Genomic DNA, 72,089 nt, shown 5'->3' on the forward strand with positions numbered 1-72,089 from the left:
CATGCTAATTTCAATATGGTGATAAGAAGGGATTTACCTTTCCATTCTAGAGCAGCCCAATTAATCCTTGTTTCCCAAGTATTGTGCGTGTTACTCAATAAAGAAATACTCAAGATAGATTTCCACAGTGAAGCAGCATATGAGCAGTTAACAAAAAAATAATTTCTTGTTTCAAGAGACTCATTACATAAAATACATAACTCATCAGAAACAATCCCCATTCTAGCAAGCCTATCCCATGTTGGAAGTCTGTCAAGTATGACCCTCCATGAAATAATACTGAGCTTAGGAATATGGAGTGGAAACAAGATAATTCTGTGCCATGGAACCTTAGTTTTGTGAACTCTCAGTTCCTCCCATAAATCTCTTGTCATCGCAATACCAGAATTAAGAAGGGGAAGGGCTTCACTCCTTAATCTAATAAGTTTCCTGAAACACCACCTATAAGATGAACATTCACTAATGTCAGTGAAGTTACTATTTTTAATAACATAACAGTGGATCCATGCTACCCAAAGAAATCCCTGAACAACAAGTAATTTTCGAATAAGATGAACCATGCAAGTTTTGTTCCAAGAGCTAATATCTTTTAAACCTAGTCCACCTTCAGATTTGGGACAACATATTTTATCCCAACTGATCTTTGCACCAGATGCTGCCTTATCAGAACCTTTCCAAAGAAACCTAGAGCAGAGTTGATCAAGTCATTTAACAACTTTCCGGGGAAGGATAAATTGCCTACACCAGAAGTTAACAACACTGTATAAAACTGTTTTAATAAGCTCTAGTCTTCCTGCATAGCTCAAGAATTTCCTAGCCCAGTGATGAAGCCTATGCTTAATATTGTCAACAAGTGGCAAACAATCTTTTTCAGTTAACTTCCTAGTGACAAGAGGAATACCAAGATATCTAACTGGTAAGAAACCTTGCTTGAACCAGTAGCAAATTTAATAAGTTCCAGATTTCTAGAAGAGATACCAGCATAATACAATTCTGTCTTGCTAACATTTATCTTAAGGCCGGACAAATCATAAAAATGATTAAGCACAGTCATGACTCCAACAATAGATTCAAGATTACCTTTGAAAAAAATTAAAAGGTCATATACGAAAGATAAATGGGTAATGCCAATTTTTTTTGCATTTAGGATGGTACCCAAATATTCCTCTAGTAGCAGCAATGTTGAGTAATTTTGAAAGAATGTTCATTGCTATCACAAATAAAATTGGTGATAATGGATCTCCTTGTCTAATACTTCTCTGACCTTTAAAATATCCTATTAAACTTCCATTAAAGGATATAGAGTATCTAGCTTCTCTAAAACAAGCTTTAGTCCACTTTAAGAAGGTGATTGACAGTCCTATAGCTTGAAGAACAGTAGATAAGAAATCCCAATGGAGAGAGTCAAAGGCTTTTTAAAGGTCAATCTTAAGAGCACATCTTGGAGAAATAATTTTCCTACCATAGCCTTTCACTAATTCTTGTGCAAGGTGTTATCAATAATGGACCTTCCCTTCACAAAAGTTGTTTGGCTAAGGGATATAAGATTTGGCAGCAGAACAATGAATCTTTTGACAAGAATTTTTGTGATAGTTTTGTACACCACAGAAAAACAAGAGATAGGTCTATAATCCTTGACTTTGCTGGGGGTTTTAGTTTTTGGAATTAAGGCTATTATAGTGGAGTTGAAACCTAGAGTAATGTGAGACTCTTGGAAGAAAAATTTGACAGCATTAGTAACATCTTCACCAACCACAGACCATGATTTCTTGAAAAACAGTGGGTATAACCATCAGGGCCAGGGGATTTGTCATTCCATTGATTAAATAAAGCCTTTTGATCTCTTCATTTGTAACAGTTTTGATAAGGTCAAAAGTAGCTTCATTAGGTAAGTTGAAGTTCAATAGTCTCTTTAGGTAAGCAGGTTTAGAGAATAACCTTAGGATCAGAAAAACCTAGTTGAATCTTGAAATAATCAATGATTTAGAAGTCAAATTGTAACATCCCAAACTACGGGTTAGTGACTAAATTGTAAAATTTCAGAATTTATTGATTAAAGTGGAAAAGTTGAATAGTTCAATGATTTATTTGGAAATATTTCCTGAAAGTTTTTAGTAATTATTAAAAATTAAAGGGAAAAATGGTTATTTGACAGGAAAAATATTTTCTCCCCTTGATAAGCATGAATTATGTGGGGGTGGGGGAGAGTATATGGAAAACTCTCTTCTCTTCTTCATCTTCTTCTCCACCGTGAAACACCCCAAGCAAGGTAAGATTTCTTCGTTGTTGATTATTAGCTGAAATTTAAGTTGGGTTTTGATCATTATATGATAATTAAGCTTAATTTGTTCTAAAACAATAAGATGAAAGGTATAGAAGAGATTAAAGAAAATGTGTTTTTAGATGAATTTCTGGAAAAGAGTTAATAAGTTGAATTTGAAGTTAAATTTGACTTGTCATCAGCTTAATTAAGTGATATTAAGTGATAGAATGGAAATTAGAACATATTGAAAATTGGGTATGATTCTTGAAGTTCATAAAAGAAGAGAATTTGAGGTTTAAGATGAGATAAATGGATATAAATGACTTTAAGCATGTATATGTAAGTTAAGAATATGAAAGGGGATGAAATATGAAGTATTTGAGTTGAATTGAGTGAATTTTCCTACTTAAAATGTGATTTCTGGGCAAAGGGAACCGATACCCCCTTGAACGAAAAAATCCAGATTATGCAGGGGGAACAGATACCCTATGGGGGGGTATCGATTCCCCTAAAGGAAAAATGGAATTATGTTTATTAATTAGTTTAAGTTATTGGAACTGAGTTATAATGTTTAGGATTCTGATAATTGTCTCGGAAATTATGTTTATGCCGATATTGAGCCTAAACAAGTTCCAAAACAATCAAAGAATTAGGATCGAATCAAAGCAAGGCTAAGGTGAGTGCAATTTAATTTGTACTTAGGTTATTGAACAAACATTGGCTTGCGATAAGCCAGTGATGGAGTTATTGTGGTAAGAAGTGACTCCTAAAATGTTATTCGATTTGTGATTGATATGATGCTTATGTGGCATGAGTGTATGTGATATATATTATTGTATATGTTACATGAATTGTGTGAATACATGTTAGTGTGATAAGCTATGTGAACTGGTATAAATAGTGTATGTGAATACATAAGTTATATGATATAAACATGTGATATAACATAAGCTAACAAATTATATGATATGAGATAAGACAGACATATGTGGTTATATGTTACATGATATGACATGCGAGTTTACATGAAAAATGAGAAATGATATAAGTCATATGAAACTATATACGTGAATACATGAACTTGTGATACATGTGATATGATATGAGATATACGATTACACATACATGTGGTATGTGACAGAAGAGAAAGAACAAGTGATATGAAATGTATAAATGATAATGCCCATGTTATATGATATGAGAGCTAGTGGTATAGTTGGCATGCCAAGAGTCGATGGTTTACCTATGTCTTTCGGGACATATGGGCAGTTATAGTTTACCTATGTTCTTCGGAACATATGGACAGTTACATAGGTCCTTCGGGACAAATTTCATATGCCACTCAGTGGGACTTATACGAGTTGTTGTGATAGCATTAGTGCACAACCTCAATGTACTCACATGCCTTAAGTGCTCACAGATGTACATGGGCTAATAAAGAGATTAAATGAATATACTGAATGTGATATGTATATGTGATTTGTTATATGAAATAAATTATATGATTCATGTATTGGTTTTATGAAAAGATATATGTTTTTAGTTATATGAACTGTATTACATGAATTATATGATGTTAAGTGTATTTCTTTATGAAATGGTATATGATGTGTATATATGATAAGTATATGATTATATGATAAAATGTATTAATGATAATAATTGGATAATGATAAGAAAGAAGATAATCATATATATACATGTGTGGATTTGATATATGAAATGTTTTATGGTTTTTATTATATGTTTTATATGCATCACTAAGTCAACGACTTAGCGTGTGATTGTTTCACACGTAGGTTCCGAGAATAAGAAGATTGATAAAAGTTATGCAAGACATGTCATTTTCTCCTTTCCAAAGATTAGATCAGAAAAGAAGTTAATAGTATATATTTTGTAATACTTATAGTGGTTGGAATATAAATAAATATTTGGATCCGATATGTTTTAATCGGTTTTGTAAAATCATATGTTTGAATTTTGTAATGTTTTAAATGTGTATATATAAATAGTAATTTTATACGGATGAAACCTTAGATTTTTATGAATTTATATGTATTTTACGAAAATATTATAGCAATACTGTAGTAGTACTGTAGTAGGGTATCAGTTCCCTATAGCAGGGGAAACGGTTCCCTGACAGCAATTTGGAAAATTTTAACATTTGGTACTGTAGCAGGGCATTTGTTCTCGGTATTGTTCATTACTGTTCACATTATTGTTCATTCTATATTTTACTGTTCATAAATACGTTTTTGCCTCAAAATTTTATAACGAACACAATTCAACAATATATGATCGTATTTTCTTAATATAAGTTCAAATGTTATGTTATTTTGCAAGAATAAAGATTTTGAAATGTCAATGTGACATCTCGGATTCGTATCCGGGTCGGATACAGGTTAGGGTGTTACACAAATCATCATAAGACTCTAGCCTTTTACCTTCATTGTTAACAAGAATTCTGATAGTATCTCTTTTATTTTTGGAAGCAATGGCAGAATGGAAAAGTTTAGAACATTTATCACCTTCTTTAATCCACTGAATTTGTGCTTTCTGTTTTAGAAACAGATGCTCAGAGTTTTCTAAATCATTCAACTCCTTCTGAGTTATGTATTCTTTTTCCATAGAGGTTGTGTCATTTAGAGTGTCAATTTGAATTGCTCTAACTCGGTCTTCGTTTGTCTAACCCTAGCAGAAATATCACTAAAGTGGCCTTTGTTTAAGTTCTTTAGACTAGTTTTTAGACGTTAAAGCTTAATGAATAATTTATGCATAGGATTACCATAACAGGACTGCTGCCAAGAGAATTTGAAACTTGAAGAAACTTGAGTGAGTGGCCCAGAAGTTGAAAATTTTAAAAGGTTTTGGTCTGTTGGTATGAGTCTCTTTATTGATCCATACAAGTGGTCAAAAGGTCCAAGGGCAGTGAATTCAACAAAAGATTTTTGAAAAGTGGTAGCCCAAGAAGAATTTATTAGAATTCTATCAAGTTCTCTAGCAAGGAAAGAATCATCGTGTTTGTTGCTCCAAGTGAAAGTTGGGCCAAAATAAGGATGATCTTGCAGGAAAAGATCTTGAATAACATTTTGGAAATCCATCATATCAGAAGAGAGATAAGAGCCTAGGAGATCAAAATCAGAGCTTTCTTTAGAGTCAAGGAAAATGTTAAAATCCCCTCCTAGGATCCAAACAAAGAACGAAAAAGAGGATCAAGATCTTTGAGAGTATGCCAAAGAAGTCTTCTAGTAGAACCATAATTACTGTCATAGATAGCAGTGATGAAAAAAAGGGAATCATTAAAAGAACACTTAGCAGAGATATATTGAGCTGAAGAATGACAGAAAGAAAGATCAATTCATTTCTTACAAAGAAACCATATTCTGCCATTGAGGGTATATCATAGTTTGTGATAATATTCTAATCCCCAAATTTAGAGTTCATAATTTTTTTAGAGTTTTAGTTTTGACCCGAGTTTCCAACAAGCACAAGTCATCAATATTATACAGTGTAGCTCTGTTTAAGACTTTATTATGTTTATGACGATTATTAACTCCTATGATATTCCAGAAGCAATAATCATTGAGAAAGTGAGGAGGATGAATCCTCTGAAGCTCTGTCTGAGGTACTAGTGAACTTAGATAATTGATCTTTCTTTTTTGACTTAAGTTCCTTGATCAATTTAGAAACTCCTGAAGCAGCAGACCTAGGTTTTTTTTATTAAACCTCAAATGATGGGGAATCCTCATCAACTTTGGTTAACATTTCAAAACGATTAGTTGAGCCTCTCATCACTATTTTAGTTTTAGCCTTGAGTGGTTTGTCCCTGCCTGTTTCGGAAAAGGAGGGGTCCCATTATCATTAGTAGCTTGGGATAGAACAAATATGTTTCCTTTATCAGAATTTTCACAATGAGCTAAGTTCTGATTCTTAGAGATTTCCTCAGTATTAAGGATGTGAAGGTGATTTAAAGGTTCACCTTTATAAGAATGGCCTAAAGTGTAAAAATTTTACTGAAAGCTAAGATCTGGTCCTTATTGTTAGCATCATTATTAATGGTGGAGAGGTTATTTGAAGGATCACCTTCAAAAGAGTGGCCTAATGTGGATTCAGGAATTAAAGCAACTCATATTTCAGTCTCTAAGTCTTTGGGATTAATGCTATCTTTAGAGGAAGAAGCTTCAGGCAATGGAGCTTCTAAAACTTCAATAGCTTTAGCCTCAGAGTTATCATTAGAGGAAGTCTTCTTTCTCCAAATTTTTGAAGTTTGTGGAGCAGTTGAAGAATTAATAAAACAAGCTTTATCAATATGGCCAAAAGATTGGCATTTGTTACATCTAGGAGGATACCATAGAACTTCAACATAAATAGTAGTGGAGATGCCATTTGCCAGAATAACTTCAATGGATTCAGGGATTTTCTCTTTAGCTCCTATCTCTATGCAGACTTTAGCAAATTGGAGTCTAGTTTTAGCAGCATTATAAGATTCTATAGTTAGTGGTATTCCTATGGCACTAGCTATGTAGCTAAGTCCCTCTTTAAAAATAATTCTAAAGGTACATTAAACAAGTGAACCCAGATAGGCAGGCAAGATAAATCAAACTCAAGTCTTTGCATGTTTGGTTCCTACTTTTTGAGTATTAGAGTTTGTTAACAATATGCCATGGTTCGTTTTCAAGGATCCAGTCACGAGTAGAATCAATATTGAAAGAGAAAATGTACAAGTTGTTGCCTGTGAGACTTACATGAACCCTAGCCCCTTTCGAAGGTTAATTCCAAAGGTTCTCGATGATTCTTTGCATAGTGCTAAAATTTGGAGCAGCCCCTAAGAACTGACCAACGAGGGAAGATTTATATTCTGCAAATCCAGCCTCGAAGACTTCAGAAGGAGATTGTGCAACTGGGATTTTCTCGCTCGATTTTGGGGGAAAGTATGTGAGTTCTTGCCCATATTGACACCCAAGCAGCTCTTTTTCTTCATCTAAAACGTAATATAAAGTTCCTTTTGAGCTTATTTTCTCAGACTTATGGGGACCCCCACACGTTACATCTAATGGATTTCGATATTACATCTTGTTTATAGATGCATGTACTCAGTTTACTGGGTTTACTTCCTAAAAGAAAAGGCTCAAGCCCTGCCAACCTTTCAGTTATTTCATAAGCTTGTCTTGAACCAGTTTGGCATATCGATAAAGGTGGTTCAAACCGATTAGGAATGAGAGTATCACTCATTTTCTATGATGCTAGCCAAAGCAGCATAGTGCATCGACTATCCTGTCCTATACATCGAGCAAAACGAAGTTATCGAGCGTAAACATCGCCACATAGTTGAGCTCGGACTGGTTTTGCTAGCTCAAGCATCTCTACCTATTCAATATTGGTCATATGCTATGGTAGTAGCTGTTATCTCATTAATCGCTTACCAACTAAGGTGCTTGAAGGGTTATCACCCTTTGAAAAATTGTTCAGCAAGAAACCCGAGTATTCTACACTAAAGTATTCGGGTGTCAATGCTTCCCTCACCTACGACCGTTCCAAAACCATAAATTGTCCTTTCAGTCACAACCTTGCACATACTTGGGTTTCAGTCCTCAGCATAAGGGTTACCAGTGTCTTGAGAGTAATAGAAGGGTTTATATATAACGTCATGTGGTATTTAATGAAATGGTCTTTCTTTTGTAGGAAAACATGCAGACAGTTCACAACACAAACATGCTAATTTTCAGCCACAAGATATTTCAATTGTTGTTGATGTTAATAAGTGGCACATAGTGGTTGCTCCAGCTAATGTTGAGGATGGTGTGCCTGAAGAATTGGTTAATACTTTTGCAGGAGAAGTTCAACAACAAATGATACCTGAGGTTGCTGCTGAGGTTACACTTCCCCTAGAACAGTCGATGAGGCCATACCTGTCTTAGATACAACCACGACTTCCAACTCAGATATAGGTTTTAATGCAGCTGGCACAGACTAACATGCTAGCACGGGAGTAGATGTGTCTGATAATGTTTCAAATGATTTCGAAAATGCTACTATAAACTTGGAGTAGCAAAACCGTCATCCCATGCTGACACGTAGCAAGTGTGGGATATTCAAACTCAAGTCGTATGCCAGTTACTTTGAGAATAAAATACTTGCCTCAGTTCATGAGGCACTACAGTCTTTTAACTGGAGAGAAGCAGTTCAAGTCGATATTGATACATTATAAAGAAATAACACGTGGTTAATAGTGAAACTTCCAGCAGGACACATACTTGTAGGTTGCAAGTGGTTGTTCAAACTCAAACGAAACCCGGATGACACCATTCATCGATATAAAGAGAGATTGGCTGCAAAGGGATTCTCTCAGGTGCCAGGATATGACTTCACTGACACTTTCAGTCCAGTTGTAAAGTTTTTCACCTTCAACATTGTGTTAGTTTTAGCTGTGACAAAGGGATTAGAATTGAGACATGTGGATATTAATAATGCATTCCTCAATGGGGACTTAGGTGAAGATGTTTTTATGCAGCAACCACCAAGGTTTGAGCAAGTGGTCGAGAATGGAATTCCCCTTGTTTGTAAATTACAAAAGGCTCTCTATGGTCTTCGACAAACACCTAGAAACTGGCATACAAAGCTCAAAGATAGTCTTGTGGAGATGGGATTTACTACATCTCGAGTAGATTTTTCGTTGTTTATCAGTATGGGACATGACAGTGACACTTATGTATTAGTGTATGTTGATGATATTATCATTACCGGGCACTCATCGAGCAGAATTCAAGAGGACTTGGGTCTGCTTAGTTACTTCTTGGGAATAGAAGTACATTGATCACAGGGAAACATTGTGTTAAGCAAAAAAAGGTTCATATTGGAGTTGTTAGATAAGTCTGGAATGAAAGATGCAACTAGTGTTGGAACGCCAATGGTCTTGTCTCCTAAATTGTCAGCAAATGAAGGGGAATTATTGTCTGATGCTACAGAATACCGTAGTATAGTTGGTTCTTTACTGTATGTGTATCATACGTCTTGATTTAGCTTATAATGTTGGGAAAGTGGCGCAGTTTATGCATGCACCATGTGTAACGCATATGATTATGGTCAAAAGGATATTAAGATACTTGGCGTGGTCAGTTGATTATGGTCTGTTGTTTCAACCGGCAGATGACTGGCTGGCGGTTGCAGCGTTTGCTGATGCAGACTGGGGAGGAAATATTAATGATCGACATTCCATGTCTGGTTATGGAGTCTTTGCTGGTAAGTGCCTTTTTGCTTAGAGTTTCAAGAAGCAGAAAACAATATCAAGGTGACGATGGAAGCTGAGTACAAGTGTGTAGCAGATAGTGCAGCTGAGGTAACCTGGGTAGGTGCTCTATTTGCTGATCTCAGATTGCAGCAACGTCAGGAACTAGTGATCTGGTATGACAATACAGGGGCTATTGTATGAGTGTAAACCTATTTATCACTCTCAATCTGAGCATATCGATATGGACGTACATTTTGTTCGATAGAAAGTTGATGCTAGACAGATGTTAGTAAACTACATATCGGCTACGCACTAGATTGCTGATGGATTCACCAAGGTGTTGTCTAAAATGGCGTTTGAGGAGTTTCACAAAAATGTGTGTGTGGTGTCTACGATCTAAGTAAAAAAATAACAAGATAAGGAAGAGTTGGGGGAATGTTATGATGCATTGAAGAGGAAGTAAGAAGAGTAGGGGTAATGTTAGAGTGTCGTTAAAGGAGTAATACACGTGTAACAAGTAGACAATTAGTCTGTTAGTATGGTTAGCTAGGTTGCTAGTCAGTTGATGAGCTTAGATTTTCATTATAAATGTAATGTAGATGCTGAGATGAATAACACACATTCTTTCCTGTGTATAATTATTGTTTGCAGTAGATTCTCAATAGTCACAAGGGAAAAAGTGGCATTTTCAAGCCAAAAATTTCATTTATCGATGTTTTCAAAGTTGTTGAATTTCCTTAAAACCTAGATGGAGCCTCAATTTGTTCCAGCGGCTTTTAAAAATTATAACTGAAAAAAGGCAATGTAAGTTGAGTATCAAGCCCTAGTTCAGAATAAGTTATGTCACTTAGTTCCTCCATCTTCAAAGCATTCTTTGGTTAAAAGTAAGTGGGTTTTGAAGATCAAATATAGTCTAAGTGGAAACATTGATCGTTACAAAGCGAGATTGGTTGCCAAGGGATTTCACCAAACTCCTATAGTTAATTTTTTTGAGACGTTCAGTCCGTCATCAAGCCCACTATGATAAGGATTGTGTTGACTATTGTTGTCTCAAAAGGATGGGCGATTCGAAAACTAGATACTAACAATGCATTTTTGAATGGATTATTGGTTGAAGATGTGTACATGGTGCAACAATAGGGGTTCATTGATCCTAAAAAACAGATTTTGTGTGCAAGCTTGACAAGGCCATCTATGGCCTCAAAAAATCTCCTCGTGTTTGGTTTGACAGGTTGAAATACACATTTAAAGTCTGATACATCTCTTCTTCTTCAAGTCTAACAACAAAATCTTATTTATACTTGTTTATGTTAACGACATTTTGATCACAGTCAATGACAATGAACTCGTATAAACTTTCATTAAGAGGTTAAATAATATTTTTGCTTTAAAAGACATGGGGTCTCTACATAATTTTCTCGACATTGAAGTTCATAGATATGAGTCTAGTATGTTTCTCATGTAATCTAAATATATTAAAGATTTGCTACAAAAACTGATATGGAAAGTGTTAAAGCTTGTTCAACACCTCTTACTGCTAGGAAAAATATGTCTAAAGAAGAATGAGAAGTCATGAGGAATCCAATTTCTTATAGACATATTATAGGAGCTCTTCAATATCTCACACACACTCGGCCATATATAGCGTATGATGTCAATAAATTGAGTCAGTTTCTTCAACAACCAACTATGGTTTATTGGCAAGCAGTCAAAAGGGTTCTTCGTTACTGAGTGGTACAATTTCAGTTGGGTTACATATCAAATACAATGACAGACTTTGTTTAAGTGGTTTTCAGATGTTGATTTGGCGAGTTGCCCAAATGATCATCGTTCAGTTACGGGGTATTGGGTTTACTTTGGTGACACTTTGATTTCTTGGTCTTCTAAGAAACATGTTGGTGCCAGATCAAGCACAGAGTCTGAGTACAGGTCCTTAGCAAATCTTGTTGTAGAAATGTCGTGGATTACTTCACTTCTCAAAGTGTTTTCATTCCCTCTACCTTCCAAACCCATATTATGGGTTGATAACTTAAGTGCAGCTGCTCTCACTGCTAATCTTGTGCACCATGCTCAAACAAAGCATATCGAAATAGATGTTCACTTTGTTATTAATATGGTTTTAAGGAAAGATATAGAAATTCGATATGTTCCATCACATGATCAGATACTGACTATCTTACGAAGGCGCTAACAAATTCTCAGTTTCAATTCTAGCGTGACAAACTTGGTGTGATTGAATCACCCTTTCGTTTGAGGGGGAGAGTTAAAGCAACGCAATTGTTGCTGTTATTTTGATGCCAAGTCTTCAGCCTAAATTTCAGCTAGTTTACTTAGTAATATTGGTTAGTTGTTTCTATTTTATTGCCAAATTTTTTCCATGTATTTCCTTTATTTTCTGTCAAGTAGTTTGTATTTTACTATACAAATACAAGAGTACAGTAGCAATATGTGTGTGATGCATTATTCTATCACCGTTGCTTTCATATTTATTTTCTATCTTGACACGTCAATATTACCATTACTTTTTAGCAGCAAACGACCAAAATAAAACCATAACTAATCATTAAGTATAATTTTGAAGAAAAAAAAACAATTAGATAACCAAAACATAGTAAAAATGATATTAAGATACTAAATGTGTAGTTTACCCTTCATATAGTTACACAGTTTTTGTTTTAGCCCAAAAGATGTTAGCCTAGTCATAAAAAGACTTGTAAGACACCAAAGTCCAAGATGAAGCCCTTTTTGGAATGAAAAAAAAAACTTTTTTTAACCTCAAAAGGCGAGGAAAAATAAAATAAATAAAAGTGAGGAATAATATCCAATTGTTTTTTTTCATCTTTATAATTCTCACAATCTGAATATTTACAAAGTAAATATTTCCCTTTATATCAATATATCACAGCCACAAAGATTAAATTCCATTAAATCGTAATTAGCATAATAAAAAATTAATTAAAATTGTAGCATTTGCTTTAGATGCGAGAAAATTTCAATGATTCATTGACCACTTCAAGGAAGAATACTCTCCACCAAAGTCCCGCCAAATTTTCTATTTTTTATTTTCAATGTTTTACAACTCAAAATTATTTATTCAAAATTCACGTATATTTTAATAATATCATCTCTACAATTTAAATATAAATATAAATAATACAATAATAGTTTTAAAATATTAATTATTTAAAAATTAAGAATAACTTTAACCTTTTCTGAAGATAAATTCATCATCTTATACTTTGGATCGAATTTTCTGAATGAGTTCTCTTCTCAGAATCTTTCCAGAAATGGACCTGGGGACACTTTCCACAAAAGTAACAGATCGCAGTCTTTTAAAATGTGCAACCTATAAACAGATTAAGATGATATGCATTACAACGATTAGTCTTATTACAAGCCTACCAAAACATTATTAAAGTAGCAAAGGAAAATACAACAACCTCTCACCTTGTTTCCACAAACTGTTTAACATCTTCTTCCGTTAGTGAGCTGTAGGAAGCTCGAACAACGTATGCAATCGGAACCTCTCCAGCTTTAACATCAGGGAATCTAAAAACAAATGTAAAGAAAATTGAAAATACGAAAAAAAAAATTGAAAAAGAAATAAGAGATCAAACTATACTTACGGAATAACAACGGCGTCAACGATGTTGGGATGAGAAAGAAGTAACCCTTCTAGCTCTGCCGGTGCGACCTAACAGATTAGCTTACAAATACATTAAGTGAAACAAATAGGGATGCACACTTTTAACACAATCACAGTTGAAGAAGGAAAAAGTTTAGGGACGAATATAAAATTTTATGTTTAAAGATCAAATTATAAAATTTTAGAAAAAAATAAATTTATAAAATTTTAAGAAACGAGATGTCTGAAAGTTTTACCTGAAAACCATAACATTTGATGAGCTCCTTTATACGATCTACAACAAATAATTGTCCTTGTTCATCGAAATATCCTAGATCGCCTGTATGCAGCCACCCTTCTTCATCTATACCGACCTTCGTAGCCTCTGGATTGTTATAATAACCTGACAATAATAATACATATGAATATTTAATGTATAAATAAATATATAATTTTATATACTATCAATAAATTGAATATTTATCCAAAAAATAATTCATAAATCATTTTAACAATTAGTTTAGCTTATATATAGTCATAACCTATGTTTTATCAAACACTAAATAATAATAAAAAGTATGGATATATATATAAAAAAAGTTATATTAAACATATAAAATTTTATAAGTTATATTAAAAAAAAATTAAAAAAAACAAAATTAAATTATTGATAAAGATATAACTTAAATTTTAGGGTAAATTACACGTTTAATATTTAAACTATTACTTTTATTCCATTTTGATATCTTTTTTTTTAAAAAACGATATCTAATTTTTAGTTTATATTTCAATTTGATAACCCACCACTAAAAAGTTAACAAAACTGTTGACGTGACCTTTTTTCAATGATAATGTGACATTACTTTATTATGACATATTAACATCACGTTAAATTTTTACAGTGGAGTATTAAATTGAAACATAAACTAAATATTAAGTATGATTTAAAAAAAGATTTAAGTACTAAAATGCAATAAAAATAATAGTTTAAGTATTAAATGTGTAACTTACCTTAACTTTTATGAAAAAATTATTTTTTTATTAAAGATGTGACGTGTACCAACATCCATCTCTCTCCATTTTATACCATAAAAAACCAGCAATTAATGCTTTTAATACGTTAGGCACGTTTTTTTACAGGCCACGTTAATAGAAACAATCAGGTAATCCTTAAATACTAAAGTTACACTACGTTCACCTGAAAACCTTAACAACTTCCACCAGGTTCACTTAAGAATTCTAACAACCTCAAATTATTCATCATCTTTCATCATACTTCTGAAAAGATAGGTAACTATCATGCATGTTTGATCTTGGAACGGAGTCAAAATAAAATATTTAGAGTCGAATATAAATAATAATAAATTATATAATATAATTAAATTATTAAGTAATCAATTAAAATTAATAAAGGTTTAAAATTAAAACACTTGATTTAATCTACCTAATTTTAAAATCAATATAAACCTCAAAAGTTGGGGGAGTGGCAGCCCCACAAAATACATGGCTTCGTCTCCGGTCTTGTCACTAAAGCAGCCAGCAAACTTATTTAATTTCCGACAACTATAATATTGTTGGATAAAAAGGACAGTAGTTCATGCATGTTTTGTAACTGAAGTATTAAGCAAAGTAGCAAACAAATATCATGCGGGATGTATACGTTATTGATGATTAAAAAAGAATTATAATAAGACACTATCTTTTTAATCAGCTTGTACAATTAAAAAAGCAGTATTACCTGATGTAACAGTAGGTCCTCGAATCCATATTTCTCCTATCTGATTTGGTGGAAGGGAATTCATTGTGTTTACACCCACAATTTTGGACTGTATAAGAGGCATCAGAGTTCCGGTTGAACCCGAAAAACGACGGCCTTCCTTCGGATCCTCTAGTGAAATTTTCCCACAAGCTTCTGTCATACCATACCCCTGCACCACGAGTGTGTTTGTTTCAAATTAACACGATAATTTGTTAACATAGTTCACTGATAATATATAAAATTATACACCGTCGATACATCAAGTATTCGAAACCGTCGATAATTATATAAGATGAATGGGAAAAAGAACCAAGTATTCTACAATCTCAAGACAGTATTCCAACATGTTGTGTAATAGATCTGAAACACTTGTCACCCATTTCATTATATGCGATTGTAAAAAGTACCTGGAAAATTTGAACGTGGGGCAAAATATCGGCACATGTCTCGATTAAATCTCTGCTCAGTGGGGCTGCACTGGAGATAATCTGCTTCAACGACGATAGATCATACTTATCTTTTACCATCGTCCATTGCTTTGCTAAAGAAACCATGACCGGCGGGACGACAAACATGTGCGTGACCTTTTGTTTTTCGATGGCACCCAACACCTTTTCTAGCCCAAACTTGGCCATCGAAACCAACACATTTCCTCTTCTCAGTTGTGCCAACGACAAGACAGTACCGAACCCATGAGACATCGGCAAGAAACATAAACAAACGTTCCTTCCTTCCCTATACCTGTCTTGATCGGCCGTGAAATTCAACGTCGAAGCGATGAAATTTCTATGTGTCAGCATTACCCCTTTACTTGTTCCGGTCGTTCCGGACGAGTACATCAATGCCGCCACATCGTCTTGCTTCACATCATCATCTGGATTCGAAGATTGTTCGGCGTAGCTCTTTATAATATCCGTGTAGTAAGAGAATTTCGGAGTAGCCGAGAATTCGGGGGAACTTGGTGATTGGAACAAGAACACCAAGGGAACATTGAACCGGTTAACTTTGTTGTAAAGCTCAGGGATTGTGATGATCACCTTAGGATTGCAGTCTTTGACTTGTTTGGATAACTCATCGAAAGTGAATGAAGGGTTGGCAGTGGTGGCAATGGCACCGATAGAGACAATAGCAAGGAAAGAGACGGGAAAACGTATCGAGTTGGAAGCGACGATAAGGACGACGTCGTTTTTATCGACGTGAAACCGGTGGCGCAAACCATAAGCAAGAGCTGAAACATGATCTTTGAGTTGATGAAAAGTTATGGTATGGTCGGAATCGGCGTCAACGAGAGCGGTACGATGAGGGAAGGAGGAAGTGGACCGGAATATGAAGGAAGTGAGCGAGAGATCAGAGCTTGTTGGGAGCTGGATAGGGGGCCTTGGCGAATTGTACGTTTGAGTTTCTGGATTGAAAGAAGAATTTGCCATCGGTGTGGGATTGTTGTTGAAAGCTTATGTTTTTCGCAAAGTTTAAATAGATTATAATTACAGTTGGTGGATGAAAATATAAAAAAATTAATGATGAATTATTAAGTTTGAATTCGTTATAATACACAATGTTGTACATCAATTGGCCATCTTGTTGAATTGGAGGTCGTGGTCTTTGGTCTGCTCATTCGGCTGATTTCAGTATTTGTTGAATTGGTGTTTGTAATGTAAATATTGGATCGGGTTGTAAAATTCAATGAGTTGAATTGAGAGTTGCTAGAACTAGAGAATCAGTCTTAACTGGAACCAAAATAAATCGATTAAATATCAGTAATAACCGAATTTTGTGTTAAAAGACTAAACTTAATACTTACTTATATCATTATTAAATTAAAATATTCTATTAACTATTTACTTTAAAATAAATATTATAATATTATGAATAATAAATTAGTCTTTTAATTTAATAATGATATAAGTAAGTATTAAGTTGAATATAATAAATAAATAAATAAATATTTTTAAAATTATGTAATATTATTTCATTTAAATAAATAATATAACTTTAAAAATTAAATAAATATTTTAAAATATTTTAAAAATTAAATAATATTATTTTAAAAACTATTGGTTGCCGACCGTCGATATTCATTATTTTTCCTTTGCTTTATTAGATCGTATTCTTTATTTTTTTATTCTTTATAGTTATGCCAGTTTGACACATATTCTTCTGTCTTTATGATATATTTTTCTCTGTCTCTATGACACGTTTTCGATTGCTTGATCATTGTTTTCGTTAATTTTTTCATGGTTGGGTTTGACATCACCACGACTAATCAATATGTCGCTTATTTGTTATCATGATGATCTTCCTTGCTTTGGACCCTCGGATTGAATTTAGATATGCGATTTGCGTTAGTGGATAGTATTTTCACATCGCACAATTCTGATTTGCCGTATGTGGTGGTCTTTCAATAACTTTATTCCCTTTTGTAGTTCATTTGCCAATGCAGTTAAATCTATTCGTATTTATCTCTTGTTCGAGTTTATTTGGTTGAGTTTTTTAACATTTTCCTTGTATAGTCCTTGTATAATCTTAGGTGGCTAATTTTATTGTGGTTAGGAAAATATTCTTACTATATGTTTAATTTACAGCTGTGTTGTAAACCTTCATTGTAATTTGAATATTTTCTACTTTTAATAAAATTAGTGGCTTCTATAAAAAATAAAATTAAATAAATAATTTTAAAATATTATAAATATAATTTTTTAAAAGGATTCGATTCAAATCTTATAAAAATACATAAATTATTTAATTAATTTTTATTTCTAAATAAAGTGCAAATTTAGTGTTTTAATTTAATAATGATATAAGTATCAAGTTTAGTATAATAGATAAAGATTCACACTACAGTATGGCTAAGTTTTCGATCATTAATTTAAAGTGTCTTATATTTAAATCTTATAATCATCAGAAAATATTTATTTTATGGTGATACTGTTATATAAGTTAAATACAAAATGTGATGAAATTAACTTAATTGACTAGCTTAACTCAATGATTGAGTGTCTTGCGTCTAATGCAAGTATCACCATATAATTGGTGGTACCATTATATAAATAATGTTTTCTTTCATTTTATCCTCATAGGTGATGACATGTGTCACTACCTAATTGGTTGAATAAAATTAATGAAAAATTATTGACGTAGAAAAAAAAAGATGATGTGAAAATTAAAAATACTAAAAATCGACATGTCATGCCACATCAACATTGCCGTTAAGTTTTTAACGACATAATATCAATTGAAACTTAAACTATAAGTTAGGTATATTTTTTTAAAATAAAATAAAATTTAGGTACTAAAACAAAATAAAAGTGATAATTTAGGCGGTAAACATGTTATTTACCCTTTTAATATTTACTTAATAAAGACAAATTAGTTAATGGTGTGTTTCGGTGTGCAATGATGTGGTATTTCACGTTCAATGTAGACTCATCCTTAATGAAAGATATGTATATATTTATTATTTATAATTATAATAATAAAATATCATTTTGTTTTTAAGTTTTCACGACAATAAATGTGTCTAGGCTTTTAGAGTAGATCAAAGCTTGTTGGGAGCTGATTGGGGATGAATTGAATGAATTTAAATTTGGTTTGGTAAAGTTTAAATAGATTATATGTAAAGTACTTGGGGTACTTAAAAATATAATTAATTAACGATGAATTATCAAGTTTGAATTTGTTATCGTTCAAAAATAAACAATCTTGTACGTCAATTGCCCATCTTGTTGAAGTGGCGGTCCTGGTCTTTGGTCTGCTCATTCGGCTGCTTTCAGAATTCGTTAAAGATTTATTGATTTATTTATTTTTAGATTAATGAGCGCCATAAGCTTCATAGGTGATCGTTTTAGTAATGTATTTCAGTATGCGATATTTACTGTAGAATTTTTCAGACAAAATACGATAAATTTTATATTTATTACCGATTACACTTTTATTATTTATATATGTAGTTTTGTTAGATAGTGATTAATGTAGTGTCTCTTTCTTCAAATACTTTTAATAGAACAAAAAAACTACATATAATTGTAGAATTATTGTCAATTAATCAAAATAAACTGTTCTAAGATTATAGAATAATGTTATAAAATAATTGTTGAAAAATATATTGATGATGGTTCGAATATGCTGAGTATTCGAAAAGCTCATCATGTAATTGAAGTCGTCATCAATCCTTTTTTGCTAGATACAACTGAATACTTAAATATAATAGTTTATATCTGTCGAAACCGTTTTTTGCACGGGTTAGGAAAAATTTTGTACGACTTGGGGTTTTTCTTTAAAAAGATTTTGAAATGTTTTGGAGTCGCCATCAACCTTTTTAGGTTAGATAGGTCGAATATCTAAAAATTTTCTTTTAAAATAGTTTTTTTAAGAAAACATCATTTTAAAAGATAAATTAGTCTATGTGTAACCATATATTCATTCTTTTTTGAAATAAAAAAGAGTTTTGTGGATCGATTACGTGTGGGGAAGGATAAACTCTCTCACAACGCCCAAAATTAGTACCCCAATCGATTATAAATTGTCTATAATAGTGAAAATCTAATAATTCAAATATAAATTTAAGTTACTATCCCATTATTCTAAATTCAACCATGCAATTTTTATTTAATGAAAAATTCTTAGGAGAAATAGAAAATATTCCGATATTTCCAATCGAAGAGAAAATAATCCCTAAAATACTTTGGAATGAATATTTCTCTTTCCAACTGAAATAAAATGAATATAATAATTTTTCCTAAGAATTCAAGGTTAAAATAATTTTATTCGACAAAAAAAGAGAAATTAAGCCAATTTATCCAAATTATATACGATTAGAAAAGATAAGGGACATTCAATTATTTAAAAATATCGAGACTTAATCCCTAATAAAATTAAGCGAATTGTCTCGATAAGTTTAAATAAGCGAATATTTCCTTTTCCCTTCAAACTTTATTAATTTTAATGTAATCATTTTTTTGTTTTTCTAATGGATTATTTATTTATTTTAAAACATCGAAAAATGACATCTAATTACTTTAAGACAATAACTTTTTAATATTTTAAAATAAATAAATACCACCCATAATCCAATTATGTAATCGGTTAAGTTATGCACATGAGGGTATTATACCGTGTAATTAGAGGATGACCTAGAGACTATATAAATATACCATAGATACATATACATTAAATGTAATAACATATAAATCTCCTATGAAGGTAAATATAATATAACATAACCCGTAAAAACAAAGTATATATAATTATATACATTACCTATATGGGTAATTATGGTGACGACAAAATAAAAATATACATCAATTACCTTAATAGGTAAATATAATAATATAATATAAAACATAACAACAGAATATATGTATTCTTATAAATTATCATATAGGTAAATAATATAAAGACACAATAGACTATATGAAAGAAAAACACATATATAAATATGAACATATAAGTATATATATAAATTACCTACATAAGTAAATATAACACAATAAAAACATAATATTGCAAAATATATATATCCGTAGATTACCTATATAAGTAAAGATAACATAAAAAAAGAACTAAAATGTAAATAAATAAATCAACATATCCAAAATAAAAATAAAATAAAGTGAAAGAGTGACCAAAATATAAACGAAATGAAATTAATATGCAAACTCGAACTAATAAAACTGGGAGAACTAAATGAAAATTCATGGCAAAAGTGTGGGGAACTAAGTGGTGGTTAAACTAAATGTATTGACCATAACACAAAAGGTACTAAAATAGGGGGCCTAGGCGTGATTTACCCATGCGGTATTTGGAGGGAACATTAACCTCCAAAACTACGTAGTTTTGGTTCTATAATATATATATATATATGCTATTATAAGGTTTTGGCTAAACTTAGCCCTCATTTTCTTTCCAGTGGCCGACCCTCCCCTTGTTTTTCTCTCAACTTTCATTTCCTTTACCTTTAAACCTTTAAAAATAAACGAAAAATACCTTAAATGTTAGATCTACCTCCCCTCGTCGTCGGTGAGAAGTCTTAAAACCGAGGTAAGGTCTTTAATTTTTTTCTTTATTTTCTAGAACTGATCCTTTTCTTTTCCTTTTTTTTTTGGGTTTTTGAAACTAAAAAAGAAAGTTTTTGTTTTTGTTTTTTTAACATGCAAGGCTTTTTTTCAAACTAGAAAAATAAATAAAAATATACCTCCAACAAAAACGTCCTAATCTCGGCTTTTTATTGCTTTCTTGTAGATCTGAAAAAACCTCCTCTATTACAGTTTTTGTTCGGGTTTATATAGCCCGATTTGTACATTTTTTATTAGTTTTTCCTTTTCTTTTTGCTAGTTTTTTCAAAAATAAAATGGTGTTCTGTGTGGATCCAGCTGGAGAAAGCGGTGGTAGTGGCAAAGAGTTGGCTGGTTCGATCTGGACCGTTGGATGGGTCCAGATCGAACGGTCTTCGTGGGGCGTCGGCAGCATCCAAGGGAGAAACGTTGAGGCAGAAGGTTGCCTAGGGTTAGATGAGTCGGGTCGGACTGGCTGGGTCTCGGGTCGAATCCGGGTTGAACCTTGGGCTTGGTACTGCTGTTGGGCTCCGGGTTTGGGTAGATGACCCCTTGTAATTGGGCTCAATTTGGGCTGAAGGGGCTTGGATTTTTAAGGTTTGCGGTTATGAAAAAATGGTGATTGCAATATCTAGCATTAAGATGAGTGTCAGTTCGTGAGTCGGTTAAAAAATTGAAGACCCCACAATACGTAAAATTGATACCTAAAAGAATATTTTTTATCATCTTTTGAAATGAGAATTTAAATAACACTTTGAAAAACATATATTAATGAAATAATAAACATTAGCATAAAAAAATAAAACTAAGAATAAAAATACTTACATCCTAAATATGACACTACAAAAGGGAAAAATGTTAATGAAAAAACAACAATAATAATAAATAACTAAAAAGCAAGTTCTTAAACAGATGAAGATAACAGACATGTTGAGGGACAAATCCAAAAAAAAGTTAAGTGGGTCAAAATATCAAAAAGAAGAAAAAGAAAAAAGAACTTAATTAAAATAAAAACAAAATCGAAAGGACTAGAACATAAATAGCCCCAAAGAGTGCAAAAGGCGCAAGTCATGGGTTACTGGTTGGATCAGGTGTATGTCATGGGCACTCAGCCATCCGAGTCAAGTGTGAGCGCGCAGGTTACATTCCTATTCTAGTCCCTTGGGCTGAGCCTAGTTGGCTGGGATAGATGATGTTGGTTGTGAAGTCACTTTTGGAGTGTTTGTGCTTAGGGATGACCGATGGATAAGGTGGGAGCAATTGGCTCCTATCATATATTTTCTATTAAAAAAAATTCACCCTAAATTTTTATAAATTCATTCTCCTAACAAAAATATTGTGGCTGTCATTATTTGTGCTTGTGGACAAAAGCTTTGGGTTGTATCAAATGGTTTAGGTATAGGGTTGGTTGTGGCTTCGATTAGGCATATGTATGTAATGGCATCAAGGGGTTTAGGGTAACAAAGTCCATAGCCATAGGTGTTTTGTTGAGACTGTTATGGGGATATGGTCAAGAGGCCATAATCCACTCTCTCCCCATTAGTTCTTTTTCTTTTCTCTTTACTTTTTGTGTTGCTTATTGTTTTCTTTTTTTTTCATTTGTTGTAGCTAACCTTCGTTATTTTCTTATTTTTCTTTACAGATTAAATCAAGTTTGAATAACCCAAAATTGGAGCGATTTACATGAGGGAATTAAATCTGTTGAAAGTTTAGGGGATAAAAGTAAGTGTCGTGCAAGCTCTTGAAGAAGGGTTCAAATGGGTTTGATTGGCTTATTTTGTGGGTTGGGTTATTGGATACGTGTCAATGAATAGTACGAATTAGGTGTGCCAATGAATTAATTTGTCACGTGCCACAATAAACTATCAGTGATGATGATAATGACGATGATAGTTCTATTGAAGACCGCCTATTATGAAGAAATTCGAAGCGTAACCGCTGACGACCACATTGCGGAATCAGTTCACATAGAGGTGGTCTGTGAGTGGGAGGATATATATATATATATATATTGCTTTCTTTATAAATATCAATCTCAACATTTCTCATGTAAAAAATTATATTTCTATTGTATATAACACAATCCTTTCAAGTATTTATCAAACAAAAACGTAGATATTAATTACTAGAATAAATATTATTTATTTAAAAATGAATTTCACAAATACATATTATTTAAATAAACTAAAATTATAAAATAAATGAGTCTATTCGATTACGAGAAAAATAAAAATAATACTTAAATATCAATCTATTCAATTAAACTAATAAAAAGTAAATAAATTATTGCAATATAATTTAAATAATATAAATTAATTAAAAAATAAAACTGATTAAAATAATATATATTGATTTTTTTATAGAAGCTGTTAATTTAGAAAATATCCAAATTATAATAAAGGTTTATGACTAAAATCGTAAACTAAACACATAATAAAGATATTTTATTAGAAAAAATTATTCACTTAAGATCATAAGGACTATACAAAAATATTAAAAATCTAATCAAATATACTCGAACAAAAGGTAGATACGAAAATATCTGACTACATCGGTAAACGAACCACAAAAGGGGATAAAACAATTGAAAAATAAGACAAACTACAAATCAGAATCGAGCGACGTGAAAATAATATCCACGAATGCAAATCACATATCCAAATTCAATATGAGGGTCAAAGCAGGGAAGATCATCATGATAACAAATAACATCATCTTGATCAGTCGCATCGAAGTTAAATCCAACCCTAAAAAATAAAAAACAAAAAAAACGACCAACCAACCGAAAACATGTCATAAAGATAAAATTATTAAAAATAAAAACAAGAAAAAATAATAAATAAACACTATAATAAAGTAGATGAAAAATAATAAATACCGATAGTCGACGATCAACATTAAAATTAATGTCGTCGTCGATAACAAAAAAAAAAAAACTAACAACATCTAAAGAAAAAGAAAAAAATAGGACAAACTCCGAAGAGTGTGAGTTTGGTTTAATAATATACATTGATTTAAATAATTTAGACTAATTAAAATAATATATATTTTTAATGAGAGACAATTAGTAATTTGCGCCTCTTCTAAAGAGCCAATAAAAAAACTAATGCTTTGATACGCCTTGTTACATAGAGGAAAGACGTCCAACAAAGAACGCTTTTGGTAAGGTACAACCAACTAGATGTATTTTCGTCCTAAGTGGCAAAAAAATATAATATTTCTAGAATAATATTATTTAAGTGCTAGTTTAAAAATTTTATTTGAACTGAATTTTATTCCAACAAATTTGCCTAGTATTACCCAACATAGAAAACGGATAATATTACTTTGCACAAAGTACTATTTCCTTTTCTAACAAAATACTATAAAGCTTAGTGGAAATTTTATTAAAAAATTATAGCATTTTCTTTGGATGCAAGCATATAAAATTCTAATAGAGTTTGGTTTATATTCAATTAATTTGACAAATAGAAATTATGAACTGAACATCAATCTTCCATAATCCAAAATTTCATGGAAATTTGAGAATGGAAGCAAAAGACTATTGCAAGGAAGCAAACTGGGTGCTGGTTTGAATATAGAGGTGGTGGTGTGAAGGTCTTGTCCACGTCCGTCCGTGTACGCGTATAGCCTGTAATATGTTACAGGGCCTCAAAAAATGGGGACTCATATGAATGTCATTTAGGTCAATTCATATATAACTTTGTGACCTAGTGACATTTTCGTTCGAAGAAAAAATAAATTTTTCGGTTTGAAGGAAAGTGACAGAGAAAGTTACAAATAAATATGTTGACAGTATCTTTAATTATTTTTCATGGTGAACTTTGGTAAAAAGACTTCGTATATCCCTCATAATTTTAAATTTGACAAATTAATCTTTATTATAAAATTTTTAGGGTCTCACATTAGAAAATAACACAAAATCTATATATTTTTAAGACGGGCCTGATCTTAGTGGAGGTCCACGGGGAGTTGGGCTTTTCAGTTGAAAGCCTTTAGCATGGGTCCGGTGTTTGTAGGAAAGATTGAAATCAAACATTGTTTAGAAATTTGATTAAATATTTATCCTTATAACTGTCGAAACAATTTTTTCTTAATGGTGAGAAAAAGTGAGATTTTGATATAACCACATCAATTTTTAATTATCTCTTTTAATTAATTTTTAATTTAAAAACCTATTGTTTCAAAAAAATTTGGATTTCCTTTATGATCGGAAAAAAATACGGTTCAAAGAGTCGCCACCAATCTTTGATTAGGTGTGATTGGGCACCCAAAAATGTTTTGTTATTTTAAATAAAAAATAAAATTGATTTTAATTAAAACAACAAATTAAGGTATGCGTTACAAAAATGAATTCGAGAGTCGATTACGTGTGGGGAAGGATTAGCACCCCCACAACGCCCTAAAACGATACCTAGTCGAGTAATTAACGTCTTTGCAATGAACTTTAGAAATTCGAACTTAATTTGACTATTGATCCCATAAAACAAAGATGTAAATTTAAAAACATTCAAAAGCACTCAAATAAATTAAATTAAAATTACCAAGTCGTTTTAGAAAGATAAAGAGTGTTCGATTATTTACAAATATCGAGACCAGATCTTAAAAGCTATAACAACCTTTTCTAAATAAATTTAAATAAACGAACATTTCCTTTTCTTTCGTTCCCAAATTTTAGGTGAAGAATCAATTTTTAGACGTCACTAATGGGATACACTTTTATTTTAAAATCATTAAAAGCGGACCTCAAATGCGTTATGACAACCCACTTAAAACAATTTTAAATTAAAAGTGTATTACCCTTAATCCAATTTGTAATATGTCGAGTTATGCAAATGAGGTTACCATGCGAATCGTGCAAAAAAGGATGTCATGCCAAAATTAATTAAACAAAATTAAAAATATCATACAACGTGACATACAAAAAATTATATACGTATATTTTAATTAAAAATCATAAATTATGCATATTAACATATTATGTACAAATATAACTCAAATATAAAAACAAAAACATAACGTGCTAAACTAAAAATTTAAAAAGTGTATATATACATAAATGTAATGACTAAATTTAAATGTACGTAAAATTAAATTTATAAATAAGAAATAAATCAGTGACCTAAATATAAAATACACATAAATTACAGGGTATAGATAAAATTTATTCTATTTGGCTCAAGCTAAAATAATATGAAAAATTACATAAATAGTGCCTACACATTCGAAAAAATTAGAAAATTAAAATAAATAAAGAACTTCTTTAAAAGAATGCACCCAAATTTAGAGGACCTAAGCATAATTTACCCTAACAAATACGGTGACTAAATCATAATTTAACCAAAAAAGTTTACTATATAAGTTAACTAAAAAAAAACCTATGTAATTTGTTAAAACTAAGAACATAGTTGCTCTCTCTCCACTCATCTCACGCTACTGTGAACCTCTCTCCCTCACTACTCATGCGGCGCATCTCACAACCGTTAACCCCGACCACCGTAAACGACGAACGACCTTCGACCCCAATATGCAAAGCCGAAAAAAACACTCCGATAGACCATTCTACATGACCAAGCATCAGGTAAAACACTAAACTTTCCCTTTATTTCATACCTCAAAAGAAAACCCACTGTTTGCTAATAACTTTAAACAAGCTTTGTAAATTTAAAATTATTTTCCAATATTCTGATTTTTCAATCTCCCAAGCCCTCACTTACGCTCTCGACCAACACTACTGTGCGATGAAACTACGACCAGATGAGCCACTCTTAAAACAAATTTCAATCTAGACCTGAAGTATAACAGGTAAATCGAGACTAACTTAATATTTCTACTTGCTTCGAATAAGAGCGATAAATATGTGCGCTTAGTATTTATAAAGTATCAAGAAGACAACCTGCTTGTATTGATTCTACTGCTTTTCGGAAGAGAAAGCCGAATCCTTTGTTACACTGATTGATCTTTGAATATGTGGCAAAAAATATCTTACACACACTGTTTTTTTGGTTCATGCTCTATTGTGTTAAAAAACAAATAAAATGGTCTTTCGTCCCTCTCGTAATGGTGATGAATTATTGATATCTCTCTAGTTCTTTTTTTTTCTGTTTGTGTAATTTTTTTGAAAAAACTCCTATCTCTCTCTCGTATTTTTTTTTTATGATCATCCCTCTCTTGATAGTTTCCAGTAGTTAATTTTTTATTTCAAAACAGTTTCCTCATTCTCATGTATGCACCCCATTTCCCGTTTCTTAACTTCCCATAACCATTTTTATTTTACAGGGAATCTTCACGTGGCCTACTCTGTTGGATCATTGGATCGGGCCTCCAACTGGTTTGGATTCTTCTTTAAGCCCACCGTTGCTTCGGGTCTACTCCGACTCAGCCTCGGACAAATAGAGTATCTACACCTGCCCCTCTTTGCTCATTGTCGTATAAAGATAATAGAGCAAAGATAAAAAGATGATCGAATTTGTCCGATCATGAGAACTTCAAAAGGTTAAACCACTCACTGTTACTTCGGGATAAATGACTTGAAAAAAATCTTCAAATTACGCTCCCCATTCTTTCAAGGAGTATAAGACTCGAACAATCTTCAACAAATGGGTCCGCTCTCTATTCCTTGAAAGAGTATAGGACTTGAATAATCTTCAACAAACGGGTCCGCTCTCTATTCCTTGAGAGAGTATAGGACTCAAACAATCTTCATAAAACGGGTCCGCTCTCTATTCCTTCAGAGAGTATAGAACTCGAACAATCTTCAACAAACGGGTCCGCTCCCTATTCCATCAGAGAGTATAGAACTCGAACAATCTTCAACAAACGAGTTTGCTCCCTATTCCATCAGAGAGTATAGAACTCGATCTTCATAAAATGAGTTTGCTTCACTACTCTTCCGTGAAGGCTTAAGATTGACTTGTTTCGAAGGTCAAACCTGAAAATCAAACATTATCAATCATGAACATATGCTTGAAAATATTATATTCTAAAATTTAGAATTGAGAAATTTTTGAAAATCCATCTCCATCGTGAAAACTTGTCTGGAAGCCATTGGATATGTGAATCTATTTTGGCTCAGTTTTCGTCTAAACATCATTCTTTTCAAGATCTAAAACTAGTTATCCTCATCTTGATGTTTCCATATCTTCAATCTTCAACTATCCTTGAGAAACCTGTAGATATTTAAGCCATCATGCAATTATGAATGCCATGATCCTATTCGTGCCTAAAATGTATGCTATTATGCAATTTGATGCGTTTTCTTCTTCTAAGGAACACCATCTCCTTTGGTCTTGATGGAACTCGTTTCATCTTGGGCACAAAACATTTGACCAGTTCACCCCAGTTAACAATCTCAATTCCATATCTCGGCTTAACAGGACCTTGACTTCTTTCTTTCTTGGAACCCACTAGTACCCATGACCAACTTCTTGATAAATGACAATCTCCTTGGGTCATCTTTTAATGGCTGAGATTTTCTATGAACTCCAAGGTTTTAGTTTCCCGTAGCCACACAAGTTTACATGTTTAAACCATTGTCAGCTTCAGAATACCTGTATTTTCCAAAACCTTTTGCACAATAATACAAAATGATCTTATGTACTTCAAGTTAAGCTATATGTTTTAACTTTTCAAAATAAGATGTTTGCAAAAGGGAAATTAACAAGAAAAGACATCTCTTTATTTATATAAATGCAGAGAATTTTTAGGTAACTACATGGCAAACTTTTAACTGGAAAAAGTAAAAGAACAAAAGAGTAGGCGTCTTCAAATATCAATAATGCAAATGCTTTTGAACTGGCATGCCGTTAGAATGATTCGAGTGTAGCTTCTGTCGAAAGGATCTCCAACATTGTGATGATGCTTAAGAGTGTGAAGCTCTTTCTAAACCCCCAAATCTCCCATTATTAGATGCCCTAAACCAGAATTGAATCTCATGTGCATTCAATTTCTCTCATGATTATTTCAATCGAGACTCGTTAATATTTAGTCTCAACCCTAATCACTAACTGTCATTATTACTATCCATATCAGGAGCTCTTTCTACTTTCAAAATCAATTCAGAACCTCCATCATACACGAATTCTGAATTTAAACAAAACTCAAGTCGCCCTTTGCGGGTTTTCAACTTGAGATCTCCTTTGTTTCAAGACGCCTTTTTTCGGGTTTTCATCTTGAACCCTTCTTTTATTTTTCTCTATTTTTTCATTTTTCATTTTTCATTTTTCTCTTTCATTTTTCATTTTTCATTTTTTTCATTTTTCATTTTTTTCTCATTTTTCATTTTTTTTTTTCCTTTTTATTTTTTTTTTATTTTTTTATTTTTATTTTTTCATCAGGCGAAATATCTTTTAACAGCGTGAATTCACTGGATAGGGTAATTTCGATCCATCCATTTCAGTTAAGACTAGAGCTCCTCCGGAAAAGGCTTTCTTGACAACATAAGGTCCTTCCCAGTTGGACATCCATTTTCTCGGAAATCCTTCTGAACATGAAAAATCCTTTTAAGCACCAAATTTCCTTCATGGAATTCTCGAAGGTGAACTTTCTTACCATTTGCCGTATCATACGTTTTTGGTACATCTGACCATGACAAATAGCTTTCAATCTCTTTTCTTCAATCAGATTCAATTGGTCATACCTAGCCTGTACCCATTCTGCCTCATTGAGCTTTACCTCTGACAAAATCCGAAGTGAGGGGATTTCCACCTCAATAGGTAAGACAACTTCCATCCCATATACAGAGAAAATGGAGTTGCCCAGTTGACGTCCGTACAGAAGTTAGATAGGAAACAGAGCAAATGGCAACTTTTCATGCCAATCCTTATAGGTCTCAGTCATCTTCTCTATGAGCCTTTTGATATTCTTATTAGCCGCCTCTACTGCCCCATTCATCTTTGGGCGATAAGTGGTGGAATTATGATGCTTTATTTTGAACTGTTTACAGATTGAATCCATCATCTTATTGTTTAAATTCAATGTATTATCGGAGATAATCCTCTCTGGAAAACCATATCTACAAATGATCTCATTCTTTAAGAATTTGCATATTGTCAATTGGGTAACAAGCGTAAGAAGCTGCTTCTACCCACTTGGTGAAGTAACTATGGCTATCAGGATGAAGCGATGACCATTTGAAGCTTTAGGCGAAATTTTCCAATAACATCCATGCCCCACATTGAGAATGGCCACGACGCTGTCATTATATGCAATGGATGAGGAGGAGTATGTATTTTATCTCCATAAATCTGACATTTGTGACATTTTCGGGCATAATTGATACAATCTGTTTCCATAGTTGACCAATAATACCCAAATCTCATAATCTGCCTAGCCATAGCATGCCCATTAGCATGGGTACCACATATTCCCTCATGCACTTATTCAAGAATCAACTTGGCTTCTTTCGTGTCAACACACCTTAACAAGACCTTATCTAGACTTTTCTTGTATAGAGTCTCACCATCAAGCACATACCCTGATACTATTCTTCTAATGGTTCTCTTATCATTCTCAGTGGCTTGTTCCAGATAACTCTGATACCTTATATATTGCAAGATATCATAATACCAGGGGTTTCCATCTTCTTCCTCTTCAATATTAAAACAATGGGCTGGATACTCATAAGCTTTCATTTCAATGGGCATCATATTTGAATGCTCGTTCATCTTAAATGCTGTGCCAGTGTGGCCAAGGCATCTTCCATTTGATTCTCTTATCTGGGGAGATAATTGAAAGTTACTTCTTCAAATTCTTCAACAAGTTCCATAACCAACTTACGATATTCTACAAGCTTAGGATCTTTTGTCTCCTATTCTCCTATGAGCTGGTAAACTACCAAAGTTGAATCCCCATACACGTTGAGCATTTTTACTTTGCATTCAACAGTAACTCTAAGACCCATAACACAAGTTTCATACTCGGCCATATTGTTTGTACACTCAAAATTAAGCCGACTGGTGAAAGGATAATGTTCTCACTCTGGTGAGACAAAAATTGCCCCGATTCCATGTCCCATGGCATTTGAAGCACCATCTAAGTTTAACTTCCAATATTTACTAGTGGATGCCACTGCTTCTTCTACTGAAATAGCCATTAAATCTTCATCTGGGAAATCAAAGCTCAATGGCTCATATTCTTCCGAAGCCCTACTTGTAATGAATTCCGCTATAGCACTTCCTTTAATTGTTGTTTGGTTTACTTACTGGATGTCAAATTCAGACAATAGGATCTGCCAACGAGCTAATCTTCTAGATAATGCAGGCACACCCATTAGATATTTCAAGGGATCAAGCTTGGATATATGCCAAGTAGTATGATACAACATATATTGCCTAAGCCTTCGGGTAGCCCATACTAAAGCGTAACACAACTTTTCAATGGGTGGGTATCTAGTCTCACATTCAGTGAACTTCTTGCTGAGATAATAATAGCCCTTTCTTTCTTCTCAGTTTGGTCACGTTGCCCCAGCACACACCCCATTGAATTTTCATAAACTGACAAATACAAAATCAATAGTTTGCCTGAGATGGGTGGCGCCAAGATTGGAGTACTTGACAAATATCTTTTCATTGCTTCAAAAGCTCTTTGACAATCTCACTCCATTCTCCTGAGTTATTCTTGTGAAGAAGGCAAAATATGGGATCACACTTTTTAGTCAACTACGAAATAAACCGAGCTATATAATTTAACCTCCCCAAAAATCCTCTGACTTCTTTTTGTGTTCATGGGGGTGGAAAGTCTTGATTAGCTTTTACTTTATCTGGGTCTATTTCAATTCCTTTTTGGCTTACTACGAATCCCAACAGCTTCCTAGATGTCACCCCAAAAGTACATTTATTTGGGTTGAGTTTTAGCTGGCATCTTCTTAGTCTTTTAAAGAGTTTTCTTATATTCCCAATATGTTCTTCCTCTGTCTTAGCTTTGACAATCATATCATTGACATAAACTTCTATTTCTTTATGCATCATGTCATGAAATAACGTCACCATGGCGCTTTGATATGTTGCCCCTGTATTCTTCAATCCAATTGGCATTACTTTATAACAAAACATTCCCCACATGGTAACGAACGTCATTTTTTCCATATCTTCAGGGTTCATCTTAATTTGATTGTAGCCAGAGAAACCATCCATAAAAGAGAACAAATAATTTCAGCAGTGTTATTCACTAGAGTGTCTATATGTGGCAAAGGAAAATTATCTTTTGGACTAGCTCGGTTGAAATCTCTATAGTCGACACACATTCGAACTTTCCCACCCTTCTTCGGTACTGGGATGATATTCGCCACCCATTCAGGATACTTAGCCACTTTAAGAAACCCAACATCAAATTGTTTCTTCACTCTCATTCTTCTCAGTTTTTGTTGTATCGGCTTACATTTAGGCTTTATTGGTAGTTTGTGAACAACCAACTCTGTATCTAAACCAGACATATCTTCGTATGACCAAGCAAACACATTCTTGTATTCTTGAAGCAATTCTATCAAATCTTGTCGACCTCCAACTGACAGAGTGGTTCCAATCTTTACTTCTCTCTTATTCTCATCTGTCCCCAAATTCAAAATCTCAGTAGGCTCTTTATGAGGAAGAATATGCTTATCTTCATTCTCCATCATTTTCAGCAATTCAGAAGGCAGAATCTGCTTATCTTTTCCCATATAAATAAATAGAAAGAAATAAATACATACATATATACAACAAAGAAAGAATGAATAAAATGCATGGGAGAAGTTTTCCATTTGGAACTAACAAATGCATCTTTTATGAAAGCAAGAAAAAACAAACAGCTTAACGCTTTACATAAAATCACCTATTGCCCCAGGGTATGAACAACAGGGAGAAAGTTCCAGTGCATTACTCTGTAACAAATTTGTAAACTACAGGCAGTTCTTCCACGGTCCAATTGTTCAACATGAAGCCGGCGGTGCATGATAAATGCCCATAGCTCTCATTTCCTCAAACTCACCATCAGTTATAACATTAATGCCTAAATCTCCCAAGGCATTCTCAACCATCACCTCATTACCCTTTGAATTCCCTTGAACATATGCCCCTATATGAAAATGCTGTTCAAAGACGGGAAGGTCATGGGTTCCCAACTAAGGTCTTCACCAGCAATCTGGCCTTTCTCATTTCCTGACCCTTCTTAATTCTCTTAGCTTATCCCTTGAAGTTGGTTGATACCCCAAACCAAATTGATATCTTTTAGTAACATGGCATATTGGATTCACTTATAACGACTTCTTAACCCTTTCCCAACTTTTTCTTCTCTTTCAAGGGTCAGTTTGAGTCCCATTTTGGTACAATTTGACAGTCTAGGCTTTGGTATCTTCCTGCCTTCAGCCACAAACGTAGCATTGACAAACTCCAACGATCTGAAAGAACACTCGACCGCTTGCTCATCCACTTCAATATGCGGAACAATAGTAGAAACATAAGCAATAATGTCTCTTCAGCGTGAATACATATCAACCTTCCATCAATCACAAATTTTAGTCTCTGGTGCAATGTGGACGGAACTGCACCGGCCTGATGAATCCAAGGCCTTCCCAAAAATAATTGTACGTAGGCATAATGTCCATTATGAGAAATTCCACTTATAATTTACTGGACCAATAGTCAGAGGAACATCAATCTTGCCCAACACTTCTCTTTTAGTCCCATCGAAAGCTCGAACCACACTTTGGCAGGTTCTCATAAGCGTACTATCTAATGGAAGATTCTTTAGAGTCACTAAGGGCATCACATTTAAAGCCGAACCATTATCAACCAAAACCTGGGATAACACATGCCCTTTACACTTAACTGTGATATGCAAAGCATTCTGACTACCAATCATCCCAGAAGGGATCTCATCCTCAGAAAAAGATAAAAAATTATCAGCTTGTATATTGGAAACTAACCGGTCCAACTTTTCAATGGCAACTCTTTCGGAACAAAAGTCTGGTTCAAAACCTTTAACAGAGCATTCCTATGGCCCTCTGAACTCAAAAGTAATGATAAAACAGAAATACAGGCAGGCAACTTGTGTAACTGTTCCATAATACTGTACTCACTGTGCTTCAGAAACTTCAAAAATTCTACTGCTTCACTCTCGGTTACTGGTTCATTGATAACAAGCTCATCTTTTTTTATCTGAATATCAACCTTTTTCCCCTTATCAACCGCAACCTTTTTCTCAGGCTCTTTAGGTGGATTAAGAGAATAACACCTACCACTTCTGGTAAAGTGTCTAACCTCATCTACTTCCTCATTCTCTTTTGTTACATCTCTCATTTGGCAATCATATCTCCAAGGCACTTGTTTATTATCCCGATATGGGAATGGAGATAGAGGTGTAATAACCACTTTCGGAGCTACATTTTTAGGCAATTGATTCTTGGGAGTAATGATTAGGGGACAACTAGCATTCTATACCCCTTTAGACGATCATTCTGAAGCACAAACTTCCGCTTCCTCTTCTTCAGCAATCTCTTTCAAAAAACTCAATTTCTTTACTGTCCATCATGTCTTGTACCAAAGATAGGAAGTCAGGACATTGCTGAATACTGTGTCCTTCACTGTTATGATATTGGCATACCTCTTCATGTTAAACTGTTCACCCATCAAACTGGGCTTCAACAATCCTACCTTAACCATCTGACACCACACCCAACTCATGGGTGATACCACATCACTAACATTCCTTACAATTCTCTTTCTTTTCTCTTCAATAATTGCGTTAACTCCTACCCTTGCATGGCCTGACAATGGATTCTGAGCTATAATCGGCTGCTCACTGTCACCAAAGTTGATGACATTCCTCGTTCTCAAAGCTTGGACAACCTTCTTAAACGCAGTACAATTCTCGATGGAATGCCCGGGATTCCTCGCTTGGTACTCACACTAAACACTAGCATCATACCATTTGGGAAAAGGAGGTTGTATTAGTGTCACATGATATGATGAAACTACATGTCGATCATACAAAATCTGAAACAATTCCTTATAAGTCATCGAGATGGGGTCAAATTGAGGCCTCTCTCTCCTCTGGTCCCTTGCCCCTTGCCTATTGTCATTTTGTGTTGATGAACCTGCTCCTTGAGGATGGGAAACATTGATGTTATTAGAATCATACTATCTCACGTTATTGACTTCGTTTTCCTTTTTTCTCATTGGTGGTCTCTTACTAGATTCTCCTCCCTCGAGCTTTCCACTCTTAACTACCATTTCAATCCTTTCTCCCGCCATAACTACATCAGCAAAACTTCGATAAGGATTACCGATAAGATGCGAGAAAAAAGGAGCTCTTAAGGTATTGACAAAAAACATATTTGTTTCCTCCTCTTCCAATGGTGGATGGACTTGCACCGCTACATCTCTCCATCTTTGAGCATATTATCTAAAACTCTCGTTAGACTTCTTTTCCATTCCTTGCAACATCATCCTGTTGGGCCTGACATCTTTCACATGTTTGTATTGCTCAAGAAAGGACTTGGCCAAGTCTTTCCACGATTTAATATTAGCTATACTCAGCTGGTTATACCACCGGATTGCCGAACCAGTTAAGCTTTCATGAAAACAGTGTGTCAACAATTGATCATCCCCTATGTATCCGATCATCTTCCTACAAAACATCGTGATATGCGCAGACGGACACCTAGTACCATCAAACTTCTTAAAGTCAGGAACCTTGAACTTTGGAGGCAAAACCAAATCCGGAACTAGACTTAATTCCTTTGCGTCAAATCCATAAACACTGTTATCTTCCTTCATGGCTGACTTCTCTTTCTAACTGTTTCCATTTCTCTTCCAGCGGATTGTTTTAGTCCTTATTGGCTTCTTCATCAAGGTCTGAAACTTGACGATATTGATGTTCTTCCTGAACAAACTAGATCCAGGTTGTACGTTAATAGAAGCACCGACTGGATTAATGTGCACCTTCCCGACATGAACAGGGGTCCCTTGAACGTTCTGAGATTGTTCTGGGGTGAACCCTGGAGGATAAAGTGGGTCCTCAGTTACAGCTCCCGACATAGGACCTTTCCCATGCTCCGGATTTATTCCTTCCAACATACTCGCAAACTTAGAAAACATTTTCTTTTGGGTATTTATCATATCTTCTTGCATTTTCTTCATATTCTCTTGTAACTCCAACTGAGTTTTCTCAAATTGAGCAATTTTATCCTCTATGACCTTCTTTCGGGTATTATAGGGATGCTTAGAAGTTCCCAGTATTACTCTGTCACATAGTCCTTTTGTTAACGTTGATGTTTATTAATGAATATAAAATATATAATTATGAATGAATAAAATGCGATGCAAAATTTAAATGCATTAAAAAATGTATATGCAAAATGCATGGTGTTGATCCTGGAACGACTCCTTAGAACAACTCTTTATATTAGAACGATGTTCAATTACAAAGTTGGAACATATCACAAATAAATCTGCACCATCTCTCCTATTTGTTGTACATGTGCTAACAGCTCCACAATCTTTAGTTTTCTTCAGCCTCGGGATCTAGTTCTTCAGTCACATCAGCAGCTTCCTTAGATAGAATGACCAAATATTGAGCTATTCTCCGCGCGTTTCCTAGGTAACAAGCAATAAGGTCTTCTCTTTGCTTAATCTCGCCTGAGCTCGCTCCCATCGAAAAGCCACTGTATATCCCCCTTATAAGGAACTATCGATAGCTCACTTGCTGCCTATGAAAATATTGAACCATGGCTTCAAGCTCACTCACTTGTTTTTTCAGACTCTCAACTTCCCTGCTTCGGTATTGTCGTAATGCAGTCTCTAAACTGGAAATCTTCCCCTTCAACTTCTCATTCTGGGCCTGACTCTCTTGTAACCGCTGCCCTAAAGAATCATTTTCTTTTGATAAAATCTTTACTTGGTGTTTGCTTTGCTTGAGCTCTTCTTGACTCTCTCCGGCTACTCTTTTGAGGCTCGCCACCTCTTACCTTAATTCGACAGACTTACTCGAGCTAGAACCTGTTTGAGCTTTTACCTTTCGCTGATAAGTTGATCGAAGATCGTCAAAGTCTAGCTGAAGTTGCTTCTCCACTTTTTAATTCGATATGCTTTACTCTTCTGAATGTCGATCTCCAATCCCTTTTGATGCACTTCATCTTCCAGCTTCTGTAAAGTCATTCTCCATTGTCTCGTTCTGCTTAGAAATCGCGCTTAGCTAACTCTAATGGAGATGGCACCACTCTCAATTGTTCTTCTAGAGGCTGAATGTTTTCAGGATTCACCATCGGAATGTTATCATTTACTTGACCGCTTCTCCACTGCTCGTACTCTTGAGATAACTCGAGATCATAAGTAAACAGATTCACACGATGAGTTTGCTTCCAGGCCTCAGTAACCCCTTTAACTTTACCCTTATATTGATCTCATTTGAATGCAAAATTCGACCCTACCAAGTCCCATGTGGCTGGAATGAACTGCTTTGACCCATATTGTCTGGAAACTAGTAGCGGTGTATACCCATATTGTCTCGCTCTCCACATCGGTAAAGTATATCCGAAGAGACATTCCACGAAGCTCGCCACAAAATATCACCATCTCTGATATCCTTGAAGATGACCATCCAATTTTCTTCTGTTAAACCCCCAGTCCATTCTTTAGAAAGAAAATCCTTCAAAGGAGAAAACCCATCTAGAAACACTCGTCCTGGTGCCCTTTCAACATGTTTGAAATGGCTTAGAATCCATACAAGTAACAAAGGCGCACACCCTATAAAGCGTCATTCTCCTTCACGCCTACAAGAACTCAAAGACCGAAATGTCTCAGCTAGAATGGCTGTAACAGGATCCACATGCTTGTCTAATCTTTCAAACAGGTCAACGACTGATACGTCTACATATCTTATTACCTTTGGAAAAATAACGAGCCCATAAATCCCTAAAGCAAACAAGTCAAGTTTCTTTCTCTTATCAGGGTGATGATTAATTACTTTATTCAAAGCAGCCCAAGAGATGCACTCACTATCTCCCTTTTTCTTAATGTTTTTAACTACCCAATCTTCACTCATTCCGGTCATCAATAGTAATTTCTTCTTAAATGAAGGAGTGACTGACAGGTTGGTATATACTCTATCCATCTGGGACCTCGAACAACAGACCAAAGCTTGATACTCCTCTATTGTTGGTGTTAGATCCACTCTACCAAATGTGAAACAACTATAAGCCGGATTCCAGAACTACGCCAATGCTCTAAACAGATTTCGATCAATAGGAACATCCAGAAGATAAGGAATATCGCTATACAACTGATAAAACATCTCCTTATCGGCTGCTTCTCATCTTCCCCACACCTCTCTTAGCTCACTCAGATCATTCTGACGTATATTGATGTGAGTATAACCAAATAACTTCGACACGTATCCAGGCATCACACTGTCCCCGTTGGTCAGTTAGGACTATTTCGACCACCTCAAAACATCTACATTATCCTCAACCTCTTTCTGAACCATTCGTTCCATATTACTGGCCTTCTATATGGACATCGATTCCAAATCAACACCATGTAATGGATAGTGCAATGCAAAACAAAAAAGAAACAAGGTAAAGACAACAAAAGATCGGTTATAAAACATAAAGAAATTAAGTCGGGATAATAATTTGTTAAAGAATCCTACCCACATGCTGACTACCCAATCATGCTTTATCAGATCCTACCCAACATGATATCTACCCCCATGCTTTGTTATTCACAAAAAAAATCCTAAACGCATGATATCTAATTCGCATACTTGTTCGAAAAATAAACCTAACCGCATGATATCTAGTTCGAATGCATTTATTCGAAAAATGAAAATAAATGACTCAAAAAAGCTTTTTCTGTGTACCCTCCTCACAGGATTCTTAAGGTTCGGGTTTGGTTCAACCTAGTTCAGGCTCTATGTTCACTATATGTTGGGTTCGGTTCTAAAGTAATAGGTTCTCGAATTGTCCTTGCCGGTGCCCCTTAGGCTGTCGAACCCTAATCCTGGCCCATTACAGGCTTTAGGGGATCGAGTTCAATTTCGAGGAACACACCTCCTTATGTCCATGTGGAGGTGAGTACCATCACGAGGACCATAAGGCGTGAGCTCCAGGAGCGATCCACTATCCCATGCGGAGGTGAAAACCACACGAGGGCATAGTCTCTCACTCCTACTTAAATAGGACGGAGCGGGTTTTAGCTCATGTTATGATAATGCAGCTGTGCAGTGTGTGAGGAAAAGCGAAAAAACACACAATAAAAACACTCAAAATTTCCAAAATTCACACAATTAATCTGAAATAATTAGCAAACAAATCAATACAACTATTTAATTGTTAATCGAATTAAATCAAAATATAAACAAAACTTATTAAAAACCAAACAAGGGATCAAAAATCAAATTAAAACGAATTTATAACTTTCAATTACAAAGACAATTAATTAATTGACTATCGGTTTGACTCTCTTAAAAAAGTCACCAAGATGTCGAAACAATTTTTTCTTAATGGTGAGAAAAAGTGAGATTTTGAAATAGCCACATCAATTTTTAATTATCTCTTTCAATTGATTTTTAATTTAAAAAATAAATGTGATTTAAAAACATCTTGTTTCGAAAAAATTTGGATTTCCTTTACGATCAGAAAAAAATAAGGTTCAAAGAGTCGCCACCAATCTTTGATTAGGGTGTGATTGGGCACCCAAAAATGTTTTGTTATTTTAAATAAAAATAAAATTAATTTTAATTAAAACAAAAATTAAGGTCTGCGTTACCAAAAATGAATTCGGAAGTCGATTACGTGTGGGGAAGGATTAGCACCCCCACAACGCCCTAAAACGGTACCTAGTCGAGTAATTAACGTCTTTGCAATGAACTTTAGAAATTTGAACTTAATTTGACTATTGATCCCATAAAACAAAGATGTAAATTTAAAAACATTCAAAAGCACTCAAATAAATTAAATTAAAATTACCAAGTCGTTTTAGAAAGATAAAGAGTGTTCAATTATTTACAAATATCGAGACCAGATCTTAAAAGCTATAACAACCTTTTCTCGATAAATTTAAATAAACGACATTTCCTTTTCTTTCGTTCCCAAATTTTAGGTGAAGAATCAATTTTTAGGCGTCACTAATGGGATACACTTTTATTTTAAAATCATTAAAAGCGGATCTCAAATGCGTTATGACAACCCACTTAAAACAATTTTAAATTAAAAGTGTATTACCCTTAATCCAATTATGTAATATGTCGAGTTATGCAAATGAGGTTACCATGCGAATCGTGCAAAAAAGGATGTCATGCCAAAATTAATTAAACAAAATTAAAAATATCATACAACGTGACATACAAAAAATTATATACGTATATTTTAATTAAAAATCATAAATTATGCATATTAACATATTATATACAAATATGACTCAAATATAAAAACAAAAACATAACGTGCTAAACTAAAAATTTAAAAAGTATATATATGCAAAAATGTAATGACTAAATTTAAATGGACGTAAAATTAAATTTATAAATCAGAAATAAATCAGTGACCTAAATATAAAATACGTATAAATTACAGGGTCTGATATAAAATTTATTCTATTTGGCTCAAGCTAAAATAATATGAAAAATTACATAAATAGTGCCTACACATTCGAAAAAATTAGAAAATTAAAACAAATAAAGAACTTCTTTAAAAGAATGCACCCAAATTTAGAGGACCTAAGCATAATTTACCCTAACAAATACAGTGACTAAATCATAATTTAACCAAAAAAGTTTACTATATAAGTTAACTAAAAAAAACCTATGTAATTTGTTAAAACTAAGAACACAGCTGCTCCCTCTCCACTCATCTCACGCTACTGTGAACCTCTCTCCCTCACTACTCATACGGCACATCTCACAACCGCTAACCACGACCACCGTAAACGACGAACGACCTTCGACCCCAACATGCAAAGCCGAAAAAAAACCTCCGATGGACCATTCTACACGACCAAGCATTAGGTAAAACACTAAACTTTCCCTTTATTTCATACCTCAAAAGAAAACTCACTATTTGCTAATAAATTTGAACAAGCTTTGTAAATTTAAAATTATTTTCCAATATTCTGATTTTTCAATCTCCCAAGCCCTCACTTACGCTCTCGACCAACACTACTGTGCAATGAAACTACGACCAGACGAGCCACTCCTAAAACAAATTTAAATCTAGACCCGAAGTATAACAGGTAAATCGAGACTAACTTAATATTTCTACTTGCTTTGAATAAAAGCGATAAATATGTGCGCTTAGTATTTATAAAGTATAAAGGAAATAACCTGCTTGTATTGATTCTACTGCTTTTCGGAAGAGAAAGCTGAATCCTTTGTTACACCCGATTGATCTTTGAATATGTGGCAAAGAAATATCTTACTCACACTGTTTTTTGGTTCATGCTTTATTGTGTAAAAAAACAAATAAAATGGTCTTTCGTCCCTCTCGTAATGGTGAAGAATTATTGATATCTCTCTAGTTCTTTTTTTTCTGTCTGTGTAATTTTTTTGAAAAAACTCCTCTCTCTCTCTCTCTCTCGTATTTTTCTGTTTTTTGTGATCATCCCCCTCTTGATAGTTTCCAGTAGTTAATTTTTTTTTATTTCAAAACAGTTTCCTCATTCTCATGTATGCACGCCCATTTCCCGTTTCTTAACTTCCCATAACCATTTTTATTTTACAGGGAATCTTCACGTGGCCTACTCTGTTGGATCATTGGATCGGGCCTCCAGCTGGTTTGGATTCTTCTTTAAGCCCACCGTTGCTTCGGGTCTACTCCGACTCAGCCTCGGACAAATCGAGTATCTACAATAACAAGTAAAACATAAGGATATTTCACTGCCCCTTAACTGAAGTGGAGCAGATCGTGTAAGGGGAGAAGCAGATGGAGATGGACCTCAAAAATTTTATTTATAATCATTTGTATATGATATATTAATCTATTAATTCGGATTGGATACTGTAGAGGTAAGGGTGACCTTCCCAATTCAATTTCTTCTTGGATAAACGATTTCTTAAAAACAGATTTAATTTTTAAGTGATTTAAAAATCTCATTTTGATTAATTTAGGGTTTTTTTTTAAAAAAAATAAAAATAAAACATGGTTTGAGGAGTCACCACCAATCTTTGATTAGGGTGTGATTGAGCACCCAAAATGGTTTGTCATTTTAATAAAATTTAATTTAAAAATTATTAAAACAAAACATTTTAAGGTATGCGTACCAAAAATTGAGTTCGGGAGTCGATTACGCGCGGGGAAGGATTAATACCCCCAAAGCGCCCTAAATCGGTACCTAGCCGATTAATTAGTTTTCTTGCAATGAATCTTACAAATTCAAATTTAATTTAATTTAATTTAAGATCCCCTCAAATATTTTTTTGAATTTTGGGATGAAAAATGACGATATTTAATTATTTCCTATCGAGAAGAAAATATATCTCATGCCTTAAAGCAATAATTCTCACTCCAATCGAAATAATTATTTCATTCTAAAATTCATTATTAATTTTAATTCATGAATGCTAATAAAATAAAACAAATTAAATAAAAAAATTACCAATCTTTTAGAAAGAAGAAGGATATTCAATTATTTAAAGATGTCGAGATCGAACCTTTTATATGATCTAATGATCTTTTCTCGAAGAATTTAAATAGACAAATATTTTCTTTTCTCTCGTTTCCAAATTTTAGGTGTGGTCACGTTTTAGAGGTCCAATTAACGGGATACGCTTTCATCTTAAGATTATCATAATTGACTTTCTTGTACATTAAGATAGTCACTCCACGACGACCTTAAAATGAAAGGGTATTACCCTTAGTCCAATTATTTGAATCGAGTCCAAGTAATTCTTATGAGGATATCATGCAAATTAATTCAAATTAAACCCTAAAGTTATATGTACAAACAAAGTATATTTACATACATATCTAGTTTAATGAGAGAATATATCTAGTTTGAAATGTAATCATAATTAAAAAAACTTGATGTTAATAAATCTAATGAACGGGGAAAATTGAATAATTGAAAGGAAATAATAAAAAGAGGAATTTATAGGAGTTCCCTAAAATAACCTTTCTTGCTTAATTTAAATATAAAATAATAAAAAGAACGATGAAATATTTGTGTTTAAGTATAATAATATGATGATAAAAAACATTCAATAAAGTATGTAGACAATATGTTGGTACATATGCGCAATATATAAGGCATATTTAAGGAAATTACAAAAATAATTATTAAAATATATGGTAACAAAGAAATGAACCTAATCAAATTTATATACAATAAATATAATATATGGATACACCAAACGCTTAAATATGTATGGAAAACAAATCCAAAGAATCAATCACATGCAAATGTAAAGGAATTGGAGACAAATATATGGTAACCAAAAAAACGAACCTAATCAAATTTATATAAAATAAATATAATATATGAATACACCAAATACTTAAATATGTACGGAAAAGAAATCCAAAGAATCAATCACATGCAAATATAAAGGAATATGGAGACTAAACAAATGAAATTAGAAAATAGGCAATAAAATTAAGAAATTTAACCAAAAGATGCATAGGGTATGAAGATTGCGTTAATATTAAAAGGGAGAGGCACTTAAGAGCGAATAACCTCCAACCCGTTGGACTAAAATGAACATGTGAAAAATAAAAATTCAAATAAGAAGGTTAACAAAGTCTCGAAAAGTGACTAAATTGCATTAAAGTGAAATAAGAGGGATCCTTACAGTGATTAACCCACAAGAACCAATCATGGATGCCCTAGACTCTAAAATGATGTCGTTTTAAAGGGATTTAAATACCCCAATAAATATTATAGAAACCCTAGCCTCATTTCTTTTCTCCTTCAACCGCATCTCTCTCTTCTCAAACTCTCTCTGTAACACCTTCAACCCGAATACAAGTTCGAGATGTCACCTCAACCTTTCAAATCATTTACTTCTATAAAATAGAGGAAAAATTTAGATTAAATTTAAACATACTGAATAATTTACATATATCAACTCAAAAAGATTACAAAAACTGTTTAGAGCTTATACAATTTAATACTTTAAATACATGCCAACACTATATAATACAATAGGGAACCTACTGTTAATTTTTCTGATCTGATCTTTACTGAAGTTACGCTGTCTCCGCTGCCTATCTCTCTTTTAAACTTCTCGGATCCTACATGTGAAACACTCACACGCTAAGTCTATGACTTAGTGAGACATATAAATGAATAATGGAAACTCTCACTATTGAAAAATGCATGTACATTAAATACAATAATATATACCAAATCATATACACATTCATACATACTCATGTATAATCATTTTCATTATTACCAATCTTATCATTAGTCCTTATAATTATATACTCTTATACATAACTTTCGTAATCATCATATCATATAGTAACCAAGTAATACACACAACATCATATATATATCACATTCAGTTATTTGTTTTATTTCTTTATTAGCCCACATATACTTCTGAGAACTAAAGATATGTGAGTATATTGAGGTTGTTCACATATGTTGTCACCACAGCTTGGATAAATTCCCACTAGGGGCACATAGATTTTGTCCCGAAGGACCACATATATGTCCCGAAGGACCACATAGATGTCCGAAGGACCACTCCTTAAGGATCACATATATATTCCAAAAGATAGAATATGTGTCCAAAGAACCCCATATATGTTCCAAAGAATTAAATATATATCCCGAAGGACCACATAGAACCCTCGACTCTTGGAATGCCAACTATACCCATAGCTCTCATATCACATAACGTGAGCATTATCATTTATGTTTGTCACATATACACATTCATATCACATAGGCATATAAGCTCATGGCTTCATATCACATATATCATGTAATATTCTCGTATAATCTCATATCTCATTATCATATATACCATATCATATATTCTTGTATTCATATAGACATATATTCACATAGATCAATTTCACATATCTCTTGTCATATTTCTTATCTCTTATGATCATATAATCATATAACTTATTATCAAACTTAGCTCATAGTTACATAATTTATCACATATATGCATTCACATAGATCACATATAGAGATGCATTTATCATTTAATCATATACATATACTTATGTACACATCAACATCATATCACTATATGGTTTTATTCGGATACTCAAATAATCTAATATCAGAATTAGACTCATCACAAGTCTTAATTCCCTAACATAACCTATACTTAATATTATGTACTCACCTTGATCTCACTTGCCAATACCAATAACTTATCTCTCTCTCGTAAATCTTACTCTGAGGGCCTGTCCAAACTATGCTTTCGATCAATATCTACACGAATATACAATCCAATGAATATCGGGATTCGAACTACTCGAAAAGATTCTTACCAATTCAGACTAAATAAAACACTAATTCCAAATTTCCAACTTAAGTAGTATCGATATTACAAGCAAAGTACCGATACTTATATGCTTATAGTATCGATACCCTTCCACGGTATCAATACCCATTCTCGATTCTATAATTTCCTTACAAGAATCGTACCGATACCTCCATATTAGTATCGATACCCATGGTACCGATACTATCCCTTCAGTATCGATACCCCATGAAAATTTATCCCATTTATTCCTTATGGTTTATATACTGTTCATGCAGTATCGATGCCCTACGCATAAATATCACATAATTTGCCTTGTAGTATCGATACTTACTCAACCACTACCGATACTACTAACCCATAATATATATTTCTTTAACCTGAAATTACCACCACTTAACCCAAACACTACTTATTTAACTCTCTTCTTGCCTTTAAACTCAACTATACATACTTAAACCATCTTTTAGCACTATAATACCTCATCATCTTCAATATCTCACTATAACTCTTGAATTTAAGAATTTTTATTGAACTTTCAATGTGTTCTAAACTCATTTCTATACTTTAGACTTCTTAATCCTTCTTATGACAAGTCAAATTTATAAACAAAACTTCAAAAACTATATCATATTAACAATTCACTTCTACACCCTTGTTACAATTTCCTTTCTAATTCTCTTCTCTTGATGTTTTAATCTTATATAAGTTCTCCTTAAGCTTATATAACACCCAAAGAACAAAAACCAACTTTAAAATCCAAGAAATAAACAGCTAGAACTTAACTCTCCTTTGAGATGGAGCTAACGAAAGAAGAAGACCAGAGAAAATAAGTTTCCAGATAACTATCTCAACCCCACATGCTTATCTCTTAAAAAGGAGATAAATATCCTTTAAATGAAAAGACCACATTACCTTTCATTCTTTCCATCTTTACTATTTAATCCAATACCTAGATATTTACTTTAAATCCCCGAACTTATCAAATTTTCCCAAATTGATAACCAAATTTTAAAAACTTTCATTTTAGTCACATCCCTATTTTTGGGAGGTTACACTCTCCCCTTTCATTTTTCTCAACCGAGAGATAGGGAGAAACAACATTCCAACTGGCCATTGCGAAAGCTCTCTCTGGTGACTGGGAATCCATATCAACCAAGGGCAAATCAGTTCAAACGAACCCTTGTCTCCCCCTAATCCAAATCTAAAACCCCTTTCTATAGAAACCAACAACCAAGCCTAGATCTAGGAGTTTATCTTCAGAGATAACTTGGATTCCGGTGATGCTCGAGTTTTTCGGAAACCCAAGATGAAGGCGAGTTCTCATTTTTTTTCCAGTTCTCTTTTTTCTTTTTCCCCGTTTTTTTCTTCAAACTCCCTTTTTCTTTTTTGGTTATGACATCTCTTCATTTTTTCCTTTTTTAACCAAATTCTCCCTCCAGAAGCCCACTGAATATGTAGTTGCATCTCCATTTTATGGGTCTTGGATCGATAATGTTTGGTGTGATTTGGTGGCACAATGAAGCTACGGTAGAGGGAATGACTCGGTTGGTGGGGATCCCAGATTTTCTGGGATTAATTTTTTTATTTGATTTTTTTTAGTGTTTTTAATTGATTTTTTGGGATTTTTTGTTTTTTTGGTTGTTAGAACAGTGATATCTATCTGGTGAGGTGGTTGGCGGCGAGAATGACGATGGCTTCATTGGTGACGGCGGGCTCCTCGATAGTGAGCGGTGACAGCTACTATTGATGGCGTAGGGTTAGCCAAACTAGTTTAGGTTGTGGGCCGTTAGGGTTTTGTGTTTTGAGCCCGCTGTTAGGCTTGTTGTTGGGCTTCGAGTCATTGGGCCTTATAATATGTAAAATAATAATAATAATAATAATAATAATAATAATAATAATAATAATAATAATAATAATAATAAAATGGTTTCGACCCGGATAAAAATGGGTGTCAACAGCTACATCTCTTTAGTCATTCTTATGTTAACAAGAATAGGGCAAAGACAAAAAGACAATAAGTTTTTGTCCGGTTGAATCTATGCTTTGAAGTTTGATATTGTCTCAAGTGAGACTGGAAATGAACAATATCTCAAGAGAGATTTTTGAAGACCAAATCTGAGAAGAGATATGATCTACTGCTCTTCAGGGTAGATCAGATCTGGAAATGTTGATTCACTTCACTACTCTCCAGGGAAGATTGAATCGAGGTTGATTTGCTTAACTGCTCTTTAGAGAAGATCGAATATGTAGATCAAAATTACAACTTGTCAGTGTATATTCAAGAATTTGAAAATACCATACCCGAAGGTCAATATTCAAGAAACCTTCGAAAATCAATATTTCGTATGAAACTTCATCTCCAATTCAACAAACATCAAGCTCTGTCTTGAATCTCATAACCTTTCCCCTTCTCCATCTTGAAGGTTTTAAACTAGTTAATGAGTTCTTCTTGTCATAAATCTTAAGTTTTCTAGAAAAACATGTAAATATTCATCTTGAAATTGCAACGTATATGCCATATATATAATGCTCTCATGAATATAGTGATGCGATTCATTTATCTTTACTCTTTGAAAAATGTGGAAAGGTCCTTAAGAAAGACGAAATTAGAACTTTCAAAGAAATGATCCACAATAGACAAAGTTAGTTTCTAGAGACACAGTCTTATGTGTCAAAATGATTTTTTTTCTTTAAAACAACAAATTTAATTATTTAAGTGTGATTTAAAAAATCGTCTCGATTAATTTGGTGTTTTTTTTAAAGTTAAAAAATGGTTCGAGCCACCAATAATTGATTAGGGTGTGATTGGGCACCCAAAAGGGTTGTCATTTTAATAAAAATAATTTTGATTTTATTAAAACATCTTAGATCTGTGTACCAAAAATTGAGTTTGGGAGTCGATTATGCGTGGATAAGGATTAGCACCCCCACAACGCCCTAAATCGGTACCTAGTCGATTAATTAGTTGTCTTTGCAATGAGATTTACATGTTCGAATTTAATTTAAGATCCCCTCATATAATATTCTTTGAATTTTAGGATGAAAAACAATAATATTTAATTATTCCCTATCAAGAAGAAAAGACATCTCATGCCTTAAAGCAGTCAATTCTCACTCTAGTTGAAATAAAGAAATAATACTATTTCATTCTAAAATTAATTATTAATTTAAATTGCATGAATAACGATGAAATAAAGTAAAACCAAATTAAATAAAATTACAAATCCTTTTAGAAAGAAGAAGTATATTCGATTATTTAAAGACATCGAGATTAGACCTTTTATCAGTTCTAACGATCTTTTCTTGAATAATTTAAATAGACAAACATTCCTTATTACCTCGTCCCAAATTTTAAGTGTGGTCAGGATTTTTAGGGTTTCATTTGACAGGATACACTTTTGTTTTAAAATTATTGGAAGTGATTTTTTTATAAGTTAAGGCAGTCACTTCACAACAACCTTAAAATAAAAGGGTATTACCCTTAGTCCAATTATTTGGATCGAGTCTAGTTATACCTATGAGGCTCATGCTTATTATGTAAGAAAAATAATGTTATATACCTAAATTTATACAAATAAATATATTAAAGAAGATACCTTTATACACATATTAAGTTATTAATAATTATAAAATACGTGTAGCCCGTTAATACATACATAAATATAGAAAACAATAAATATAAATGGGCACTAGGGAGACACATATATATACATTATAATACATGCACGTAAGATACAAAATCATATAATATATATATTGTAATACATAGCGTATAATTTGAAAAATAAGGGACTTATAACATGCTTACATGCATTGTGCGTATAACCGTATATTTATATAATATAAAGGTACACGTACTCATACATGGACCCAAGAAACAAAACACGATGCCCCCAAATGCATAAACAGTGAATGATCAACCCTGGAATGTAAATCTAAAATAAATACAAGGACCATAGTCTAACAGCAGCAAAATCATAAATTCCAGTGAACAAGTTCATCTAAAGGACTAAATAATAAACGTGTAAGATACAAGGGTTAAAGAAAGTAACGCAGAAAACAAATAGTTGAACATAAAATACTGAAAGTAAATGGATAAGGATGCAAAAAGAACAAGGAAGCTATGACTAAATTAAAATGAAATAAAACACAGTGGCTAAGGCATAAACAAAGGAATGACCGAAACAAAACAAAACAAAACAAAACAGAGTGTTGAAATCCGAAATAATTAAAACCAAAAAGGGAGATGGTAACTTAAATGCAATAATACGCGAGAAGTGCAGTGACTTAAGAATAATTAAGCCCTAAATTTTAATATATGACCTATTCATTTACTACTTCAGGTGAAAACCTAATCCTAAAACCTAATCCCACTTTTGTTTAGAAAACTTCTCCCCTTTTCCCACGCAAAGCCTCATCTTCCCACAAAGATAGACAATCGGCCACAGGTGGCCTTAGTTCTTCCGACTACCCTCACCGGAATGGCCACCGCTCCATTCTGACGAGGGTTCTAACAGCAAAGGTAAAAATTAGGTGCTACTCTCATTCTCCCCATTTTTACTGCTATTGACTTGGTTCGAATAAAACAAATCTGGAAAATAATGAATAAAGTTGAGACCTTTGAAAACTTTCTCTCTTTACTGTGAATTTGCTTGGTTATGTTCGAATGAGGGAGGATATCCCCGTTACAAAGCTGCCCTTTTTTTGAATGGGGAATAGGAGAAGAAAATCCCCCTAAAAAAAAGAAAAAGCCCTTTTTTTGATATTTGAGTTCGGATTATATATCCCGAATGCATGGATGAAAAACAAAAAAAGTAGAATCATTTTCTTTCTTTTTTGCTTGCTTTTTCCTTTTTTTCCCCACTGTTTTTTTGACATTTTTTGCATTGCTCTCATTTCCATGCATGTGATTTTGACTAGGTAAAGAGAGCCTTGGTTGGAGACAAACATTGGCGGGTTCGACGTTGGTAAAGCTGGTGGCCGCAGTCAGGACATTTAATACCTCAAATCTCTTGTAATTTTTGTATCGACACGGCTAAACAATGTGAAGATAGCGGGAGTGACGACTAGGGTCAGCGGCAGTTTGAAGCATGGCCCATTAGGGTGAAACCCTGACTCATGACATTTTTAGACCGTAGATCATCTCTAGATCTAACTGTGTGAGACGAGGTTGCTCAAGGGCAACATAAGGAAACTCTAATTGCTTTTGGTGTCTATGTGTGGGCCTATTTTCTTGTAATTGCTTTGGGTTTTATGTTGTTAATTTTGGGCTCGAATGAATCCCCAGACAAAATAAGCATTTACAGTTGGCATCTTTGCTCATTGTCGCACAACGATAATAGAGAAAAGATCAAACGATGATAATATTTGTCCGGTTATGAGGAATTCGAAAGGTTAATCTGCTCCATTGTAAATTCAGGATAGGTCGAATTTGATATGCTCCACTATTTTTTCGGGCAATCAGATCTGAAAATTTTTGATTCATTTCCCTGCTTTTTAAGGAAGGTTGAATCAAAATCGATTTGTTTCACTGCTCTTAGGAAGATCAAATTTGAAAAAAAGGATATGCTCCGCTACTCTTCAGGGTATATCAGATATAAAAATGTTGATTCAATTCACTGCTCTTCAGGAAGATTGAATCGAACTTGATTTTCTTCGTTGCTCTTCAGGCAGAACAAATCTGAAAGAAGAAGAATTTGCTCCACTTTTTTCGGTAATTAGATCGCGAAAATTTTTGACTCATTTTGTTGCTCGTCAGGAAGATTGAACCGAACTTGATTTGCATCACTGCTCTTCAGGAAGATCGAATCTGAAAATTAAACATTACCACTTGTTAGTGTATATTTTAGAATTTGAAAACGTCATACCTGAAGGTTTGGAATTCAAGAGATTATTTGAAAATCAATTTCTTTTGTGGAAACTTGGATCGTATCCACCAATTATGGGAATTTGCCTTGACTTGATTGCCATTTGAACCTCTCCTTTTTTGGGACTTTGAATTGGTCACATTTGTCTTGGGGTTCAGCATCTTCAACCTTCAGCTTTCTTTTAGGAGACTTGTAAGTACTCAATTGCATTTATCATCATACATTTTATGAATGTCATGATCCTATTAATGCCTAACATGTATGCAATGATGCAACTTTTGATATATTTTCATCTTCAAATGAGGACTCTCTCTTGTTCACCGCCTTGTGATCCAGTCAAATATTGGGCATGGAAATCACACCAGTTCACCCCAACTGACAATCCTGATCACATATAATTTGGTTGAGTATGATATTGTTTTTTTTCTTGAAACTAGACAATATTCATGACCAGTTGCTTGATTAGTGAAAAAAGTCTTGGATTATCCCCAACTTGTTGAAACTTTCTATGTACTCCAAGGTTTCAGTTTCTTGTAGCCCAATATCATGGAAACCTCATGCTAAAACTATTATCAGTTTCAGAGCAACTGCACTTTTCCAAAACTTTTTGCACAATAATACACGATGATCTCATGTTTTTCAAGCTAAATTACTTGTATTTAATTTCAAAGTAGGATGCTTGCAAAAGGGTGTTAACAAGAAAAAAACCTCTTTTTATTTATATAAATGTAAAGATTTGTTGGGTAAATACATGACAAACTTTTAACTGGAAAAAGTAAAAGAAATGAAATAGGTTCCCCAAATATCAATAATATGAATACTTTTGAACATACACGCCATAGAGTGACTCAAATGTAGCTTATGTTAAAGGGATATCAAGAATTGTGACAATGCGTAAGGGTGTGAAGTTTCCTCTAGACTACTAAATCTCCAGATGTTGGATGCTATAACCAGTATTGAATCACGTGCATTTAATTTTTTTTCTAGTTGATCACCATTTGATGTTACCGCTCAAATCAGAAGCTATTTCAACTTCAAAATCATTTCATAACCTTCACCATGCATGAATACTGAATTTAAATGACACTCAAGCCGTCCTTTGTGGGTTTTCAACTTGATACCTCCTTTGGTTTTAAGACTCCTTTTAAGGATTTTCATATTGAACCCCCTTTTATTTATTTATATTTATTTTCTTTTCTTTTCTTTTCTTTTTCCTTTTTTGGTTTGTTTTATATTTTTCTTTTCTTTTTCATGCAAAGTATTTTTTGATAGCATCGGAGTTCAGTGGGTTCGGTAATTCTAGTCCATCTATCTCAGTAAGGATCAAAACTCCTCCAGAAAAGGCTTTCTTCACAACATAAGGTCACTCCTAGTTTGGTATCCACTTTTCTCGAAAATCTTTTTGAATGGTAGGATCTTTCTAAGCACCAAATCTCCCTTGTGAAACTCTCGGAGGCAAACTTTCTTATCATGTACTCGTATTATGCACTTCTGGTACATCTAACCATGACAAATGGCTTTCAATCTTTTTTCCTCGATTAGATTCAATTAGTCATATCTGGCTTGTACCTATTCTTCCTTATTTAACTTTACCTTTGATAAAACTTGAAGTGAAGAAATTTTTACCTTGATAGGTAACACAACTTCCATCTAGGCCAAAGAAAATGGAGTTGCCCCAGCTGAAGTACATAATGAAGTTAGATAACAAACAAAGCAAATGAAAACTTCCATTCTATAAGCCTATTGATATTATTATTAAATGCTTCTATTTCCCTATTCATCTTTGGGCTATAAGTGGTGGAATTATGATGTTTTATCTTGAACTGCTTACAGAATGATTCCATCATCTTATTGTTTAAGTTCAAGGCATTGTCAGTGATGATTCTTTCTGGTAAACCATAAAGATAGATGATCTCTTTCTTTAAGAACTTCAAGACTATTGATTGAGTGACATTTGTATAGGAAGTCTCTTCTACCCATTTAGTAAAGTAGTAAATTGCCACCAAGATAAAACGATGACCATTTAAAGCTTTGGGTGTAATTTATCCAATGACTTCCATGCCCCACATAGAGAACGACCACGGAGCTGTCATCATGTAATGGATGAGAAGGGGTATGGATATTGTCTCCATATATCTGGTACTTGTGACATTTCCTGGCATAATTTATGCAATCGTTCTTCATTTTTGACCAATAATACCCAAATCTCATTATTTGTCTATCCATTACATGTCCATTGGCATGGGTACCGCACCCTCTCATCCACTTCTTCAATTATTCTAGCTTCATTGGCATCCACACACCTCAATAGAACCTGATCTGGACTTTTCTTGTACAAGATCTCACCATCAAGTACATACCCTACATTCATCCTTCTAATAGTTCTCTTGTCAGTCTCGGTTGCCTGCTTAGGATAAATTTGATATCTGATGTATTGGAAGATATCATAATACCAAGGATTTTCATCTTCTTCTTATTCAATGTTAAAGCAATGAGCTGGATACTCATAAGACCGCATCTCAATGGGCATCATATTTGAATGCTCATTTACTTTAAAGGCTTTTGCCAAAGTGGTCAGGGCATCTGTCATTTGATTTTCTTCTATGGGGAGGTAATTGAATGTCACTTCTTAAATTCTTCAATAAGTTTCATGACCAATTTACAGTATTCCATCAACTTGGGATCTTTTGTTTCCCATTCACCTATGGGTTGATAAATAACTGGAGTTGAATCCCTATATACTTTGAGCATTTTTACTTTACGCTCAATGGCAACTCCGAGACCTAATACACAAGCTTCATACTCAACCATGTTGTTTGTACAATCAAAATTTAGTCGATTAGTGAAATGATAATTTCTCTACTAGGCGAGACCAAAATTACCCCAATTTCATGCCCCAGGGCATTTGAAGCACCATCAAAGTTCAACTTCCAATGTTAGCTGGTGGAAGTAACCGTTCTTCTATTGAAATACTATCAAATCTTCATATGGGAAATCAAAATTCAGTGTCTCATATTCTTTAGAAGCCCTGCCTGTGATGAAATTTTTTATGGCACTCCCCTTAACTACTTTTTGGCTTACATATTGGATGTCAAACTCCGACAATAAAATATGCGAACGAGCTAATCTTCCAGATAAAGCTTATACACCTATCAGATATTTCAAAGGATCAAGTTTGGAGATCAACCAAGTGGTATGATACAACATATATTGCCTGAGCCTTCGCGTAGCCCAAACCAAAGTACAACACAACTTTCGATCAGTGAGTACCTTGGCTCGCAATCAGTTAACTTTTTGTTGAGATAGTAAATTACTCTCTCTTTCTTCTCAGTTTGGTTATGCTGCCCTAACACACACCCTATTGAGTTCTCAAAGACTGACAAATAGATAATTAATGGTTTGCCTGAGATAAGTGGCATTAAGACTGGTGTATTTGAAAAATATTGCTTGACTGCTTCAAAAGCTTCTTGACAATCATTACTCCATATCCCTGAGTTATTTTTGCGTAGAAGGCAAAAAATAGGATCACCTTTTTCAGTCAACTATGAAATAAACCGAGCAATGTAATTTATCCTCCCAATATATCCTCGAACTTTTTTTTTGTGGTTGTAAATTTTGAATGGCTTTGACTTTTTCTAGATCTATTTCAATCTCTTTTTTGCTTACTAAAAAACCCAAGAGCTTCCCAGATGTTACCCCAAAGGTACACTTATTTGGGTTGAGTTTTAGTTGGCACTTTCTCAACCTCTGAAGAGTTTCTTCAAATTCTCAACATATTCTTCCTCTATCTTGGCCTTTACAATCATATCATCGACATAAAATTCTATTTCTCTATGCATCATGCCATGAAACAATATTACCATGGCTCTCTGGTATGTTCCCCTGTATTATTTAGCCCAAATAGCATCACCTTGTAAAAAAACATGCCCCACATGATGACAAATGTAGTCTTTTCCATATCTTCAGGGTACATCTTTATTTGGTTGTAACTAGAGAACCCATCTATGAATGAAAATAGGGAATTTGCAGCAGTATTGTCCACCAAGGTGTCTATGCATGGTAAAGGGAAATTATCATCGGACTGGATCTATTGAGATCTATATAGTCAACACACATACAAACTTTCCCATCATTCTTTGGTACTGGGACAATATTTTCCACCCACTCAGGGTATTTGGACACCTTAAAGAAACCAACATCGAATTGTTTATTTAATTTTCTTTAATTTTTAGCAACATCTCATGTCTCATCCTTCTAAGCTTTTGTTGCACAAGTTTACATTCTAGCTTTATTGACAACTTATGTACTATAAATTAGTATATAAGCCCAACATGTCTTTATGTGACCAATAAAATACATCCTTGTACCCTCGAAGCAGTTAGTCAGACTTTGACGTCCCTCGGCAGATAATGTGGTGCCAATATTTATCTCTTTTTTATCTTTATTTGATCCTATATTCAAAGTTTTAGTGGAATCTTAATGAGGCTGAATCTATTTATCCTCTTTTCCACTATTTTCAATATTTCAGAAGGTAAGTCACATTCTTATCGTTATCATAACCCTCGATTTCCCCTTGACATATGGGTAGCTCGAAATCAATCTTCAGTCAGTGTCATCGGTATTCATGCTATTGATATCTGAGGTCCCGAAAGAATAACGACCGAGAAGATATATATTCGTATACACATATAGGAGAATATATCCCATATCAAAATATATAGAATAAAATAATATATACATAAATAATAAAGAATGAAAAAATGCATGGGAGAATATTTGCTACTTTGTGAATTAATGGAAATGTTTTTTTCATTGAAAATTAAAAGCATATAGATTAACCCATTACATGAGATCACTACTATCCCGGGTTTAGACAATAGGAAAGTTTTCGTGTATTTCTCTGAAACAGATTTGTAAAACACATAGAAATCTTCAGTAGTCCAATTATCTAACACGAAGACTGACGGGTATAGGGTTTCTTCGGTGGGAACAATAACAGTTGTAACATTTCCATGATCAACATGTGGTACAAAGCCCAAGGGTACAAAGGTTCTTCGGTGGTAGCACCGAAAGCTGGAGTCTCTTCTCAATATATATTTCTCCTTTGTAGCATACTTGCAAGTTTCTCCATCATATCATTTTGGGATTTTAACATTTTTTCACGTATCTCTTCTTGAGCTTTCTTCATTTTCTCCTGTATTTCTAGCTGAGTTTTCTCAATTTGGGCGATTCTTTGTTCATTACCTTTTTCCTAGTATTACACGGATTCTTGGAAGTTCTCAGTATTCTGCCACACAATATTTTTATTAGGGTTGATATTTTATTAATGAATATGGAAAACATTACTATGAATATGGAAAACATTACTATGAATGAAAAGAATGTAATGCGAAAGGTAAAATGCAATGTGAAAAGTATAATACAAATGCAAAATGCAAGGTGTTGCTTCTGGAACGATTCCTTAGAACAACTTTTTATATTAGAAACAAATTTTGATTACAAGACTTAAACATATCACAGATAGATTTGAGTTATCTCACCTAATTGTATGTGCATAAGTAAATCCAAAATCCTCTGAGCTTCTTTAGTCTCGGGTTCCAATCCTTCGCTCACAATATCAGCTTCATGTGCTATGTCGACTAAGTATTGAGCTACTCTTTGAGCATGTTCCAGGAATCTAAATGAGGACATCCCTTTACTTAACTCTCCACTGAGCCTGTTCCCAACGATACCGCCACTGCATAGCTCCTTCAGAAAAGACTATCAGAAGTTCACTTGCCCTTCTCTGAAAATATTAGACCTTAGTCTCAAGTTTATTCGCATGCTTCCTTAGGATTTCAATCTCCCCATGACTCAAGCTTCATTCTCAACTTTGGTATCGTCATAATGTTGCCTCTAAAATCAAGATCTGGCTTTTTAGTTTCTCATTTTGGGTTTGACTCTCTTGCAGTTGTTGCTCTAATGCACTCTTTTCTTTTGAAAGTATATGGCCTAATGTCTACTCTGCTTGAGCTATTCCTTGCTTTCCCTAACTTCTCATTTAGCTCACTCATATCATTTTGACGGACATTGATGTGGGTGTAACCAATCAAATCTGACACGTATCTAGGCTGTAAGCTATCTCCATTGGTAAGTTGGGACTGCTTGGCCCATCTCAAAACATCCACATTGTCTTCTACCTCTTTTTGGACCCTTCGTTTCATATTACTAACCTTCTTTTGTACATCGATCACATATCAACACCATGGAATAAAAAGTACAATACAAAAATTGAAAAAAAAAAAAGAAAAAGAAAATTAGTCAGTAATCGTAAAGAAATCAATCGTGCATAATATAATTTGTCAATAAAACCTACCTTCACATGTTGGCTACCCAATCATGCTTTAGCAAATCCTATCCAAACATGATTTCTAGCCTCATGCTTTGTTTAACATAAAAATCCTAACCTCATGTTGTCTAGTTCTCATATATTTATTAGGGAAGCAAAATTATACTAAAAAAATTAAAAGACTCAAGAGATATTTTCCTTGTGTACTATTCTTATGGGATTCTTAAGGTTTAGGGTTAGGATCTACATAGGTTTGGGTTCTAGGTTTACTATATGCTGGGTTCGGCTCTAAAGTAAAAGGTTATAGAATTGTTGTTGTTAGTGCCCCCTTGGGCTGCCAGACCCTCAATCCTGGCCCATTACAGGCTTTTGGATCAAGTTCAATAAGAAGGAACACACCTTCTTATGTCCATACGGAGGTGAAAACCATCACGAGGACTATAAGGCGTGAGCCCCAAGAGCGATCCACTATCCCATATGGAGGTGAAAACCACACGAGGGAGTAGTTTCTCACTCCTACTTAAATAGGAAAGAGCGGGGTTTTAACTCATGTTATTATAATATAAGTACACAGTGTGTGAGGAAAAATGAAAAAAACACACAACACACAAAACTCATTTCAATTCCCTTTAAGATACATATAATCTGAAAACATTAACAAACAAATCCGCCTAACTATCTAGTGGTTAATCAATTTGCAAACAAAATTTTACTTAAACCAAACAAGGGATAAAAAACTAAATTAGAACAAACTTGTAATTTTCATTGCAAAGATAATTAATTAATTGACTATCAGCCTGACTCTCTAAAATGTCCCCAGTGGAGTTGCCAAGATGTCGAAATGATTTTTTTCTTAAAATCAACAAATTTAATTATTTTAAGTGTTATTTAAAAAACTAGTCTCGATTAATTTGGTGTTTCCTTTTTAAAGTTAAAACGATTCAAGGAGTTGCTACCAATATTTGATTAGGGTGTGATTGGGCACCCAAAACGGTTGTCATTTTAATAAAAATAAATTTAATTTTATTAAAATAACGTCTTAGATTTGCGTACCAAAAATTGAGTTGGGAGTCGATTACGCGTGGGAATGATTAGCACTCCCACAGTGCCTTAAATCAGTATCTAGTCGATTAATTAGTTGTCTTTGCAATGAGATTTACGAGTTCAAATTTAATTTAATTTAAGATCCCTTTAGATCATATTCTTTGAATTTTATGACGAAAAACGATAATATTTAATTATTTCCTATCGAGAAGAAAAGACCTCTTATGCCTTAAAGAGTCAATTCTCACTCCAATCGAAATAAAAAAATATTACTATTTCATTCTAAAATTCATTATTAATTTAAATTGCATGAATAATGATGAAATAAAGAAAAACCAAATTAAATAAAATTACCAATCCTTTTAGAAAGAAGAAGGATATTCGATTATTTAAAGACATCGAGATCAGACCTTTTATAAGTTCTAACGATTTTTTCTTGAGGAATTTAAATAGATGAACATTCCTTATTCTCTCGTTCCCAAATTTTAAGTGTGGTCAGATTTTTTAGGGTTTCATTTGACATGATACACTTTTATTTTAAAATTATCGGAAGCGACTTTCTTATAAGTTAAGTCAGTCACTTCGCAACAACCTTAAAATAAAAGGGTATTACCATTAGTCCAATTATTTGAATCGAATCTAGTTATACCTATGAGGCTCATGCTTATTATGTAAGAAAAATAATGTTATATACCTAAATTTATACAAATAAATATATTAAAGAAGATACCTTTATACACATATTAAGTTATTAATAATTATAAAATACCTATAGCCCGTTAATACATACATCAATATAGAAAACAATAAATATAAATGGGCACTAGGGAGACACATATATATACATTATAATACATGCACGTAAGACACAAAATCATATAATATATATATTGTAATACATAGCGTATAATTTGAAAAATAAGGGACTTATAACATGCTTACATGCATTGTGCGTATAACCGTATATTTATATAATGTAAAGGCACACATACTCATACATGGACCCAAGAAACAAAACACAATGCCCCCAAATACATAAACAGTGAATGCTCAACCTTGGAATGTAAATCTAAAATAAATACGAGGACCATAGTCTAACAGCAGCAAAATCATAAATTCCAGTGAACAAGTTCATCTAAAGGACTAAATAATAAACGTGTAAGATACAAAGGTTAAAGAAAATAACGCAGAAAATAAATAGCTTCAACATAAAATACTGAAAGTAAATGGATAAGGATGCAAAAAGAACAAGGAAGCTATGACTAAATTAAAATGAAATAAAACTCAGTGGCTAAGGCATAAACAGAGGAATGACCGAAATAAAACGAAACAAAGCATAGTGTTGAAATCTGAAATAATTAAAACCAAAAAGAAGGATGGTGACTTAAATGCAATAATATGCGAGAAGTGCAGTGACTTAAGAATAATTAACCCCTAAAATTTAATATATGATCTATTCGTTTACTACTTCAGGTAAAAAACTAATCCTAAAACCTAATCCCACTTTTGTTTAGAAAGCTTCTTCCTTTTCTCATGCAAAGCCGCTTCTTCCCACAAAGCTAGACAATCGGCCACCAACCTATGGTGGCCTTAGTTCTTCCGACTACCCCCACCGGAATGACCACCGCTCCATTCCGACGAGGGGTTCTAACAGCGAAGGTAAAAACTAGTCCTTACTCTCATTCTCTCCATTTTTACTACTATTGACTATGTTCGAATAAAAAGATTCTAGAAAATAATGAATAAAGTTGAGACATTTGAAGGCCTTCTCTTTACTGTGAATTTGCTTGGTTCTGTTCGAATGAGGGAGGAGATCGTTGTTACTAAGTTGCCTTTTTTTTAATGGGGAATAGGAGAAGAAAAATCCCCCCCGAAAAAGAAGAAGAAACCCCTTTTTTGATGTTTGAGTTCGGGTTATATATCCCGATTGCATGGATGAAAAAAAATAGAATCATTTTCTTTCTTATTTGCTTTTTTTCCACCAATTTTCTGAGTTTTTTTTTGTGTTGCTATCATTTTCTTGCATGTAATTTTGACGAGGTGAAGAGAGCCTTTGTTGGAGACAAGCGTCGATGGGTTCGACGTTGGTAAAGCTGGTGGTCTTAGTTGGGGCATTTAATGTCCTGGATCTCTTGCAATTTTGTCTCGACACGGCTAGACAATGTGAAGATAGCGGGAGCAGCGGCTTGGAGCATTGTCCATTAGGGTGAAACCCTGGTTGATGACGTTTATAGGCCATAGATCATATCCAGATCTAACAGTGTGAGACGAGGTGGCTCAAGGGCAATATGAGGAAACCCTAACTACTTTTTGGTTTCTATGCATGGGCCTATTTCCTTGTAATTGCTTTGGGTTTGATGTAGTTAATTTTGGCTCGAATGAAACCTCCCGGACAAAATGAACATCTACAATTGCCTCTCTTTGTTCATTGTCGTGCAACGAGAATAGTGCAAAGATTAAAGGATGGTCATATTTGTCTTGTTATGAGGAATTCAAAAGGTTAATTCGCTCTATTGACCCTTCAGGGTAGGTCGGATTTGATCTACTCTGCAGTTTTTTCAGGTAATCAAATCTGAAATTTTTTATTCATCTTCTAGAGATACTCACCGGTTCCAAGCATGCAGGAGCACATTTGGGATATACATTCTTCATCAAGAGATTTGTAAGATCGCCTCTTATGTCATGATTATACAATTTAATATTCGAGTTGTCCTTTCAGGTTTCAGCTCGAATCCTCATTTGGCTTCAAGACGTCTTCCAAAATTTTATGTCTTGAACCCCTTTTATCATTTTTCCTTATCATGCATTAAAGATTTTAGAAAACCTTTTGCAAATAAAAAAAATTAATCCTAAGAGGCGAAATTAAATTTGAAAAAAGTCTCTTCTATTTAGAACTCAATGTATGATCAAAAGGGACTTTTTAGGCACGTAACGTAGGCCACGGTTAACGGTATGAAAGAAAGACATAAATAGGCCCAAACAAATGTTTAAAGGTGATTGAACTAAAGACCAATTCATTCTGATGTCTTAAATCTTGCCTTGCTCTATTTGAATATGCTTGCAATATCTCTTTTATTTTCTTTTACTTTCCTTTGGTGTTACATAATCTTCTTGTGAATTGGATCTTTGAAACGATTGTACTTGGTCAACCTTGTGGCTTGAGGCTTGATGAGTCACTCATCTTGATGTACTTGATTTGTTTTCTTTGTTATTTTTCTCTTTCTTCTTTTATTTTCTCTTTTTATTTTATTTTTCTTTCTTTTTTTCTTTTTTATATATTTTTTCTTTTATTTTTTTGTCCTGAATATGAATTTATTGGATGAGTTTAGGACTTCAATTGCTTTGATCACCTTATTGTCCTCTTTATTTGAAGAATTTTACACTTTTATATGAGTACACATTGTTTCTTGTATTCGGGCATCTTTTGTAGTTCTCGACTTGACTTGATCTTTGAGCACTTGTACTTGCTCTACCTTGCAATGTCTTGTTATTTCTCACTTGATTTCACCAAGACTTACCCCTGTAATAAAACCTGGATTGATGGTCTTCACTCATGCGAGCATATTTCCTTCACCTTGCCCCTAATATGGCGGGACTCAAATAGGGGCAACAAGGGATATATTTTCTTTTTTTTTGTGAAGGGAAAAATGAAAGAAGGTCGTTCATCATTTCATACACAAGTTTCTTTGCAGAAATAGGTATCCACCGGGGGATAAATACTCATGATTAACTTTTATTTACTTGAAAACAATGTAATTAATACATGATATGATTATTTCAATCATTCTCTTTATTTCCTCCTCTTCTTCTTGCTTATGGTATGCTCCAATTATTCAAGCTTATCTTCAAAAACTTGATCTAGGATGTCCTATCTCGTCTCTTCTTGCAAGAAGATTCACGGACAAATGAAAGTTTTGCACTTAAAGCCTTCAGGTTTTATTAACATAAAATAAATGAGGGTTTTGTGTCTGAGAAGACGATGATGTGACTTTATTGTCTTAAAGAAAGGTGAGAGTATGAATTTGGCGCCTCAAAGAGAGGTAATGGTATGACTTTGAAGTCTCAAATATAGGTAATGTCAAGGTAAATAATCAAGTGATTGTACTTTTGACTTTGGAGGAAATATGAAATGTCTAATCTTGCCATTTGCCAAAGATCTATAATTATTAAAAAATTAAGAGAATCTTTAATTCATCAATATTCAAAGAACTTCAAGATTAAAACTAATTTCATTGCTTATAACCCTAGAAGAAAGTATAAGTTCAATCACCAAACATTTTTACAAAATATTTAAGTAAATAAAGAGAGAAATAACAAAACAAGTTCAAACAAAATAATACAAATGCAACAAAGCATCATGATGGATGGAATGGATTTCTTCTTATTAGGATCAGAATACCCTATTACTCATTGAAGGTCCATGCCTCTGAATCGATCAAATTCTAAACCTTGTTTTTCAGTGCCCCATAATTCTTAGTGGCATGCCCCAAGCTTCATATCCATGGCTCTCAATTCTTCCCTAGGTACAAACGGGGTGGCTTCAATTAACCTTTAATATTTTCGTCACAGAGTCCTTCACAAATTACCCCATACTCAAGGATTGATGCATGTAAAAATACTTAAATTAAAGCAGTGCGAATGCAAATGCAAAAGGTGTTAATTCCATACGTGACCACCATAACACACCCTTCATTTAGACAACAAGGTTTCATAACAGAAGGTAGTCAAAATAAAATTGTGATTCTTCATTTCCTTGAGTTGTACTCTTCATGGGATCTAACATTGCACCCAAAGTTTTCAGTGTACTTTATCGCATTTGATGATGCTTGGTGTCCTTAAATTGTTTGTGATTGAATCATGAGATCTGTATTTCTACTTCCAATATGAAGTGTCTTCATGCCTTTGTGAAGGGCCTTATCGTCCTAGGTCTAACTGCATCTATCTCTTGAGGAAACATCTTGGCCTTTGTGCCTTCAAAGGAAGTCTTCAATCAGCTTCAAATTTATTCATTCATCGGTTATCTTTCTTCATGGATCATTAGAACATCTTTGGATCTCCTAGTTTTGACTGCATGGCTAGATTTCTTGTCTTATTATGAACAACCTTCTATTTAGTCAATCACTTTCGAAATAACACATTTGGATGACATGAAGATGCAAATGCAAGAAAATAAAACCAAAATAAAATAAACATAAAACAATAACGAGTTAGTACACATAAGATAAATAATAAGATATTAAGTACTGTAAGTATCGAATAAAACCTACCCTCACAGGCTAACTACCCATACATGGTATAATAAATTCTACCCAAACATACTTTCTACTCACATGCTTTCTACCCACATGCTTTGTTATTCACAGAAAATCCTAACCGCATGATATCTAATTCATATGCTTGTTTGAAAAATAAACCTAATCGCTTGATATCTAATTTCAGGTATTTATTCAAAACATCAAATTATTCTACCAAAGTCTCATAGAAGCTTTTCCTTGTGTACACTCCTCATGATGGGTTTATCTCTAGGGAAAGAGGTACTCAAATTATCCTTGTCGGTGCCCCCTTGGGCTTCCAAATCCTCAATCCTGACCCATGACAGGTTTACATGGATCAAGTTCAATTCGAGGAGGTACACCTCCCTATATTCGTAAGGAGGCGAATATCATCACGATGACCATAAGGAGTGTGCCCCGGGAGCGATTAACTATCTCATGCGGAGATAAAAACCATCACAAGAGAGTAGTTTCTCACTCCCACTTAAGTGGGACGTAGCGGGGTTTTAGCTCATGTTATACAAATGTAGTTGTGCAGTGTGTGAGGAAAAGCGAAAACAATACAAACCACACAAAATATAGTGTTCAAATCCTTGAACATTTATTTAATATGAAAATATTAGCAAACAAATCAATACAACTATTTAGTGATTATTCAAATTATAAACATAAAACAAATCAAAACACCCAAGGGATCTCAATTTAAATTACGGTAAATTTACAATTTTTATTACAAATACAATTAATTCATTAATGGCCTGACTCTCGAATGTCCCCAACGGAGTCGCCAAGCTCTCGAAACGATTTCTTAAAAAAATTAATTTTCAAGTGATTTAAAAAATCGTCTCGATTAATTTGGGTTTTTTTAAAAATCAAAATAAAACATGGTTCGAGTAGTAGCCACCAATCTTTGATTAGGATGTGATTGAGCACCCAAAATGTTTTGTTATTTTAATAAAATTTAATTTAAAATTTATTAAAACGACATTTTAAGGTATGCGTACCAAAAATTGAGTTCGGGAGTTGATTACGCGTGGGGAATGATTATCACCCCCACACGCCCTATATTGGTACCTACTCGATTAATTAGTTGTCTTTGCATTTAATTTAATTTAATTTAATTAAAGTTCAAATTTAATTTAATTCAATATCCCCTCAAATAATTTGTTTTTGAATTTTAGAACGAAAAATGACGATATTTAATTATTTCCTATCGAGAAGAAAAGACCTCTCATGCCTTAAAGCAGTCAATTCTCACTCCTATCGAAATAAATAAATATTACTATTTCATTATAAAATTCATTATTAATTTAAATGCATGAATGATAATAAAATAAAACAAATTAAATAAAAAAATTATCAATCATTTTAGAAAGAAGAAGGATATTTGATTATTTAAAGAGGTCGAGATCGAACCTTTTATAAGTTCTAACATTATTTTCTCGAAAAATTTAAATAAATAAACATTTCTTTTTCTCTCGTTTCCGAATTTTAGGTGTGATCACTTTTTAGTTAACGAGATATGCTTTCATCTTAAGATTATTAGAAATGACTTTATTATATGTTAAGACAGTCACTCCACGACAACCTTAAAATGAAATGTATTATCCTTAGTCCAATTATTTGAATCGAGTCCAAGTAATGCTTATGAGGATATTATGCAAATTAATTCAAATTAAACCCTAAAGCTATATGTACAAACAAAATATATTTCATACATATCTAGTTTAATGAGAGAATATGTATAGTTTGAAATGTAATCATAATTAATAAAAAAAAAACCCTTGATGATGAATAAATCTAATGAACCAAAAAAAATTGAATAATTGAAAGGAAATAATAAAAGAGGGATTTTTACAAGTTCCCTAAAATAACGTTGTCTTGCTTTATTTAAATATAAAATAATCAAAAGAACGAGAAAAAATTTGTGTTTAAGTATAGTGATATGTGTTGGGAAATATAACCGAGAACGAGTAATTTCCCTATAACCAGATTAGTGAGAATGCAAAATAAAAGCGGAAAAATAATACCCGAAATTGATAACGGAGTTCAGCCAATTGTGCTTACGTCTCCGGACTGCTGCAGATCTTTTACTTAGAGAGAAAATTTACAGGTGTTTACAAAACACTCACTACTCACAAGAAAGCTCTCTAGTATTGGGAGAAAGAAATTATTTTTGGGATGGTTTTGAAGCTAAATGAGCTAGGGTATTTATAGTTGAAACTTAGGGACTAATCTTTGAAAATACCCTAAAGTCTAGTGACTAAAAATAATTAACCCTATACTAATTTTCAACCAAAGTTAGGCAGCCCACCCTTTGAATTCCTTCAGCTGCCCATGTTATTTACTTTCCAACTTTAAAAATCAAGCCAAATATTGTTGAAAATGCATCACCTCCTTTGTTTAAATTTCAGCCTCTTTCTTTGACTTTAACAATCTCCCACTTGAAGATTGATTTTAATCTGTCTTCACACCTCGATCAATGCAGCATCATTTCTAGTCTTGTTATTCTAGCATGCCAACTGAAGCTGAACACAACTTCAGTTTGTCTGTGGTCACCGTCTTTGTCAACATGTATGCCGGATTTTGAGCTCCACTGACCTTTTCAAGTTTCAAAATCCCATCTTCCAGAAGAGACCGGATAAAATGATATCGCAGTTGTATGTGCTTCGTTCTGGAATGAAAAGACGGATTCTTTGCTAGATGGATAGCACTTTGACTGTCGCAATACAAGACATTGTTTTCTTGTTTCTTGCCTAACTCTTCCAAGAAACTTTGGAGCCAGACCATCACCTTGCTGGCTTCCGTAACAACGACATATTCTGCTTCAGTTGTGGATAGAGCAACTATCTTCTGTAGTTGAGAAACCCAACTCACTGCGGTTCCTCCTAGAGTATAGACATACCCTGTAGTGCTCATTCTGATGTCAACATTTCCGGCTAAGTCAGCATCTACAAAGCCTGTCAGTATTGTATCTCCACCTTTAAAACAAAGTTCTTTGTTTGTAGTACCCCGCAGATATATGAGGATCCATTTGACTGCTTCCCAGTGTAACTTGCCCGGATTATTCATGTACCTGCTAACAGCTCCCACTACTTGAGCAATATCTGGTCTGGTACAAACCATGGCATACATCAGACTTCCAATTGCTGAGGCGTACGACACCTTCACCATGTGTGCACGTTCTTCCTCCGTCTTTGGTGACTGTTCTTTGGAGAGTATGAAATGAACACCTAAAGGTGTACTTACTGGTTTAGCATCTTGCATGTTAAACCTGGAGAGTACTTTGTTGATGTACTCAGCCTGTGATAATATCAAAGTCCCCGGATTTGTGTCTCTCTTGATCCTCATCCCAAGAATATACTTTGCAGCGTCCAGATCCTTCATAGTAAACTGCTTCGACAATTTTTGCTTCAAGTTTATAATCTCTTGCATGTCTGAGCCTGCAACGAGCATGTCATCAACGTACAATAATAAAATAATGAAGCTGTTATCGAACCTCTTGATGTAGCAACAATGATCTGGTTGGCATCTGGTAAAACCACTACTACTCATGAAGCTATCGAACTTCTTGTACCACTGTCTAGGAGCTTGTTTTAAACCATACAAGCTCTTCTTCAACCTGCATACCAGGTTTTTCCTACCTGCTTCTATGAAGCCTTCTGGTTGCCTCATATAGATTTCTTCCTCCAAATCACCATGAAGGAAAGCTGTCTTTACATCTAACTGCTCAAGATGTAAATTCTCTACAGCTACAATTTTCAACACCAATCTGATTATGGACAGTTTCACGACTGGAGAGAAAATTTCATTGTAGTAAATACCTTCTTTTTACTGAAAACCTTTGACTACCAATTTTTTCTTTGTAGCATTTTCTCCCATCGTGCTCTTCCTTTGATCCTGTAAATCCACTTGTTGTGAAGCGCTTTCTTGCCTGGTGGTAATTCAGCTAATTCCCACGTCTGATTTGACATAAGCGAGTCCATCTCATCTTTCATGGAAGACTCCCACTTGACTGAATCCTCCACTTGCGTTGCTTCATCATAGCACTCTGGTTCACCATTGTCAGTCAACAACAAGTAGTGCAAAGAAGGAGAATATCGCTGGGTTGGTTTAGGAATTCTGGAGGAGCGTCTTAGTTCTGGTGTGCCTGGTTCTTCTTGAACTGCTTCAGGACTGATCTGAACATCATTTCCAAAAATCTCCTCAAACTCAGCAAATTCCTTTGTTTCAACTTTGGTATTGGAGCTGCTTGATTCTACAGTTGACCTGTTTTTGTACATCACATTCTCATTGAAAATGACATCTCTGCTTCTAATGATCTTCCGATTTTCATAGTCCCAAAACCGGTAACCGAACTCATCACCGTCGTAACCAACAAAGGCACATTTATTGGACTTAGCATCAAGTTTACTTCTTTCAGCAGAGTCTATGTGTACATAAGAAATACAACCAAACACTCTTAAGTGTGAAAGGTTTATTTCTTTCTTGCTCCAAGCTTCCTCTGGTATTCCGCCATCCAAAGGAACTGAGGGCCCACGGTTGATCAGGTAAGCTACAGTGTTGATAGCTTCAGCCCATGGAAATTTGGGCAATCTGGCATGTATCCTCATGTTTCTGGCATGTTCATTCAGAGTTCTGTTCATGCGCTCTGATATGCCATTCTGATGCGATGTTATGGGAACTGTTGTCTCTATCTTGATCCCATTGTTTACGCAGAAATCTTTGAATCTACTGTCTTTGTACTCTCCTCCATTGTCAGACCTCAACCGCTTGACTTTCAAACCAGTCTCATTTTCCACCATGGCCTTCCATTTTCTGAAGGTATCGAAGACTTCTGATTTCTTCTTCAGAAAATAAACCCACACCTTCCTTGTTGAATCATCGATGAAGGTGACATAATATAGTGAGCCTGTAAGAGATAGAACTAGGGATGGTCCCCATACATCAGTATGAACCAATTCTAACCTTTCTGCCTTGGGTGTCTTGCCAATCTTTGCAAAACTGACTTTCTTTTGTTTGCCAAAGATGCAATCCTCGCATAGTCCGACATCTACATTCTTTAGATCCGGCAGCTTCCCTTTTGACAGAAGTATCTTCATTCCTTTCTCGCTCATATGACCAAGCCTTTGGTGCCATAGGTTTGATTTTCCATCAACATCTACTACTGCAATGATATTCTCTAAATTTGAGGTTACATAGAGAGTACCAGTCTTCTTACCACGAGCAATGACGAGTGCTCCTTTGGTAATCTTCCATTCACAGCCTGAAAAAGTTGTACTGTATCTTTCTCCATCAAGCTGTCCTACAAAAATCAAATTTCTTTTGAGACCAGGAATATGTCTCACTCCTGTCAGCTTCCAGGTGGTCTGGTTTGGCAGCTTTAGTCGGATGTCTCCTTTTCCGACGATCTTCAAGGTTTCATCATCAACAAGATGAACCTTTCCAAAATCACCACTGACATAGTTCTCCATGATTTCTTGGCATGGTGTGGAGTGGAAAGATGCCCCTGAATCCAAAATCCATGATTCAATCGGACTGTTGACGCTTAAAATTATGACATCACCTGTCTTCTCTGTCATATTGGCAGATTCCTGTGCGCCGATATTTTTCTTTGGTGCTTGGTAAATTTCTTTTGAAGTGACCCTTCTTACCGTAATTATAACAGGTAAAATCTTTATTTCCTGTTCTTGATTTTCCTCTTCTGGATTTTGATCTGCTACGATATGAATTCCTTTCTGAAGTTCTCCCTCTGGACTCCGTGTGCAAGGCTGAGGAGGTTGATGCTTCACCCGATTCTCTCCGTCGAATTTCTTCGCTCAGTACCAGATCCTGAACATCATCAAATTTCAATTTACTATTTTCCAACGAGCTACTAACTGCTGTAACAGTAGCATTCCAATTTTCTGGTAGAGATGATAATAGAATTAAAGCTCGATCTTCATCATCGAATTCAATTTCCACGGAACTCAACTGGGTTGTGATTGTGTTGAGTTCATTCAGGTGTTGAGCCACTGATGCCCCTTCCGTCATCCGCAAATTGAATAATTGCCTCATCAAATGAACTTTGTTTGAGGCTGGTGGCTTCTCATACATACTGGAGAGAGCAGCCATAAGACCCGCCGTGGTCTTTTCCTTTGCTATGTTGAAAGCAACATTTCGGGACAATGTTAGTCGGATAACTCCGAGGGCTTGTCGGTCGAGAAGAGCCCAGTCTTCATTCTTCATGCCCTCTGGTTGTTTTCTTGAGAGGGGTTGATATAGATTTTTCTGGTACAGAAAATCTTCGATCTGCATCTTCCAAAAGCCAAAGTCCGCATAATCAAACTTTTCAATTTTCACATTCTCTTCGTCTGCAGCCATTGCTCCCACTCGAATCTGGCTTCTTCGGATCGTTTCTGACAATTTGTGCGAACCACCGTGTATTAGAACACCTCCGTCGATAAACTCGTATCGCCGATCGAATTTCACTATTCACAAAATTCACTATTCATATGAATAGTAACCTGAATAGTAACCTCGCAAAAAATTTGACAGAATTCACAACCAAAAGCTCTGATACCAGTTGTTGGGAAATATAACCGAGAACGAGTAATTTTCCTATAACCAGATTAGTGAGAATGCAAAATAAAAGCGGAAAAATAAAACCCGAAATTGATAACGGAGTTCAGCCAATTGTGCTTACGTCTCCGGACTGCTGCAGATCTTTTACTAAGAGAGAAAATTTACAGGTGTTTACAAAATACTCACTACTCACAAGAAAGCTCTCTAGTATTGGGAGAAAGAAATGATTTTTGGGATGGTTTTGAAGCTAAATGAGCTAGGGTATTTATAGTTGAAACTTAGGGACTAATCTTTGAAAATACCCTAAAGTCTAGTGACTAAAAATAATTAACCCTATACTAATTTTCAACCAAAGTTAGGCAGCCCACCCTTTGAATTCCTTCAGCCGCGCATGTTATTTACTTTCTAACTTTGAAAATCAAGCCAAACATTGTTGAAAATGCAGCCCCTCCTTTGTTGAAATTTCAGCCTCTTTCTTTGACTTTAACAATATGATGATAAAAAGCATTCAATAAAGTTTGTAGACAATATATTGGTACATATGCGCAATATATAAAGCATATTTAAGGAAATTACAAAAAGAATTATTAAAATATATGGTAAACAAAGAAATGAACCTAATCAAATGTATATACAATAAATATAATATATGGATACACCAAATGCTTAAATATGTATGGAAAACAAATCCAAAGAATCAATCACATGCAAATGTAAAGGAATATGGAGACAAATATATGGTAAACAAAGAAACGAACCTAATCAAATTTATATACAATAAATATAATATATAAATACACCAAATGATTAAATATGTATGGAAAACAAATCCAAAGAATCAATCACATGCAAATATAAAGGAATATGGAGACTAAACAAATGAAATTAGAAAATAGGCAATAAAAATAAGAAATTTAGCAAAAAATGCCTAGGGTATGAAGATTGTGTTAATATTAGAAGGTCAATAAAGTCTCAAAAAGTGACTAAATTGCATTAAAGTGAAATAAGAGGGTTCCTTACAATGATTAACCCACAAAAACCAAAGTATGGATGCCCTAGACCCTAAAATGACACCATTTTAAAGGGGATTTATGTACCCCAATAAACATTATAGAAACCCTAGCCTCATTTGTTTTCTCCTTCAGCCACATCTTTCTCTTCTCAAACACTCCCCTTTTCATTTTTCTCTACCGAGAGATAGGTAGAAACAATATTCCATCTGCCACTACGAAAGCTCACTCATGTGATTGGGAATCCATACCAAGCAAGGGCAAATCGGTTCACATGAACCCTTGTCTCCCCCTAATTCAAATCTAAAACCCTTTCTCTAGAAACCAACAACCAAGCCTAGATCTAGGAGTTTATCTTCGGAGATAACTTGGATTCCAACGATGCTCGAGTTTTTTGGCAACCCATGATGAAGGTGAGTTCTCCTCTTTTTCCGTTTTTGTTTTCCTGTTCTTTTTTTTCTTTTTCCCCATTTCTATTTTTTCTACAAACTCCCTTTTTTCTTTTGCGGTTATGATCTCTCATCCTTTTTTTTAACCGAATGCTCCTCATCCCTCCAAAACCCCTTGAATATGCTGTCGCATGTCTATTTTATGGGTCTTTGATCGATAATGTTTAGTGTGATTTGGTGATACAGTGAAACTATGGCAGAGGGAATGA

At 34.0% G+C, this 72,089-nt stretch overlaps 1 protein-coding gene and 1 long non-coding RNA gene across 3 annotated transcripts; one reads left to right on the forward strand and one right to left on the reverse strand.

The window, feature by feature from the left end:
- Positions 1–12,692: 12,692 nt before the first annotated feature.
- LOC120180865 (4-coumarate--CoA ligase-like 7) lies at positions 12,693–16,311 on the reverse strand. Its single transcript, XM_039186154.1, has 6 exons — positions 15,283–16,311; positions 14,855–15,044; positions 13,374–13,519; positions 13,118–13,185; positions 12,939–13,040; positions 12,693–12,837 (listed from the first exon to the last, which is right to left on the reverse strand). Exons 1-6 carry the CDS (start codon positions 16,300–16,302, stop codon positions 12,762–12,764), a joined length of 1,602 nt encoding a protein of 533 aa, XP_039042085.1. The 5' UTR covers positions 16,303–16,311; the 3' UTR covers positions 12,693–12,761.
- Positions 16,312–20,763: 4,452 nt separating this feature from the next.
- Positions 20,764–22,911, forward strand: LOC120180878. Of its 2 annotated transcripts, XR_005521714.1 has the most exons (3): positions 20,764–20,911; positions 21,244–21,522; positions 22,568–22,911. It is a non-coding gene; the product is annotated as an uncharacterized LOC120180878 (long non-coding RNA). The 2 variants fall into 2 exon arrangements; XR_005521713.1 differs by lacking the exon at positions 22,568–22,911 and having other exon boundaries at positions 21,244–21,553.
- Positions 22,912–72,089: the final 49,178 nt, after the last annotated feature.

Source organism: Hibiscus syriacus, unplaced genomic scaffold (assembly GCF_006381635.1).
Source record: "Hibiscus syriacus cultivar Baekdansim isolate YM2019G1 unplaced genomic scaffold, ASM638163v2 tig00112503_pilon, whole genome shotgun sequence".
Lineage (NCBI taxonomy): Eukaryota > Viridiplantae > Streptophyta > Magnoliopsida > Malvales > Malvaceae > Hibiscus > Hibiscus syriacus.

Excerpts from the sequence above, each read along its gene's own strand:
- LOC120180865 (XM_039186154.1), bottom strand. The coding sequence starts at position 16,302 with ATGGCAAATTCTTCTTTCAATCCAGAAACTCAAACGTACAATTCGCCA. Across the intron at positions 15,045-15,282 it reads CCCACGTTCAAATTTTCCAG|GGGTATGGTATGACAGAAGC; the intron begins GTACTTTTTACA and ends CTCGTGGTGCAG. Across the intron at positions 13,186-13,373 it reads TCAAATGTTATGGTTTTCAG|GTCGCACCGGCAGAGCTAGA; the intron begins GTAAAACTTTCA and ends CTAATCTGTTAG.